Here is a 58,240-nt window from a genome sequence, read left to right as displayed (position 1 = left end):
AGTAAATAAGAGTTTCTCACTTTTGTAAAATGGCTTTAGTGAGATACAATTCACATATTCCCCCATATCAGGCAAATAACTCAATGAATTTCTGTATATTCACACTTCCTTCTTTGATGCAATAAAGTTATTATTTCAGATTTCATCCTGCCAGCCCTGCTGTGTTTGGTCCAAACAGTCTCCACAGGACTCAGAACCTGATGAGGACGCCGGTGGCCAGAACCGCATCAGGCTGGTCAAGAAACCTGTCTTGAGGGCCCTGGTCTTCACAAGTGATGAGTTCCCATCAAGGATCCCATGAAAAAGCAGTTCTTTAACCACAGTGTGAAATAGCCCAGGAAAAAGGAGGAAACCCCTGATGCCCGATGTTTACTCACGCTGGTGTTTTGGTATACGGAGACCCCAGCAAGCAGAGCCAGAAGAGCAGCCTCCTCACCTCCATGTCCTGGTCCCCTCAGGGGCCCTGTGGTCACCAGGCAGGAGGAGGGATGGGAAGGGAGGCGAGGGCTCAGGAGGGATGGGGAAGGGTTGGAGTTGGAACTGGGGATGGGATTGGGGAGGGAGCATGACAGGAAGGGGGTTTAGGTACTTGGGAGGAGAAGAAGTGGGTCATAGAAAGGATCTGGCTCAACCAAGCCCTTGAAGGGAGGAAGGAGGGTTCAGACAGGTCAGTAGGCCAGCAGGTAAGCAGGTCAGGAGAACAAACAACAGGTCAATCAGACTCTCAGGAACAGCGGGAGGGGATGAAACTCTGCCTTTCTCTGAGCCTTCTATGGTTTGGACGATGCCATAGCAACGCAGAAGCTTTATACCCTCTCTAGACCAATCACCTACCTTCGCCCCTGGTTCCTCACAGTGGACATTCGGAATGACCTCACTTTTGGAACACGCCCCACTACCTGATGCTCCAGCACACATCATCCAACCCTGGGTCCTCTCTGGAAACTTTTCCAACCTTATGCTTTCTGGTCCTTCTCCACCCAGGTCCCCTGCCCCCTACTTCTGGGCGCTCCCTCCTTTTCCAAATTCTCAGAGTTTCTCATGGGCAGTGGCTGGAAAACATATAAGGCAAAGAATGACAGAAGTGCAAGGGAAATCAACTACACAAGTGGAGTGGGAGGTCTTCACTCCCCCTTACTCAGCACTTCATACAAAAGGCAGACAGAACAGCCACGAGATGGAAAATATCTTAACGACAAACCGTCTTAATCACATCGCCACACCCATATGGCTATCCTTCTCTGTAATACATCAGCAGATGACATTAATTTTAGGTACATATGCTACACGCATAAAAATCAACCCTATTATTTTGGCCCAAATTGTCACACCTCTGTACAGTTCACTTGGTGATGCATGTGTACACCCAGGCCTAAAGAGGCAGAAACTACCCGGGTGGGGCAGAAGCAAAGTTATGCTTTGTGTAGTATTGACTGCGAGGGGGCCTGGGAAGTCCTTCTGGGGCGGTGGGAAGATTTGGCATATAGATATGGGGGTGGTTGTGTTCATTCAATCAATAAATACTGAGCACATGGGGCCTGCCCATCACAAGGGTCAGAGAGACCCTCATATCTGTCCCTGTGAAGTGACCAACTGCTGATGGTTAGGAATGGATGAGGTGCCAGGAGTGGCCGCGGGAGTCCAGTGAGAGGGCCCTGCACTAATCCAGGCTTTGTGTCCTCACCCTGCCCTATCAGCTGCCCCAGAAGCCCCAATTCCAGGCAAACTCTGAGGGGGACTGAGAGCAGCAGTTCCCTCCTAAGTCTCAGGCGCTCCCACAATCTCCCCATAGTGTTCTTAGGGAGAAATGGGCAGGGCAGGGGTCAGTGGTTTGGGACTCCCTGCTGCCAAAGAGGAGTTGGCTGGAAATATCTGGCTTCTTAGAGGTCCCTCAATCCAAACCCCAGTAGCCCCTCGAGCCCTCAGGGCTGTGCCTCCTTCTGGGGGGGGAGGTGGCCAGCCCTGCAGCAGCTCTGGGGTCCAGGCTGGGCCACCAACAGGTCGAGGTGTGACTGTGCTGCCCAGGAAGAGGCGCGAACAGCTGTGCAGCAGTAAACACCACCGTGAGCAGCCTCTGTAACCGGACTCCAGCCACTGTGAGCATGGCCTTGGCCAAAACTTGGCAGTGAGGGTGGGAGGGCTGGGAGAGGTGGGGCCCTGTGGCCCTGGACAGGGCCTGAGGGGAGAGACAGACAGACCGGCAGGGACAGAGGTAGTGTGTGAGTGATTGAGAGAGGTGGGGGTCAAGTCCTAGAAAGTGACAGGAGGTGACAGGGGAACTGAGTAGGGAGAACCAGAGACAAGAGGAGGCTAGAAGGAAAGAGAGAGCCAGCCCGGGGTCCGTGGTGGGGGACAATGGGCCAGGGTGGTGCGACTCTGGGAAGGGACCCAGAGTGGAGGGGCCAGAAAAGGCAGGAATCCAGGCCTCACAGTGCCTCCTGCTCTAAGGCTCTGACCTCCCTGGAGCTGAGCTCCCCAGGGTTCATCATACTTGGAAAGATTAGTACCTCCCATTTCCCTTGGGATTGCTGGTTCCAGCCTCTATGTCTGTCCCTGTTGGGGTTGACTTTCAGGATTGGCTGCCCTTTGGGAGGAAACTCCAGAGACTGCCCTGTGGGGAGTTGACCCTGACTCCTCACAGACCCCGTGGTGCTGCACTTCCAACCACACTGCTGGGCCTTCCTGGATCCACAGCTGGGCTTCAGGCGCTGTGCAGGTCCCAGGATCCCCAGCCTGGGGGAACTGAGTCCCATCCAGAGTGAGCAGGCTTCAGGGATACTGGATCTCCTCCCACTGTCAACAAAAATTCCTTCCAACCCTCAGGAGTCCGGACCCCCTATAAATTACCAATTAACATCAGGTCAAATGTATTGAAGTATCACACTGGGCAATATAATGTACCAAGTGACCAAATTCAAAGTGCAGTGTTGCGATTACACAACACTCTCAATAACCCATTTTGTGGATGAGAAGACAAGGGATGTGAATCACCATAGGGTCTCAGGGGTGGTGAGTGCTTTAACTTTACCTTGAACCAAAGTCTAACTTGGAAAGAGATTCCACCTGGAGCCCATTCTGTCACATGCTCCCTGAGGTTCTGAGGAAGACCATTGCCTTTGTCTTGGGAAACTCCTCTTGCAATTACATTAAGTCATACACCAGTCAGGACAAACAGGGTGAGGATGTGTCCATGTGTGGTCCTGACTCCTAAAAGTCAGCTTGGTCTCAGGAAATGGATCTTCTTATATCATTGTTAGGCACCAAGGTAAATAAGAGTAAAAACATAAAATCCATCATATATGTAAGTATTTTTTATTCAAAATATAAATTACTTTATGAATTATAAATGGATGCATTGCTTTGGTCCATGACAAACAGGACATTACATACACTCATTACAATGAATTATTGTCACAGGTGGGAATGTGGTGACAAGAGCAGGGTCATTTTTATCAGGGAAGGAGGTCCTACAGCTCTCAGTACAGGGTCGGTAAGTTTACAATGCTTCTCCCCACCACCAAACTCTCAACACACACACATAGAGGCAAATACACATAGATCCTACCTTCTGATCAGAAAAATGATAAAAATATGCGCACACACCACCTAACAACAAACTGACCACACACACAGTTCCCATAATAACTTCTTAATATTTCAGTTCTGAGCCTCTGAAGTTTCCATCCCTTGTACTCACCATCATCTAATAGGAAGAAATCATTAACAATACTGCAAGTCTGATTCATTACAGTTCCTCTAGGAATTTATTTTATATTATTGCAAGCCTCAGAAGAATATAAAATTTACAGATTCAGGTGGAGTTTTTGGCTCAGTAGCTTTCATATCTAAAAGCTTTCACTGACTACACAAATTTATTGGTTCTACTTTTCTCACTCTGTGATTTCTACACCAATTAAAATTTCACTTCTAATCAGTTTGGATTTCAATCAGCTTCCTGATATTGCATTTTTGTAGATAAAATGATTTTTCCTGTAGGTGACTATCTATTGATGATCATTTTTTTCTTTTAGTATTAAATTGTACAACTGACTTCCAGTCTATTGCTTTTCATGTAACTGGAGAAAGAATAATAAAGCTCATAGTGACATCATTTACCAATACACGACTAGACTTACAAGTAGTATTTATCACAGTCTGACTTCCTCTGCTGAATGTGTATACAGAAAAATCATGTTAATAACAATGTGGATTTGATTCTATAGGGCCAGCAAACCACCCTTCTCCATTTATTTATTCTTAGTAGTCACTTCTTTTCTATTATTTGACCTAGAAATTGCCCTCCTCTTACTCCTACCCTGAGCATCTCATAAGAATAACAAAAACTAAATGTTTCATGGCACAAATTCTAATCTTATTACTAGTAGCCATAAGGTTTTCCTATGAATGGATTAAAAAGGATTAGAATGAATGTATGTGATAACTAGTTTAAACAAAAACATTATTTTGACTCATAAAATTATAATTAACTTCATAATTATCAAATGGTATTAGTCAATATTATGACCATTTTAGCATTTACAGTATCCTATATGGATAATAATATATAAATCACATGTAATACCCTCATTACTGTGCTTAGATGGCATAATAGCAGCATTACTCATTATAGCAACTGCCATCATTATAAACACCCATTTTTCATTAGCTACCACAATACCTATTCTTAGTACTCATTGCCTGTGATGCTGCACTAGGATTATCATTAATAGCCATGATATCCAATGCTTATGGTACTGATTATGTACAAAATCTTAACCTTTTTCAATGCTAAAACTCATTATTCCAAACATTATATTAATACCATTAACGTGATTATCAAAAATTTACCCTCTGAATTAATACTACATCTTATGGCCTATTAACCAGACTTATCAGCTCATTCTTCCTCAATCAACTGAATGATAATAGCCTTCACTTTTCACTAACCTTCCTATCTATTAGTTCCTCCACTTGCATCAACAACTTGTCTTCGTCTACCAATACACAGGGCCAGCCAATTTCATCTATCCAAAGGATCATTAACCCCCCCACTATATTATCACATTGCTAATCTTATTACAAATATCCTTAACTTTTCACTACTTCACAATTGATTATATTCTATAGTTTACTCAAAACAACAGTAGTCAAAACCCTAATCACTTACTACCCACTGAGAAAATCAGACAAAATGATTCAATTCAGGACTTTATTTCTTATTGCATATACTACTTGGATCACTTGCTCTTGTCATTTCACTAATTTTGATCCTGAATCTTACAGGTTCATTACATTCTCTAATAATTCAATACTTAACTCAAACAGTATCAACTTTTTAAACTTTTTTTTTATTGAGTTATAGTCATTTTGCAATTTTGTCTCAAATTCCAGTGTAGAGCACATTTTTTCAGTTATACATGAGCATACATACATTCATTTTCCCATTCTCTTTTGCTGTGAGCCACCACAAGATTCTGTATATATTTCCCTGTGTTACAAAGTACAATCTTGTTTATCTATTCTACGTGTTGAAATCCCAGTCTGTCCCTTCCCACCCCCCACCCCCCTGACAACCACAAGTTTGCATTCTGTCTATGAGGTTTTTTTTTGTTGTTTGTTTGTTTTGTTTTGTATTTATTTATTTATTTTTTAGATTGCATATATGAGCAATCTCATATGGTATTTTTCTTTCTCTTTCTGGCTTACTTCACTTAGAATGACATTCTCCAGGAACATCCATGTTGCTGTAAATCGTGTTAAGTTGTCAGTTTTTATGACTGAATAGTATTCCATTGTATAAATATACCACCTCTTCTTTATCCAGTCATCTCTTGATGGACATTTAGGTTGTTTCCATGTCTTGGCTATTGTAAATAATGCTGCTATGAACATTGGGTTGCAGGTGTCATTTTGAAGTAGGGCTCCTTCTGGATATATGACCAGGAGAGGGATTCCTGGGTCATATGGTAAGTCTATTCCTAGTCTTCTGAGGAATCTCCATACTGTTTTCCACAGTGGCTGCACCAAACTGCATTGCCACCAGCAGTGTAGGAGGGTTCCCTTTTCTCCACAGCCTTCCTGCATTTGTCATTTGTGGACTTTTGAATGATGGCCATTCTGACTGGTGTGAGGTGATAACTTATTGTAATTTAGATTTGCATTTCTCTGATAATTAGTGATATTGAACGTTTATAAATATGCCTGATGATCATTAGCATCCATTTCTTAATGTAGAATTTCCCTATGACTGACATGTATAAGAGCATTTATTGTAAATGCACCCGTTTAGGACCTACACCTTTGATTACCAAAAGCATAATTCAAGTTTTTGTTCCGGGATCCCGAGTATCCACGGTTATATTACTCACACCAGGCAGCTGGGGTATTATAATATTATAATATTAAATTCCTTAGAAAATTCAATGGCATATCCTGTCTTTATATTATCTCTATAAGGAATAAGTTTAAAGGGCTCAATCTGTCTGTGCCAACAGACTTAATATCGTTCACCGCATGGTCCTCCACCAGCCACGCAGAGCTCGGAACTGCAGGCACTCTCACCCAGACAGCACGAGGCTGTAGCGGTGCTCGAGCCCTAACAGTCCCCCACGCCTATGCTATGGTCTGAACCATGGATCAGGCGCCCTAGGCATGGGGTTCAGCACTGGGATGATGTGCCCACTTGGCAGGATTGAAAACCAGTGGTTTTACTGTAGCACTGTAAGAAACTGAGTCTCTGTTCTTGAAGAGTCTGTGCAGAGGCTTGCTGGTTCCCCATCACAGCAGGGAAACAGCAGGCTGAACACTGCCTGGGGCTCTGGCAGCTTCCATGGATGCCTCAAGTGGGGCCCCTAGACTATACAGGCATCTGCTCCAGCCTTCCATGTTCTGGTGCTGCTCCCCACTCAGGTGGTAGCTTCCATTGCCAACAAGATTGCACACAGTGTGAGAAAATGGTGCTGGCCTGGATGTGGCCCTACCTCTGAAAAGACTGTAGGCAGTCACTGCTAGCTAGTGTCCCTTCACACACTCTGGCAGGAGCAATACAAGCACCAGGGCAGAGGCTGCCATCATGAGAACTCACTTTCTCATGCACAACTGAGAGGGGTGGAGGCCAGCTCAGTGGTGTGGCCCCAATCTCTCTGGCCCTGACCCACCATCTAGCCAAGGTGTGCACACTGGGGAAAAGGTAAAACCAGTACAGAATGGCCACTGCAAGCCCTCAGGCCTCAGCCACATTCCAAACCAAAGCAGAGACTGCCCTCACACCCAGGAGAACCCAACTCCCACAGAGATCCTGCTCCAGCCCAACAGGACCCTGTGCCACCCCTGATAGGGCTGTTAACAGTCATGGAGCAGAGGAGAAGCCCCTGCTTGAACCTGGAACTGGCTCCAATCCCTCTAACTCCAGCCCTACCGCCCCCATTACTCTGGCTGCCAGCACATCCTGGGGGAAGATGGCAGCCCACGATCAGTTAAGATGCAATTCTTCCCACAGATCTGCTGGGCACAGAAGACTGGATAGGAGTGCTCTCACACAAGGACACACGTTTAATTCTGGGACAGGTAACTGTTTCACCTAACTTCACAGAGATATATAAAGTTAAAGTGAGAGGACAGGAATATGTTTTAAGTGAAATAATAAGAAAATAACCTTAATGAAAAGAGATAAATATTTTATTTGACAAAGAGGTCAAAGCAACACTAATAAGAGTGATAACTGCACTGGGAAAAAGAACAGATGAACACAGGGAGAATTTTTAAAAAGAACTAGAAAATATACAAAAAGAACCAGTCAGAGCAGAAGTGTAGGTAATACGGAAAATTAGGCAATACAGATGATACATTAGCAATCTGGATGACAGAATAATGAAAAGCATCCAATCAGAAGAGCAAGAAGAAAAAATACATTAAATGAGTTTAAGGGACTTCTGAGACAGCATCAAACATATTAACATTCATATTATAGGGGTCCCTGAAGGAGAATAAAAAGGGTGAGAAAACATTTGATAAAATTATAGCTGAAAGCTTCCCTAATCTGAAAAAGGAAACAGATCCAGGCACAGGAAACTCAGAGTCACAAATGGGATCAGCTCAAACAGACCCACATCAAGACAAATCATTATTCAAAAAGCAAAATTTAAAGATAATGGCAGAATTCTAAAAATCAGCAAAAAAGAATCACTTCTTTGTTCTTTTTCCTAACAGATAAAGTGTTATAGATTTTGCAAAGAATGAAAAAAGTTTTGGTTTTTTTAGAATGAATGAATGAATAACAGAATTCTAAAGGTACGAAGAGAAAAGGAAAGCATCACATTAAAGGAAATTCCTCATAAACTATCAGCTGTTTTTCAGCAGTCATTGCAGGCCAGAAGGGAAAGCCATGATTACATGCTAATGTAAACATTTAGCAAAATTAGTAAGTACTCAAAGAGAACAATCTACAACCTAGGCTACTCTAGTCAGAAAAGTTATTAATCACAATTGAAAGAGAGTTAAAGAGCTTCTCAAATGAGCAAAAACTGAGAATTCGTCAATGCTAAATTAACCTTACAAGGAGTAATAAAAAGTCTCTTTATGTGAAAAGGAAAAATCTGTAACAAAAATAAGAACTTGTTGGGGGGAACGTAGAGCTCAGCTGTAGACAGTGTGCTTAGAATACATGAGGTAATGGGTTCAATCCCATTAAAATAAGTAAATAAAACTACCCACCTCCCAAGAAAATTAAAAAGGAAAAAAGAACTTCTGGGAAGTAGGAAATCCCAGTTTAAAGGCAAAAATGGAGCAATGGCTGTGAATCAACAACTTAAATAAGCTACTACAAAGATTAAAGAACAAAAATTATAAAAACAACTATAATTACAATAAACACATAAGAGGTATAGGAAGATGTAAAAAAAAAATCAAAAACAAAACAAAAAAGGGGGAGAGGGACTAAAACATTAAGTGACCTTAAATGACAATCACTTGAAAACAATCAGATATTGTAACAGAGCAACGTATATGAAACTTATGAAAACCATAAATTAAAAACATACATTAGATATGCAAAAACAGGTGAGAGAAACACAAATATAACAATAACGGAAATCATCTAACCATAAGGGAATATTCTGAAAGAAGAAGAAAAAGACAGAAATGAACCAAAATTAAAAACATTTGGCAAGGTAGCAGGATACAGATTAAGATACACAAATCGGCTGCATTTATTTACATTAGCAATAAAACAGTAGGAAAAGAAAGTAAAGAAACAGTCTCTTTTAAAATAATATCCAAAACAACAAAATACTTAGGAATAAATCTCACCAAGCAGGTGAAACACTTATACATGGAGAACAACAAAACGTTGATTAAAGATGACTTAAAATGGAAAGATAGCCCATACTCTTGGATTGGAAGAATTAATATTGTTAAAATGATCATACTACCGAAAGCAATCTACAGATTTAACGTGATCCCTGTGAAATTGCCCAGGACATTTTTCACAAAATTAGAACAAATAATCCTAAAATCTATAGGGAATTGCAAAAGACCCAGAATTACCAAAGAATTGCTGAAGAAAAAGAACAAACCTGGAGGAATAACCTTCCCAGACTTCAGACAGTACTACAGAGCTACAGTAATCAAAACAGCAGGGTACTGGTACAAAAACAGACATATGGATCAATGGAACAGTATATCGAGCCCAGAAATAAACCCACAAGCTTTTGGTCAATTAATCTTTAAAAAGTAGGTAAGAACATACTATGGAATAAAGATGGTCTCTTCAGCAAATGGTGTAGGGAAAATTGGACAGCTGTATGTAAATCAATGAAGTTAGAATGCTCCCTCACACTTTACATAAAAATAAATTCAAATGGCTTAAATAGTTAAACACATGATAAGACACTATAGACCACTTAGAAGAAAATGTAGTCAATACATTATCTAACATATACCTCAGCAATGTTCTCCTAGGGCAGTCTACTAAAGGAATAGAAATAAAAGCAAAAATAAACAAATGGGACCTAATTAAATTTATAAGATTTTGCACAGCAAAGGAAACTATAAGCAAATCAAAGACAATTTGTGGAATGGGAGAAAATGTTCGCAAAAGATGAGACTGAAAAGAGCTTAATTTGCAGAATATATAAACATCTCACACAACTGAATTTAAAAAAACAAAACAAAAACAAACAAAAACTAGCCAATCCAAAAATGGCAGAAGAACTAAACAAGCAATTCTTTAATGAAGACATACAAATGGACAATAAACACATTTAAAAAATGCTCAATATCGCTAATTATCAGAGAAATGCTAATCAAAACTACAATGAGGTATCATCTCACACCAGTCAGAATGGCCATCATTCAAAAGTCCAGAAATGATAAATGCTGGAGAGTCTGTGGAGAAAAGGAACCCTCGTACACCGCTGGTGGGAACGCAGTTTGCTGCAGCCATTGTGGAAAACAGTATGGAGATTCCTCAAAAGACTAAAACTAGACTTGTCAAAGGCTTTAGGTCTCAGGGCAGGCTGACAAGCTCCCAAAGACCTGGGCCTCGCCCATTATTCCTCCCCAGGTCGCCTGAGTTCTGGAGGGTCTGGGGCGCCACCACACGCCAGGCAGGGCCACCTGCACAGGGCGGCTCTGGCCTGAGGCCCAGTCGGAGGTGCTCCGGGCCCGGCCAGCGCCCTCCCACCTCCCGGGGCTGCACCCGCTTTCCCAAACCCGCGTACGAGCGGCGGTGAAGATGCGGGGTTCAGTGACTAATAATGTGGGGGGTTACTACGCACCACGCACCAGGGTGGCGGCCCCGGCCTCACCACCGCACCCCGACCTGCGCGCCCCCACCAGCGCCCCCTTACCTGCCAGGCAGCGGCAGCAGCGGAGGCGACAGCAGGCAGCGGCCCAGACCCCAGGCCATCCCCCTCCTCTGGGGCCTGGCCCTGGAGCACCCGGTTCCAGCCCAGCCCCCAGGCGCTCTGGGCGGGCTCCGGCGTCCGCGTGTCTCTGCGCACCCCTCCTCCACCCGCCCGCAGCTTGGACGCTCGGGCTGCAGCTCCTGCAGTACAGGATGTGGTGTGTGAGGCCAGGCAGGGCCCCATTCCCAATGCTGCCTCTCCCACCACTGACAGGGTCCCGGCATCCATCCAGAACAACCACCGGCCCAGGGCCAGGCCACACCCCCAGCCCCACTTCTCCTGCTCACCGCCCCTCATCATTGACAACTACTCCCAGCCAAGCTAGGTCACCAACCAGACCCCCAATGTGAAGCTTCTCCTCACACTGAGATCCCCACCCCCACTTTCTGCCCCACCAGATCCTAATCTATGGATCCTGAACCCCAAACTGACCCTTCATACCTCATCCCGGTTCCCCCATTCCAAGATGGCTCCTTCACCCCAAAATTGAAGCCTCAACCCTCAGCTGGGTCATTTCCACTCTGAGCGGCCCCTCACCACTCAGCCTGTCCCCACACTGTATGATTCCCCTCACTCTGAGTGCACCCCTAACCCGAGATGACCCCCTCATTCTTCACCCAATGGGGTGGGGCATTCCAGGCTCCAGTCATCATGGCGACAGACAGCAGTCAGAGCTCTGGCATAGTGTGTGGGCAAACAGCCCTGTGTCTGAGGCTTTGGGGTTTAGTGGGTGAGAATGGAGGTGGTTCCAATTCCCACCCAGGCACCCTGCCCCCATGCCCTGTGCCTTCTCTAAGCCAGAGGCTCAGGGAGGTCCTAGGCTGCATGCCAGGGTGGTCCTGGGCTGTGCACCACCCACCAGCAGTCCTTGGGTGGGTGATGGCGCAGATGGTGATCCAGATCCCTAAGGCAGAGGCGCTGGGCACATGAACATGCTAGGGGGAGGATGCAGCCAAGCCTGGGAATGGACAGCAGGTGGTTGTCTTCACGAGCTGGGCTCAGCCCAGGTGGGTTCAGAGCTGTGTTCATTCGTGCGGCAGAAAAGGGAAGAGGAACCAGAGCTTTGAAAGTGTACTTTTTCGGAGCCCAAGGCTCAAGAGCAAAGTGCAAAGCGGTTTTGGCGAGGCCATCTTGGAACGCTCTGCAACGCTGGTCGCTTGTATCTGGGGAGTCTGATCATTGATGGGCAAGTGAGAAGTTCCCCGCACCCTACACAGTATAGTTAACAGGCAATTTAAGATATTTTGACAAGTAATTTTAATCATGAATAATTGTTACTTTCTCTGCTGGAGAGCAGTTCCATCCACAGTCATGGTGAATCTGGCAGGGTTCTTGCTGAATCCCTGCCAGGGGCAGAGGAGGACCTGCCCAGAAACATCCTCTTATCTCTCACCAAAGGCACTGTAATAGAAAAGAACAAAACTGACTCCATGCTAGATCTGTTCCTTTGGCTTTAACCCTGTGCCCTGTTTTCTAGGCTTAGTCTTGCTAGCTCAGAACCTTTTGTAAAAGAATGTTGCCTTTAGCCTGAAATATACAAGACAGCCTATTCCCAAGACTCTGACCTTTAAGGATATTAACACTTTTGAACTCATATAAAGATAAGTTGCAGAATAGAAAATCATGTTTGTTTTGTTGCAGGATTTACAGGGGCACAATGACATGAATCATGTGGAGAGCTGCAAGAACAAAGGATTCCAAGAACAAATAATTCCTACACCAAGAAGTTTGTAACAACCAATCACACCCCTTCCTCTTTCAAGTATAAAAGGAGCCTGAATTCTGATTGGGGAAGAAGTTCTCCAGGACATTAGTCTGTCATCTTCTCAGTCTGCCGGCTTCCCAAATAAAGTAGCTATTCCTTGCTCCAACACCTCATCTACTGATTTATTGGTCTGTCGTGTGGTGAGCAGAACGAGGTTGGATTCTGTAACAGCACCTCACACCTTCCCAGTATAAGATGACTTTTGTGTCCTGTTTCAGAGTAAAGCCAAACAAAAAAACAGTAAAATATACTCAACTCTATTATACTCAGAGAAATGCAAATGAAGTGAAATGCTATTTTCGCACCTATCAAACTGGTAAACATTTGCAAAGATGTTCCCAGTGTTGGGAACACTGCTGGGAAGACTTCAAAAGCTGCTGGTGGTGGTGGTGTGTAAAGGGTACACCTTGGAAAGCATCCATTGTTAGTATCTATCAAAATTTAATGTGCAAACACTCCAGCCAGCAGATTAAGGTCTTCAGAGAAACTTTTTACTCCATATATTTCAGTATTGCTTATGTTTTCACACAAAATATGTATTACCTTAGGAATTTTAAAATACATTTTATAAAAAGAATCCTGAACTTTAGGCTTCTGTAAACATTTTCTTATGCTTTGTAAATTTACTACTCTGGAAAACAAGAACAACAAAAAAATGAAATGTACTTTCTGTTTTTTTCCAGAAGTAATTAGCAGCAAAACTTGAAAATGTAGAGACTCTGAATTTGTCTTTGGGAGAGCTCTGCAAGAGCCCCAAGGACAGACTCAGTGGTTGCAGGGTTAGGGTTAGGGCCTGGGAGGGGCCAAGGAGATGGGTGGGATAAGCCTAATTTTAGATGTCACCTTGAAAACAAGACTGTGTCAAGAAGCCCGGAAGTCCCTACCTTCCATTCTCAATGAATCATGATGAAGGAGGAATAATAAAATGGTCGCACTTAGGTTAACAGACTGCTTATTCTGATGCTTGCCCTTAGAATGGTTAATGAACATGACCGACCAGTTGCTACCCACAGTTCCAGGCCCAGTGTTAAAACTACAGCCATTGATCTTACTGTTTCTATTTTATTCCAGTAATAGAAAGTCATAATCATGCTTGGTCACTGAGTCCTTCTCCAGGGAGAAAGTCAAAGGACTGTAATCTTACAAAATAGCCTGAATTACCAAGAAGGCCACACCTTGCATGCTAAAGAGATAAAGTGATCTAAACACTATCCTCTATAGAATTGGTGGCCTGGAGGCATCATGACGCCATTCTGAGTCTTCTGATGAGAACATGATTCTGTCGGTTGTTATGAATGCTTTGTTGTTTAAGCTATGGCTATATAATTACCCTGCCCCATCGCCAAGGTGGGCATACAGTTTTGAAGGGATTAGCCTGCTGTGAGTTTCCTTTGCCTGGATGAGTAATAAAGCTGCCTCCTTTCTTGTAAGCTCCAAGACCCTGTCTCTGTGTCATTTGGCTCATGAGGGATGGGAGCTGATCTTTCAGCAACAATGAGGCTCATGAGATAAACATACAGGCAATCACCAGGACCTCTGGATCCACCATGCACCAATATTAAAAACTGATGTAAAACCACAGAACACCTACTAAAGAACACTCTACCAGAGGTACGGTGGGGCGTGGGGGTTGCATGAAGGGGCGTGGCATGAAACAGTGCACGTTTCACAGGCGCACAGGGCCGCAGTGAAAGAAAATAAAAACTCTACCCAGTAGAAATTAAAGTCCTCCTTCTTTATGGGGATATTGAAGAATCTTAAAAATGTATATATGCACACCTTTTCAAAGCAGGTCAAATAAGCTTGAGCTGTGGAGACTTCAGGAATGGAAACCCTGAGTGTCCACGTGGCAATGGCTGGGGCAGGTACTGCTAACACAGGATGAGCCTGTACCCCAGGGACCAGAGGTACTGTCAAAATAAACCCACTGCAAGCACAAACATTGTTGAGTCAAAAACCATGAAGTTGAGGTTACAAAATAAAGCCAGGATCCAAACACAGCCCCCTCAATGTCACTACAAACAAAACGTGGGAAACCAACTCAGAACACTTCAACAAATAATATGGATCCCTTGATTCTCCCAAACACAGCACAGGGGGCCTGTGCCCAGACCACTGGCTTCCTTTAGGTCTGCATATCCACATTCCTGTGCTTTGAACATCTCCTATAAGTTAAACTGTAACTCCTTGTATATCCAGGCCATCTTATCTGGATAAAAGCTAAATTCCAGAATATTTAAACAACACTTTGCATTATTTCTAGAACACAGCAGGGAAGGCCACCCACCCAAAGCACAGTGCCTGAGGCAATGGGTGGGGGCAGATGACTGTCCCAGAGCTTCAGGCATTCGGGTCTTCCCAGCAATTTTCAGGAGTTCTAGGAATGTGATCTTAGTCATTCACTCATTTATGAGTTTTATACAATTAACTCATGCTGTTGTTGAAGTCCATAAGAGGTGCACCTTTCACAACACAGTGTCACAGAATTACAACCCTTACACCTAAGAGCCCATCTCTGCATCTAGAAGCACATGGTTAAAGAAACTTCCGTGTACTGAGCCCTCTTTGGAGGAAGCTAGTAACATTAGCCTGAATGGCCTTTATTGGCTGAGAGTCCTGACAATTTGCTGGTGTAAGTCCTTTGTTAACAAAGATCAAGTGAGCTGTCCCTTTCTGAAGGCTCAAATTAGTGAGTTTTACTCTGGACAAGTTAAATTTAAAGGGCACCACATGGAACTTTCTAGCAATCAGAGCTGTCTGAGCTGCCTCAGGAGACAGTTCCTCTTCATGGGGGACTGGCACAGAGGCTGATCTGAACAGGGAGGGCATCTGGGCTTGATATCATGTTATTCTGGAGACATGGGCCATGACACCAGGAGTATCTGTGTGCTGCTGGTTACACCCGCTACAGCAAAGACTCACGCAGAACTGACACATTCCTGCAATCTGTCTTTATTGAAATCGAAGGAAGTACTTTGGTAACATGTGGAGAACAGAGGCAATCTGTAAACTTTAAGATCAATGTGACCTTCAAAATCTGTTTTATAACCTGATATAACAGAATTTGGAGCACATTAACCTGGATTACAATTTTAGTTCTGTTTAAAAAAAAAAAAAAAACAAAAGGATTTGTACCATACATCAATTCTGGTTACCTGCAGGGTATAAGCCTGAGGAACAGGGTGAGAAAACTCCACTTTGATTTATGCAGTTATATATATGAATGTTGACACAGATAGATGTCCTATTATGTTTAAGTCATACATATCTTATATCTAGTGTGTATGTAGGTGTTCAAAAAGTATTTGTTCTTTTGAAATTTTAAGAAATTTGCTACTCTATAAAATATAAACAATTTACACATTGCAACAGAGAAGGAATTTGCAACAATTTCACAATGTGATTTAATTTACATTTAAATCAAATGATTGATTTCTTCTAATTTATTTACCTCATTTTTCATGTTAAAACACTACAATGACCTCAGTGACTATATCAAAATGTAAAGATAATGATGGCAAATATACAAAAGCTCATTTTCCGCCAGTGTTTGTCACTCTATCCATCTCTTCATTAGAATCACCCAAGTTGTGATCTTCTTGGTAACTCAGGCTATTTTATAAGGTTAAGTCCTGTGACCTTCTCCCTGGAGACCAAGTGTTATTATAGCTTTTGATTACCGAAATAAAGTAGAAAGTGTAAAATCAATAGCTTCAGTTTTAACAATAGGCCTGGAACCGTGAGTAGCAACCAGTTAATCAGGTCAGTTTACCGTTTTAAGGGTGTGTATGAGAAGAAGCAATCTGTTAGCCTAAGTGTGGCCATTTTATTAATTGTACTTCAAAATCCCCACTGTAGGTTTCTCATTCCATTCCTATGGAAATAGGGAGATGGACGTCGTGTTCATCTGGCTGCTTCCTGCTGAATGGGGGTGTTTTTTGGGGGGGTCCTTGAAATGGAACAAGCCAGCCTGATCTTGCCATATGGCTGGGGATTCAGAAAGAGCCTTAGCTGTTTGTTTCCTGCACATTAGACATCAGAAAACTGTTAGTCTAAATATATATGTACTATATATATGTGTATATATAAACTTTCATTAACAGAAGTGAAAACAGAAACTGTAAAATTCCCTAAAGAATGCATTTGAGACCTTGAAGTCCATGAAAAGAGGCCAGAAAATCAGGTGTTAACTTGAGATGTAACTTCTCCCACATATGCATCTGAATCCCCTACATTATGTATTTGTTGCTTCACGTCCTCTAGGGCAGTTGTGATGCTCCTGGACTCATCTGGTGTGAAAGCATAACAGGCAGTATGGATCTAGGAACTCAATAATTACAAGAGGAGAAGTTAAGCCCATTAGGTTGTAGCTACAAGTTGCCAGCAGACACTGCTTTGAGAATGGCGGTGGCATCCCAATTTTGACATCGCTCAGAAAACTCAAGTTCTCAGCAATACAGAAACTTGCCTGAAATCACATCTACAATGTTTACCTAGTTTTATGTTGAATGTCTGAACTATAGTTATTTCATTTTGATTTTCAAATGCATTTCTCTTCTTAGTGGACAAAGCAGATGTCACCATTAATGATTTTAGTGCTTTTCTGGATATGATGAGATGCAAGAATTTGGGCTCATAAGATCTTTTCCTGAAAAAAATCTAGCTATTTGAAGGTCTGTTCAGCCAGTTTTCCCAGAGCACAGAGTCCCTCATTCCTGACCTTAACCCTGAACTAGTTTAAGGGTGTGTTGGAGGTCAGCAGCTGCAGTGGCTCATGATTTAATCCAAGCAGAGTTAGAAGGCAAGTGCCAAAGTGACCCAATCCTTGTAGAGGCTGATGGCAAGTGCCCGCATGATCATACATTTGACCATGGCTTGGCACAACCATTTCATCCCACGGAGCTTGGACTGCTTATTCCTATGCCATGCAAGGATTATGTTGATAGGCCACTCAATGTGCTATTACATGACTAGGCCTTATTAACAGTAGCAAAAATTATCCGGACCACCTGTCTTACTAGTCTGTTATGGTCCAGGAGAATATTCCCTCTTGTTGCTTTTTCCTATATCTAGGGTCGCACCATTACAATCATTGGTCTCATGCAGAAACATATATCTGGTCTACTGTTTCAAGCTGCCTTATTGTTTTATCAGAGGCTCAGTCACACTTTTGACACATTTGGTAATGCAAGAAACAACAATATTGTAAAATAGGCAAAATACAAATAATATAGTTAGCAACATTAGTAAGGTCATAAGTAAGAATTTAAAACAAGAACTTTCATTAGGTGCAGCTCAGTGTATCTCCAGGTCAACTGACTTAATCTGTTCTGTACCAATACATATCTTTAGGGAAGATGTTATACAGGCATTGTTCATAAGACTCCTAGACAAATTTCCTAGTGTTATTAGGTTGCTTATCCATACTATAGTTCAATTTTTAAAATTTTTTCCAAACATAAGAGAACCTTTAAGCTTACATGTCCATATCCTGATATTAACCATACAAGTCTTTTCCATAATTGAGGAAAGTTATATTCTTTGGCTGAAATTTTGTTTGTTGCCTTGATTGAGCTTCAGTGATATTATAAGACAATTCATATGTATGGCCAGGCTCAGATCAGGTATTATTAAGTAGCCAGGAGAGGGCTCCAACTTTGTAATGTCAATAGTGGCCTACATAGAACTATAATTTCTTCTTTTATTTTTCCTAGATTAAATTTTCTAAGGACTATCTAGTTAGAGCCTTGGAGTAGGGAAACCAACCAAGATAACACAGAAGCACTAGATATAGGTAATTGACCATAAACCTAACAATTGGATTAGTTCATAATCAAAGGTAAGAGCAATTATCAAAATAATTGGTATATAGGCCTGGTCCAGTGTCTTGGGTCAGCTGTCTACCTCAGATGACATCTTCTTCTCTTTCTGGTCTGCTAGCTTCTCCATTTGAGCATTGACTTAAGGTTAGCACTACTCTATAGGCCATTGCAGTGCAAGGGCTCTTTTGGACTGGAAATTAATCCAAAAGTCAATTTCCTTTAGCTTTTGCTGTGTTAGTTAAGAGTACCTGATAAAGGGTCCTTCCATTCAGGCTGAAGATAGTTCTTTAAATCATGTCTGTTCCAGTGTGTATAATCCCCTGTTTGCAGGTCATGAGGCATTGGATCTTCATCCAAGGATAAATTACTGAGCCTCACAAACAAACCTAGAGTGTTCTTTTAATAATTCAATTAAACTCTGCAGCAATGTAACATAACAGCAAGGAATGGTCTAGGAAGTGAGTATTAGTAAATATAGACCTCAATTAACAAAACTAGAGTTTAATATTCACTAAAATCTAATCATTTTCTCTCTGAAGTTACCCTCAATTTTATCATATATACCCAAATGAAGAAAAATTTGCCCACAAATTAACTCTGATTATTTAATCATATAGGCTCTTTTAAATTGGCTGTGCCAGAACTTTTAATAAGGATTCTGTGGCTGGAATTTTAATAAGGTCTCCTAAGGCCAGGAAAGTCATGTCAAGGGCTTGTCACAGATTTTGCCTTATAGATTTAAGTGAAGTATTTTCTCTTTAAGGTCCTCAAAATGCCTTGAGGTTCCTACACCTGTTAGGAGGTAATCTTCCTAATTTATCTGATAGAGCCACTGGGAATTTAAAAGTTTCAAGTCTCTGGAGGGACCAGATAGAGAGAAAAGATAACTGTTCCAAGTCTGCTTACATAGGTATAATTTATCAAATTGCTGTGTCATAATTAATTAAGGAGAAGGGTTTATTTATATCTGGAAAACACAGATTAAAAAGCCAGTAATATTTTAGACAAAACCAAAAATTATAAACATATTCATCAGTTTACTCAGCCCCATGTAACTAATCTTTTTGTTGTTGTTAACAGCTTTATGAAATCAGAGTTTCCATCAGAATTTTAAAATTTCTTACCCAGTTTAGTTCAGTATTATAGTTTGAAATTTATTAGAAACCAGTAAATCTCCTTGAAGAGAAAGCAATTTTGCAAAAGCATCAGAATAAAACCATAACTGTCTATAAGTGACAGAAGACTTAATAGCGTGGTTAAACAGCTATTTACACTGTAATTGGTAAACAGACCTGGTCACAATAAGCAGAATTATGATTAGTAACATTTCAGACATACCAGATTTTTAGGGATTCCATATAATTTTTATAATACCTATATTAATATTTTCTTTTACAATATAAACTAGGAAGAATTATTATTCATTGGTCAATACTTCCCATGTTATTTAACATACCACATGAAACTTACTAGTTTAAAATCTCTCTTTCGGATGTTTCAGGGGCCCTCTGAAGCATCCCAGATTTAGCTGGAGGTCAAAAGAAGCCTGATTAAAATTTGATATTTGGGAAGCTTGTTATAGTTTCAAAACACTTGGTCAAATAAAAATATAGGTCACTTTGAAATATTACTTATTCATTAACAATAAAATATTTCAAAGATAAATACAGAACAGATCACTTAAGGGATAAAAGAAACTTTAAAATCTGTTACTAAAAGCAAATTAACATTTTAAGATAACTTTGTTCTCTCAACAGAGAGAAAGTGAACTAAATCTAGACTTGTACCCGCTTACTTTTAGAATTAATTTTCTGGACTAAATTCATTTTAAACTTAGCCAATCCATACCATGTATAAAACCATTTTCTCAGGTTTCCTCTTTCACAAACCTTCCACAAATTCCTCTATCCATATTATTTTGTTCCATATTTTCTTTTCCATTCAGACGCAACTAGCTTTAGGACAAAGTCACTTTTTTTTTATTAACAAAACATAATTCCATTTCTTATATCTTCTTTAATGAAAATATTCATCTTACTTTCCTAGCATACTGAGATATTTCCCTTAGCAGTAGAGAATATTTCAGGGTGGCACCACATATTTATTAATATTTATTGCTAAATATCTATGGTTTCTCTGTAAGAGGAAGTCAATATTCAGCAATAAATCTTTCAATGTCTTATTTTATCTGAAAATGAACTGGCTATTTAATAAACTTCCATCATTTAACTTAATTTAGCACCATTATAAAATTTCAAGTTACCAAATATATGGGGAGATCATTTTGTCGCCGATAGGTGCAACTGGTGTTCCAGGTTCTTGTCCCGTCCCGGAAAGAATTCAGAGACAAGACTTAGAGGTTAAAAAGGTAAAGTGAGGATTTATTAAAGGATGGATAGTACACCCTCAGGGGAGAGCGGGCAGGCTCAGGTGAGCAGCTGCCCTGAGTTTCTTTGGCAAGTTAGTTACATAGGGTGTAAAAGTGAATGGGCGGAATATTTATTGGGGAGGGAAGGGTTTGGGGTCGTACTCCCTGATTATCATCCCAACTCCACCTTCCCAAAGGGAGGAGGGATTTTTGGCCTTATTTAGTCTGGATCGGAAGCGTCATGGCGTCGGTGCATGGTGGGTACTTCTGATCTGCAAGGTTAATTTTATTGAAATGAGGGCATAATGAGTAAAAGGTTACATTCGGGCACTGGAAATTCCTGCCTTTTCTGACCTTTCTTTGTTGGTCTCCAAGCCAAAATTTGTGGTCCCTTATCAGCACAAAGATTTCAGCTTTTCTTTCTCTGCCCAAGGATCCCTGCTGCTCATATGACGTGTGGTTTCCTGCATTTGGCCTGTGCCCCTCCTTTCTGCCTAATTCCTGCCATTTGGTCTGTGTCCCCCTTTCTTTGATCATATTTAGCTATCTGCCTGCTCTAACAATTTGAGTAGACATTCCTGAAATATTCATTCCTAAAGAGTTTACCGAAAAGCTCTTTCTCATTTGTATTTAAGTTACTTACAAATATATTATACAGAGTTGTTTTTCTTGCTGACAAATTTTAATAGATATGACAAGTTCTTATGTATTTCTATTGAACCTAACTACAATAGAAGTTTTATGCTTAACATTAATGAATCTTGAGACATGTCTATATTTATCAAACCTATAAGCTTTAACTAGCTTCAATGACCAGGTATTAATTCAGTATGGAATATTTTTTAGATCACATAAACCCAATTTTCATTCTGGCCAGTTTCTTTTATATTCCTGAGTATTTATATAAGCATTTAATTTCCTTTAAGCCAATTGGATAGAGCTCTTTAATGAATTAATTTTGGCAATGCCACATATATACAGCACACATATAGGTACATACAATCACACAAACACAGAGACCTCATAATTCCCATTTTAAACCTTTAGCCATGAATTAGGTACAACGATGTAAGACTCATCAGTTAGAAGAGGTTGGATACAAATTGAGTTTTTGGCAGGTGGAACAAATCAAAGCTGCCTGACTGGATAGCTAAACATTTTTACTGACTTCTATAGAAGACATTTAAGATTTCTATTTGTTTCCAAGTTACTTACTCCCCTTCTCAAAATTTGCATTCCACAGGTCGTAACAGCAGTTGAGTCGTTGGTACTGGGACAGAAGTTTCTGCCAGTATCTGCTAGAAAGCCCACTAGTTGAGACCCCACTGTCAGCTGTACCCAAGGCTCTTGGGTGGCAATTGTTACAGGGGGTCTTTAACATGGCTGAGAGCCCCGGGCCCTGTCAGTCATTATCTTCCTCGTCTATGATAACTTGGGTGACCATGACATTGGAAGGTGCTTGTTCTTGCTGTTTTCTTTCTTCCCTCACTTGTCTGGTAACCTTTCTCTGTACATTTTTAAATTCTTTCTCTACTTGTCTTTGAACCAGCAATCTAGTACCTGGCTTCCTTCCTTCCTCATTATGGACTTTCATAAAGGCTTGCATATATGGTACTTCTTCCCATTTACCTTTTCTCTGGCAAAACAGTTCTAACTGGAGAATGATGTAGTAATTTAATAACCCATTTTCAGGCCAGTGTTCCCTCAAGCCTAAGGCGTACATTACTCAAGCAGTATTACAGTAAAATACCATCGTTTTCTTAGTCATAGGTAGCTAACTATAATTAGACCATCCATTCAAAACCTTGCCCAATGGGCTATTGGGTGGAACAGACGGCGCGCGCCCATAGCAGCTTACAGTCACTACAGAAGCTGCAGCGGTAGTGACGGCGGCAGAGGTGATGAACGCTATGGGCCATCCAATAAAGCATTTAAGTCTCCATTTAGAGATAGTTTGTGCTAGTTTAGTAAAGCCGCTAGCCCCTTCCCAGGGACGTGTGAGACTGACTGGAAACAGACCTGTGGCTGTCCCTTCAGGACAATCACATGTGAGAGACCTAAATGTGTAATATTCGTTGTTCTAATGAAGGAGGTATACCAGACAGGGGTATGAACTTGAAGTAAGTAAAATCTCTTTTGAAGAGTAATATTGATTTTTTTGTAAGACATAGTAAAAATATAAGGATGTGGAGTACAAGAAAGAATGTGATCAGAAACATGAGAAGTAAGGTTAACTTTATATAGGCCATTTTTGAGTGTGTACTTCCCATGAGATATGTTGAGGCACAAAGTGTAGAGCCACATGGCGTAGATTACTGTGCTGGGGCTGTGTCTGTGAGCACTGGGAATGCTTAGAATAGGGCCGGAAAAGCCTCATAAGTCCAGGAGATGCTAGAATTACTGGTTTCATTAAAAGACAGTGGACAAATGTTCAGATGATAAATAACTTTGTGGACCCCAAACAAAAAGGGAGAAATTAGCAAAGAGTTTTCATGGTAGCTTAATGAGAGGGACATGGTTTCCAGAAACAGTTTTGACTTTCTGGGGTCCAGGCTTCTGTCATATGACAGCATTCCAACGGTGGAGGGCAATTCTGATCAGGGAGACTTCCAGTATCAATGGCTGCAGTAAATATGAAAGTCAAATTAATCTTATGAAATCCATCTTTAGGAGTGTAATGTAAGTAAGCATGAGGCTTGATAGTAAGACAATCGAGTGTGGCTATGTTAACAAAACAGGCTGGTGGAAAGGGGAGACAAAGGAGATGGATTCATTTAAGTTGAGCCAGTCTCATTGATCTAGTAGAGGTCCTTGAGGTGGGAGCCAGGTTCTTCCAGTCCACGGGGTGTCACTACTGCTGAAAGGAGGATTGGCGCCCCACCAGGAGATAGGTCTGAAAAGAGAGGGATCTACAATATGAGCCCAGTATAGGGGCGCTTGTGTGACAGAGAGGAAGAGAAGCAAAAGCAGGAGAGGTATTACCTTCACTGAGTTTTGAGAAACCACAACCAGACATGCTAAAGCCCAGTTTTCTGGACTGGGGGGGGACTCCAACACATTGCATAACTTCATTGGTCTGTTGATCGAGTTTCTTAAATTGCCCCAAGGTCACACCTGGCGCCTTAAGGGTGTTTGGGCAGGTCTCTGGTCGGGGGTCTAGTAGGGAAAGGCTGGCCATCTGAGGGACAGGATTGTCCTCCTGGAAGTTGGGGTCATAGGGTATGTTCTTCCAGTCTGCGGTGAAGTTTGACATGACGAGCATGTAGCCAAACTAGCCCTGTGGGTAAAAGAATACAAGCAGATCCTCACCCCAGGGTGACTAATTTAAAAGTCCCTTCCCATGAATGATTTTCCTCTGTAATAATTTTTACCAGAACGTCTGCTCTTACAGAGCTGTTTTAGCAAAATGGTGAACTGCTGCTGTGAGGCCTTGAACATCACAGTTTAAAAAATTTAGTTTATACTGCTCGGTGTAACCTATCTGTGAAGATCCTACTGGGAGTATCCCCACTCCCCTTTTGGTTTTTAATCATAGACTTTAATGTGGAATGAGTACCTTTTATAATGGCTTGTCCAGTGGGATTAAGAGGAATTTCTGTAACTTGTTGTACTTCCCAGTTTTGACAAGAGTTTAAATTTAGCAGAGGTATAGCTGGGTCCATTGTCAGTTTTTATTTGTTGTGGCTTGCCCAGGTGTGCAAAGGCATGAAGAAGGTGACAACGTGTTTTGTTTTTTCACCAATGTATGTGGAAGCAGAGATATATTTAGAAAAGGCATCGATGGAAACGTGGACATAATTTTAGCGACCAAAAGGATAGTGAGTCATATCTGTTTGCCACATTTGATTGGGTTCTAATCCCCGAGGATTGGCACCCCAAGATTTCTGTCCTCCAGCCAATAATTGGCAATCAGGACAAGCTGAAATAATCTGTTTTGCTTGAGGGATTATTGGGTGAAACTGTTTAACCAGAGACTTATAGTTTTGATGAAAGAATTTATGCGATTGTTGTGCTGTTTTGAAAGCCAAGCTGAAACCAACAAAGTGATCTGCCATAACATTGCTGGCTGTCAAGGGACCAGGTAGATTGGTATGGGACCCTACGTGTATGACAAAAAGGGGATGTTTACATTTATCTATTAGAGATTGCAAAGTAAGAAACAGGGAAAGGAGAGAGGAGTCTCTTCACTTCTTAATTGATGATTGTTTTATATTTTGTATGACATAAACCATGTATTGTGAATCAGCAAGTTAACAGGCTGTTGCAATGCCATAATGGGAGCTTTAAGTTCTGCTCTTTGTGTTGAGGTTGCCCTGCAGAAAACAATCTATGCCCTTCCTTGTCCAGGAAATGCAGACTTAGTTGTTTTTCCGGAGCCATCAATAAAGATAGTGACAGATTTGTGAATAGGAGTGGTCACAATCTTGTGAGGCAAAATGACATTGATAAGGGCTAGCTGTTGTAACAACTTATCAGAGGGTAGAGAATAAACAAATTTCCCGTAAAGTGAGCTATGGCAGATTAGAAATCAAGAGGCTAATTGTTGGAAACCTTAAGGATATTTTTTGATAAATCATGTCTGGATCATAGCCAGTCAATTGCTGACAGTGATATCGGCCCTTATATAACAAATTGATAACCTGCTGAGCATACGAGAGAAGATTTTTTGTTTGTTTGTTTTAAAGAAATGAGAAATTAATATCTATTTTATACATTGAATTTCGCTAATAAGCTGTCCCAATAATCCTGTCCGGGTCCAAAAGGTGGGGGGTAAGAACAAATCAATTGGGTGGTCCAATTGTCTCCTATCTAATTGTCTGTCTTGGATGCCCTTTTAATGAGTGCTATTTCCTGTTTAGCTTCTGGAGTTCATTTTCAGGGGGGCTCTAAGGGTGAATCTCCCCTAAGGATGTTGAATAAATTAGAAAGTTGTCCCATAGTAATGCCTAAAATGAGTCGAACATAATTTATATCTCCCCCAAATTTCTGAAAATCATTTAAAGTAGGAAGGCGAGTAGTATCTAAGATTCCTGATTGAGATCGAATAGTTCAATTAAAAAAGATGTAACCTTGATAATTCCTAGGTCTTTGAAGCTGAAGTTTTTCATGTGCTATTTGGAGTGCGTGTTTGGAAAGGGGATCCGTCATAAATCGATAGTTAGTTAGAAGCTGGGATTGTGTAGGGGCTGCAAGTAAAACATCATCCACATAATGATAAACCAGGCAGGAGGGAAAAGCAGAGTGCACAGGCAGCAGGGCCTGGTGAACACATAGCTCGCAAGTAGCGGGGCTGTTAGTCATTCCCTGAGGCAGAACTCGCCACTGACAGTGAGACAAAGGGGCCCGATTGTCAGGTGAAGGGAAAGAGAAAGCAAAACGCTCTCGCTCTGATTTTGCCAGTGGACTAGTGAAAGAACAATCTTAAAGATCGACAGCCACGACATGCCAATCTGCAGGAGTAACAGCAGGGCTGGGGGGCCTGGCTGCCGGGCTCCCAGGGGTGGGATTATAGCACTTACAGCCCTGAGGTCATGCAACGCGCTTGCCTGGCCTTTGTGGGGTAGTAAGGACAGAAGTGTTCCAGGGACGAGGAGGTGGCTCACTGTGTCCAGCCTCTTGCTGGACTAAATGCTTAGCTTGAATAAGTTTCCCCCCTTTAAGGGACCACTGTTTGACCCAAATAGGAGTGGAAGATTTCCAGACTAATGGAAGGGGAGGTATGTTAACAGTGGCCTGGTCCCAAAGATTGAATTGTGACTTTCCACTGTTGTAACAGGTCTCCTCCCCACAGAGAGACTGGAATAGGGAGAATAAATGGCTGAATACGCCCAGCTTGTCCTTCTGGGCCAATACATTTTAGAGTTTGTTTTTGTTTTTGTTTTTTTTTACTTTGCATCAGCTTGTGAGTGCCTCCTCCTCCTGTCACAGCCATATGACTAGTCACTTTTACCCATTTTTCAGGCCACTCATGTAGGGCTATTACGGAAACTTCTGCTCCTGTCTCTACAAGGCCATGGAATAATTTTTTGTTTTATGGAAACAGTCAATAAGGGTTTTTGTGAATTTAAAATTTGTGTCCAGTAAAGGGCAGCCTTGTGCCATCTTAAAGAAGTTTTGTCAGCATCAGCCTTAGAATAACTTTCTGAGTTAGTGCTATTTGGGTTCCAGATGGAATCATGTATAGTCCTGAGGCCTTTAGCAAGACATAAATTTATCCATTATCATCAAAATTGAGAATTTGTGGGAATACAATTCCCTTCCTCATGGAATTAAATTTTCCTATGCTGACTGAAATAAATGTGCAGCCTAAACATTGAGTTATGTTTTATTTGGTGGGAGGACTGGAGCCCAGATGACAGCCTCTCAGAACACTCTGTGGGGTTGTTCTGAAGAGGTAGGGGAGGAGCTAGGATACATAGGAGGTTTACAACAAAGATCAGGTATTTGGAACAATAAAAGATTACTTGTTACCTAAAGAGAATCAGGCATCTCAAGTTAAAGAATTTAGTGCTTTTCTATGTACGGGAGGAAGCAAATATTTGGGTTCATTGAATTCATTCCTTTGACAAGCATCTAGCTATCTAGGGCCAGTATCCTGTTCCTTATTATTCTGAGTCCCCTCAGAGTGCACCATTGTGAGTGGCTGCAGAGGCTGGGCTGCAGGCTTTTCTTCACTGGAGGGTGGCGGCAGCCACTGATGACTTCATGGCTTCAGCATTCTTTGTTTACTGATATGGTTTGCAGTGTTTTTCATTTACAGTGCTCACCATGGGTCCTAAATTTAACCAATATTTTGGGAGACATTTCATGACCAATTTTGTCCCATGGTGCTAGGAAGACTCATTCCTAGATCAGGCGGAAGATAGTGTTGACATGTCACTCAAGTGTTAATTTTTGGATCTGGCCCTGTTGATACTCAAAAATTCTCTGGATCATCTGTCTTACTAGTCTATTATGATCCAGGAAATTGTTACCCCTCATTGTAAGAGCAATTATCAAAGTAATTGATAAACATACCTAGAATCACACTATTACAATTATTCTATGCAGAGTTATAAATTTTATCTATTTATTCAAGATGTTTAGCCATCATCTGTCTTGTTGGAGGCCTAGTTACACATTTGGTAATGCAGAAACAATTTTGTAAAACAGACAAAATACAAATAGCAGTGTTACTAAAGTCATAAGAATTTAATTGAAAAACTTCCATTAGATGAAGCTCAGTGTATCCTCAGGTCATCTGACTTAGTCTGTTCTGTACCAATCCTTATCTTTAAAGAAGATGTTATACAGGCATTGTTCATAAGTCTCCCAGCCAAATTCCATAGTGTTATTAGGTTGGTTATCTTTAGTACAGTTTAATTTTTCCAACATAAGAGAGCCTTTAAACTTAAATGTCCATATCCTGGTGTTAACTATATAAATCCTTTTCATATTTAAAGGAGGTTATATTCTTTGGTGGAAATCTTGCTTGTTGTCTTGATTGAGCTTCAGTGATCTTATAAGAAAATTCATACTTATGGTCAGGCTCAGAGCAGGTATTATTAATTGGCCAGGTGAGGTCTCCCAAATTGTAATGTCAATAGTGGCCTAAATAGAATTATAATTTCTCTTTTAAAATACATTTCTGAGGGCTATCTAGTTAGAACCTTGGAGTAGGGAAACCTGTCAAGATAACACAAAAGTACAAGATATAGGTAATTGACCATAAACCTAACAATTGGATTAGTTCATAATCAAAGGTAAGAGCAATTATCAGAGTAATTGATAAACAGGCCTGGTCTGGGGTCTCAGGTCAGCTGTCTACCTCAGATGTCATCTTCTTCTCATCCTGGCCTGGTAGCTTCTTCTCCATTTGAGCATTGATTTGAGATGAGCACTACTCTATAGGTCAGTTCAATGCAAGGGCTCTTTCTGATTGAAAATTTATCCAAAAGTCAATTTCCTTTAGCTTTCACTGTGCATGGTCTAGTTAAGAGTACCTGATAAAGTGTCCTTCCATTCAGGTTTGAGAGAGTTCTATAAATTATGTCTATTCCTGTATGTGTAATCCCCTGGTTGCAGGTCATGGGACATCGGATATTCAGTGAAGAATAGATTACTGAGCTTAAGAAACAAACCTAGAGTGTCCTTTTAATATTTCAATTAAACATTGCAGCAATGTAACATAACAGCAAGGAATGACCTGGGAATTGAGCCTTAGTAAAATATAGACCTCGATCAACAAAACTAGAGTTTAATACCCACTAAAATATAATCTTTTTCCCTCTAAAGTTCCCTCATTTTATAAAATATAGCCAAATCAAGATTAATTTGTTTATAAGTTGTCTGATTATTTGATCATGTAGGCTCTTTTAAATTGGCTGTGTTGGAAATTTTAATAAGGACTTTCAGAGCTAGAATTTTAATAAGGTTTTCTAAGGCCAGGAAAGCCACATCAAGGGCTTGTCATATATTTTTGCCTTACAGATTTAGGTGAATTCTCTTCTCTTTAAGGTCCTCAAAATGCCTTGAGATTCCTATACCTATTAGGAGGTGATTTTCCTGATTTATCTGATAGAGCCACTGGGGACCTAAGAGTTTCTAGTCTCTGGAGGGATCAGATAGAGGAAAGATAACTGTTCCAAGTCTGCTTACATAAGTATAATTTACCGAATTGCTGAGTCATAATTAGCTTAAGGACAAAGGTTTGTTTATATCTGGGGAACACAGATTAAAAGCCAGTAATATTTTAGACAAAACCAAAAATTATAACCATACTCAACAGTTTACTTAGTCCCATGTAACTAATCCTTTTTTTTGTTGTTAACATTTTTATGAAATCAGAGTTTTCATCAGATCTTTAAAATTTCTTACCCAGTTTAGATCAGTGCTATAATTTGAAATTAATTTATTATAAACCAGTAAATCTCCTTGAAGAGAAAGCATTTTGCAAAAACATCAGAATAAAACCATAACTATCTATAAATAACAAAATACTTAATAGCATGGTTAAACACCTAGTTACTCTGCAATCAATAAAGAGATCGGGTCACAATGACCAGAACTATGACTAGTAACATTTCAGACATACCAGATTTTTAGGGATTCCATATAACTTCTAGATTATCTATATTAATCATGTTTGCTCATACAGTATAACCTAGGAAGATTTATTATTAATTGGGCAATATTTCCCATGTTATTTAACATACCATATGAAACTTACTAGTTTAAAATCTCTCTTTGGGATGTTTCAGGGGCCCTCTGAATCATTCCAGATTTAGTTGGAAATCAAAAGAGTTCTGATTAAAATTTGATATTTGGGAAGCTTGTTAAGTTTCAAAACATTTGGTCAGATAAAATTACAGGTCACTATGAAAATCTCTCTTTGGGATGTTTTGGGGCCCTACAAAGCATCCCAGATTTAGCTGGAGGTCAAAAGAATTCTGCACCAACAATTTATTAATATATCTAAACACATTATTTTCTCTGTAAGAGGAAGTGAGTGTTAAGTAATTAATGTTTCAATCTTATTTTATCTCAAAATGGCTTAGCATTTAATAAACTCCCATTATTTAACTTAATTTAGCACAACACTAGAATTTTAAGATACCAAATATTTATAGAGATTATCTTAAGCATATATGTCTAAAAATATATTTAAAAGTATTTACCCGAAAGCGCTTATCTCATTTGCATTTAATTTACTTAGAATTTTATCACACCAAATTACTTTTATTTTTTTTTATTTTTCTGACAAATCTGCAACAGATATAACAAGATCGTATTTGAGTTTCATTAAACCTAGGTACAGTAAAGGTATTATACTTAATATTGATGACTCTAAAGACATCTATACTAAGTAGAACAAACTTAAACTGAACTTAATACCAGGTTTTAACTTAATATTGAATATTTTCCAGTTCATGTAAACCTGAAAGTCAGTTTGTTCAGTTTTTATTTTAGAAACATTTAATTTGTAAGCACATTATGTTACACTGCTGGAATTAAACAGAGCTCTTTTATAAATTTAATTTTGGAAATTTTTTAGCAGTAGAGATATCTCAAATCTATAGTGTGTACACAGACTTATGAACAGACAAATCTAGATATCTCATAGCTTCACTTTAAAACTTAGTTATGAGTTGGGTATTTATAAATTTATTGCTTATAAATAACAGTTGGAATAAGTTGAATTTGCTCAAATAAGTAAGGCTTACTATTTATGAAAAAGACTTTAAAGATTCCTATTTGTCCTTGACAGTCTGAAGGACCCATCAGAGTTCTGAGTTGTAAAATGCCAAAAATTTCTTTCACCTTAAATTTTGCCTCATTGACCTAATTAGGCTCAGTCTGAGGTCATTGTCTGCTGTATTTACGTTTCTGATCTGCAAGACAAAGACAGTTGCTTCCAGTTCCCCAAAGAACTGGTCTGTCACCTAGGTCCAATTGTATCTCCTTCATTTGCTTTCCTGCATCAGTGAGAAGACCTCCAAACAAATTGTTCCATGTTAAAGCAAATGCCTAAGGCATTTAGTAATATCTCTTTTCCTTGAGTTATAAGTTAACCCCGGGGTTAATCTATCTATCTATCTATCTATCTATCTATCTATCTATCTATCTATCTATCTATTTATTTATTTATTTATTTTATCCCCTGAATATCAGTTTTTAGTTTTACTTTATATTGGATGGCTCAGGTTAACTATTGGTATCCTTTAGTTTGTTTAATTAATATTTTCTGAGGGACAGATATGTGCCAAGCCTTATAATACCAAGAGGCGAAGCATTTTTCCATTGAAACATATCTATCCCACAACATAATTAAGCAAAAGAGGTTTATATAAAGCCCATTTAAATATACCAATTTTACAAATTTTATCTTAATTGTATTAACTCTTATACCTTGAATTTTAATATTCATTAGGTTTAATCAATAATTTTAATTTTAGAAGGAGTGCCAGAAGCCTTTTTCTTTAATTTCTTCTCCACTTTATCTAATTTTATATAAAAGTCTCTGGGAACCCCAAGTTTGAGCCAAAGGACTTAGGCCCTTATCAATTTTTAATTTGATTGATTGGTCTGTTGCCCCAATCATTAATCTAATATCTCAGTCTATATATATTTTTTCCACCCCTATAAGTATATATATTTTACACTGGGGTAAATAAAGCGGACTTGTTTGCATTTTAATGTTGGGGACCAGTAGGTCATCCCCTTGGCCTTTTACTAACTTTACATAGCGTAATATCAAAACCTTGTATCTAAATCCAAAAATGTCCATTTTATTTATCCCATTCAAAATAAACATTTAAAAACATTTATTCATTTGGGATAAGTCCCTTATTTTTTTTTTTTTTTTTGTTAAGAAAAAAAATTTTTGACATTTTTACATTCCTTTTTTCAGTTACTCAACCTAATTAACATGAATTATTCTAATGTTTTTATTAGCATCCCTAAAACCCATTGAAGGGAAAGGGAAAACACAAATGTAGCTTTATAAACTGGTTTTTTTTTAACTAAGTTCTTAGGTTAACCATTAGATATATTTTCCCACCTTTAAACTTGATTGATTTTAATAGGTACCAATAAAACAGATGTTTATAATGAGAACTCTCTTAACTTTCACCAAGTTAGAAGTTTTTCTAAATTAAAGGATCCGTCATATGGCCATCAATTAATATATATATATAGTGATTTTAAACCAATAAGATGAAGAGGCTTTTCGACATAAGAGGGGGTGTTGTCTAAATAAAATTCAAAATTTTACTCCCCAAAAAGTAAAGGCCTTTGTGGTCCAGGCTGATGCAACAAAGGTTAAGTTGGCAAAATGCCTGAGAATTGGTACAATCAAAGGATTGTTGAGAATCCCAATTTATTTGCTTGGCCGCCATGTTTACATAATACTTGTACCTTTGCATGGCAGAGTCCAAGTTTTCCTTAAAAAAAAAAAAAAGGAAACACATATATATACATACATACACAATAAACACCCAGAGAAAGATGAAACATTTACATTTCAAGGACACAGTAAGAGAAATCCAAGTTCCCTCTAAAGGGGCTTTTATTTTTATAAGGTCAGAATTAAAAAAAAATGTTTTTATCAGGCCTGACTAGTTATTTTCAGAGTGAGATTTTTTTTTAATTCTCAATTAAAGTTGAAAGTTTTGTACGTACATAAACCTGGCTGGGGTATTAATTGGAGGCTGACAATCTGTCATTTCTTTTTCTTTTGTTTTGAAAGTTTTATTTCCCATTCTAAGGTCTGATTGTGAGAATAAAATCGCTAGTAGGTTTTCCCGCAGGGACAACTGCACGGCATAAGGTCTTTGCCTCTACCACTCCTGCAAGTTTCTCAGTCACCTGAGAAAGCTGTTGCCAGCAAGGAGGAGGGTCCCATTTTTGGAGTTGAAAGTTTCCTCATAAGATTTTACTTTTATCCTGACAAATTCAATGGAGGTAGCCAAATTGAGGAAAGCATTAGACCAGCCTCTTACCTAACCACTCAGTCCAGACCCCAGTATCTTTCAACCGGGCCCCACCTGGGACATCTCCACTGGGTAGGTATTTCCCCCCAGTATCTTTCAACTGGAGGGCCAGGAACCTGGATACACCACCAAATAAAACTCAGGATCATGAACCAATATGGGAGATCTGAGAACCAGGAGAGACTCACCCAAATTCATCTAGACTCCCCGAGGAGACGGGTGGGCACAAAGGGCCACTGCTTTTACCAAGGCTCCAGCTCCTTGTAGAGCTCAGGTGAAGGAGAAGTCTGCTCTGGGTCCCTTTGTGGTCGCCAAAACTGTCGACTGAAATAAATGCACAGCCTAAAAGTTAAGAGTTATGTTTTATTTGGCGGGAGGACTCGAGCCGGGATGACAGCCTGTCAGATCGCTCTGAGGGACTGCTCTGAAGAGGTTGGGGAGGAGCTAGGATATATAGGAGCTTTACAAGAAAGACCAGGTAGTAGGAACAATAAAAGATTACCTGTTATCTAAAGAAAGCCAGGCATCTCAAGTTAAAGAATTTAGTGCTTTTCTATGTATGGGAGGAAGCAAACATTTGGTCTCACTGAATTCATTCCTTTGACAAGCACCGAGCTATCCAGGGCCAGTGTCCCATCCTTTGTTATTCTGAGTCCACTCAGAAGGTACCATTGTGAGTGACTGCAGAGGCTGGGCTGCAGGCCCGTCCCCATTGGGGGTTGGCGGCAGCCACTGATAACCTGGTTTCAGCATTCTTTGTTTACTGATATGGTTGCAGTATTTTCACTAACATTGCAGTATTTTCGTTCACACCCTATTACCCCAGTGATGCCCTTAGTACAGGGCACTGTAGCCCGTTCCCTTCGATGCTGTGCTGCAGTTCTTTGAAAACTTGAAAAAGAAGAGCATCTTGTCTGGGGGGTGGCCCTTGCACAGGGGTGACAGGGACAGCATGTGGTTCTCCAAGGGCTAAGCCTTCTCTAAGACACTGCTGTATGACAGAGGGCTTTTCTGGGCCCACACACTTCTGAGAGTTCTCAGGCGGTGGGGGAAAGGCAGGCTCACCATCTGTAAAAGGCAGGCCGAGGGGGCAGACGCGGCAGGGGGGCATCTTCTTGTTCCCTCAAGGCACAATGCGACTCGGACTGAGCTCCAGGTGACAAGAACAAATGCGGGCACACTTTCTCCTTGTTCATATTTTCTTTTTAAGTTTTTCCCTACTTGCTCCCATAATTTTAAATCGATTGTTCCCTGGGCAGGAAACAAGGACAGAAATCCCATACGACTTGCAGTAGTTTAACTAGTTGTTCCTCAGGAATGGAACACTGGGCTGCTTTTAAGAGTTGCTGTAATATCCTGAGGTAAAGAAGTTGTTTTTTAGTCACTTGCTGGTCCATCTTAAAAGAGGAAGTGAGAAAAGAGAAAGATAGCTCACACTGAATGCTGGCCACTGTGGCATCTGCTCCAGGCAGGGGCTGCTGTCCCTTACCGGGAGGCAGTTTTCAGCCCAAAATGCTTTCTCCTCCCTCAGCGTGTTGGTTCTGCTGCTCAAGACTGTCACGTCGGGGTCACCGCTTGTGGGCTTTTTCCGGGAAAGACCCACCGCAGAAGAATGAATTACTCAACACTTCAGCAAGTCAAGAGAGTAAGAGGGAGCCAGAGATCAACTCCAACTCCCAGGGCCCCTCTGCAGCTTTCGTATTTATTGAGAATAGTCAAACAAAGGATTAAGACAAAGCACGGCACAGGGATGTGCAAGGGGCAGGGCGTGTGCAGGAATGCAGGTCAGCAGTTTTGTGAAAAATAGAAACACTCGTCTTAATCTACATTTTCAGGGAGAAGTTTACAAGGTTCAGGGAGTGTACAACTGATAACGGAAACCAGGCAGGCACAAAGACCCCATAAAGTTCAAGATCTAACTAGAGAAGAGAAGAATGCCCTGCTGTTTTCAGCAAGGGAATGATGCAATGGTTTCCCAAGAAGCAGAAGCAGCCCTATAGATAACAAGCTACACCGAAAATAAGCAAGGCTTGTCTCACTGTTTTCAGCAAGACACAGAGCAGCAGTTTTTGCATCGCAGCCTTACAACCTATTAATCCCTGAGTGTGCCCCCACATATTAATATAATACTCTGCCACGAGGAGCTTAAAGCCTTTTTGCTAAAATCTGGAACACGACAAGGATGCCCACTCTCATCACTTCTATTCAATATAGTATTAGCATTCCTAGCCATAGCAATCAGACAACAAAAAGAAATAAAAGGGATCCAAATTAGAAGAGAAGAGGTAAAATTGTCATTATATGTAGATGACATGATACTACATATAGAGAATCCTAAAGGCGCCACACAGAAACTACTAGAGCTAATAAAAGAATTCAGCAAGGTAGCAGGGTACATCAACATACAGAAATCAGTGGCATTTCTTTACATGAAACTAATAATACCTTTTAAAATTGCATCCAATAAATAAAATAATTAGGAATAAATCTGACCAAGAAAGCAAAAGACTTATATGTAGAGAACTACAAAACACTGACTAAGGAAATTAGAGAGGACTTAAAGAAATGGAAAGATATCCCAAGTTCTTGGACTGGAAGAATTAATATTGTTAAAATGGCCATACTACCCAAAGCAATCAACAGATTTAATGCGAAACCTCTCAAATCACCCAGGATTTTTTTTTTTCACAAAACTACAACAAATAATCCTAAAATTTATATGGAATCAAAAAAGACCCAGAATTACCAAAGGATTACTGGAGAAAAAGAATGAAGCTGGAGGAATAACCCTCCCAGATTTCACACAATACTACAGAGCTACAGTCATCCAAGGTATTGGTACAAAAACAGGCATATGGATCAATGGAACAGAATAGGGAGCTCAGAAATAAACTCACAAATTTTTGGTCAGTTAATCTTTGACAAAGGAGGCAAGAACATACAATGGAGAAAAGACAGTCTCTTCAGCAAATGATGTAGCAAAAACTGGACAGCTGCATGTAAATCAATGAAGTTAGAATTCTTCCTCACATCATACACAAAAATAAATTCAAAATGACTTAAAGACTTAAATATAAGACAAAACACTATAAACCTCTTAGAAGAAAGCATAGACAAAATGTTATTTGACATATACCTCATTAATATTCTCCTAGGGCAGTCTACCCAAGCAATAGAAATAAAAGCAAAAAAAACCAAATGGGACCCAAATGAACTTATAAGCTTTTGCACAGCAAAGGAAACCATAAGCAAAACAAAAAGACAACGTATGAAATGAGAAAAAATATTTGCAAAAGATGAAACTGAAAAGGGCTTAATTTCCAGAATATATAAACAGCTCATACAACTGAATAACAAAAAATCAATCCAATCCAAAAATGGGTAGAACTAAACAAGCAATTCTCTAATGAAGTCATGCAAATGCCCAATAGGCATATGAAAAAATGCTCAATATCATTAATTATCAAAGAAATGCAAATCAAAACTACAATGAGGTCTCACCTCACACCAGTCAGAATGGCCATCATGCAAAAGTCCACAAATGACAAATGCTGGAGTGGCTGTGGAGAAAAGGAACCCTCCTACACTGCCGGTGGGAAAGTGGTTTGGTGCAGCCATTGTGGAAAACAGTATGGAGATTCCTCAAAAGACTAAAAGTAGACTTGTCAAAGGCTTTTGATCTCAGGCAGGCTGACAAGCTCCCAAAGACCTGGGCCTCGCCCATTATTCCGCCCCAGGTCGCCTGCACATTGAAGGGTCGGGGGCAGCCACCACTCATCAGGCAGGCCCACCTGCGCCAGGGGACCCTGGCCTGAGGGTCAGTCGGAGGTGCTCCGGGCACGGCCGGCGCCCTCCCACCTCCTGGGGCTGCGACCGCTTTCCCAAACCCGCTTATGAGTGGCGGTGAAGGTGCGGGGTTCAGTGGCTACTAATTTGGGGGGGCACAACGAACCATGGCGGTGGCCCCAGACCGGCCTCGGGGTCCTAACGAGCCACGCGGCCCAGGCCTCACCCCTGCACTTCCACCTGTGCGCCTCCCCCGCCGGCTCCCCAACCTGCGTGCCCCCACCAGCATCCCTTCACCTACCCAGAGGCGCCAGCGAAGGGGACGGCAGGCGGCTGCCCAGATCCAAGGCCGTGTTCCTCCTCGGGGGGTGGCTGGTCCAGGAAAGCCCGGCTCCCGCACAACTTCCGCGAGCTCTGGGCGGGCAGTGGCGTCCGCGCGGCCTGCGCGCGCCCCCTCCGCCCGCAGCGCCGGGCGAGGCCCATTCCCAACGCCCCACCCCGCCACAGACCAGGTCCTGGCGCCCAAGCGAAACCACCAACACCAGCCCTGGGCCAGGCCACACCCCCAACCCCACTCCTGCTTGTCAAAACCCCTGTCATTGACCCCCCACCCCAGGCCAGGCCAGGTCCCTGACAGGACCCCCAAGATGAAACACCTTCTTATACTGAGGTCCCCGCCGCCACATTCTGCCCCACTATGTCCTAATCTAAGGACCCTGCACCACAAGCTGTCCCCTCATACCTCACCCCAGGTCCCCTATTCCAAGATTATCCCCTCACCCCGGGATTGCAGCCTTAACCCTCAGCCAGGTCACTTCCACTCTGAGGGGCCCAATCCTCAGTATGTTTCCCCCACTGCACGATACCCCGTCACTCTGAGTGCACCCCTGATGCAGGAAAACAAATGTGGGGCGTGAGGAGGGCAATGTCTCAGGTCTCAATTGAGCCTCTGGGACGTGCCCCAAGTGTGGGTCCGTGGCTTCATGCAGGGAAGCATTCAAGAGAGAGCCACAGTTGAGTGAAGGTAGTTTATTCAGAGAGATACATTTAAAGGCAAGAGAAAGGCCAGAGATAGTTCACGAGTTGTGGGGTTTGCGTGCTCAGATTACAAGTAGGGACACATTGCATAGACAGGATGTGGGCTGTCTCCAAAGAGAGAGAGAGGGGCGGCCGTGAGATGCCCTGTTGCTGGTTTTAATGGGCTTGGTGGCTTCATATGCTAATAAGTGGAAGGACAGGTCTAAGTAGCCAGGGGAAGGGGCTGGGATTCCCAGGAATTTGACCATTTCCCACTCTTTGACCTTTTGTGGTCAGCCTTTGGACTTCCATGGTGCCTGTGGGTGTGTTATTTACCATGTTAGTTTATTACACTTAGAGTATAATGAAGCTCAAGGTCTACTTGAAGTTTAATCTCTCATTATCCTGAGCCTCAAGGCCCACTGGGGGTTGACTCTTTCACCATCTTAATGTTAATTGCTGTAGCATTCCTTGAATGGCTGAGCCTGCCCCTTTCCATCCTGTCTCTCCCCTACCCCAAGCTGACCCCCTCACCCTTCACCCCATCTGTGCTGGGGCGGTCCACTCTCCAGTCACCATGGTGACAGCCACCAGTCAGAGATCTGGTGCAGTGTGCGGACAAACAGCCCTGTGTCCAGGCTCTGGGGCTCAGAAGGCAAGACTGGAGGCAGGTCAAATTCCCGCCCAGGGGCCCTTCCCCCTGTGCCCTGTACCTCCTCTGAGCCAGAAGCTCAGGGTGTACCAGGCTGTGCACCAGGGTGGTCCCAGGCTGATGGTGTGGATGGTGAACCAGACCCCAAGGGCAGAGGTGATGGGTACATGGACCTGACAAGGGGAGGATGCGGCCAAGCCTGGGGATGGACAGCAGGCGGTTGGCTGTGTGCGTGGCCTGGGCTCAGCCCAGGTGGGTTCAGGGACTGTGTTCATTCATCTGGGGGCAGAGGGAAGGGGGACGGGAGCTTTGAACATGTCCTTCTTAGGAGCCCAAGGCTCAAGAGCAAATTTCCTGCATCCTTCACACAGTTGTCGGTGATTTTTTCTTTCATGCTACACAATAAATGTGAGAGCATTTGAGAGGCTCAATTGAGTTGGTCCCTGATTCCTTCTCACTCTCTTGACTTTCCACAGAGTCCTGAGTAATACATTCCATCTCATTGGGACTACTGCTGGATAAAGCCCACACTTTCTAGTGTAAAAGGAGCCTGAATTCTGACTGGGGAATATGGTTTTCCAGGATATTAGTCTGCCATCTTGTCAATTGGCCGGCTTTCCAAATAAAGTCGCTATTCCTTGCTCCAACACCTCGTCTCCCCATTTATTGGTCTGTCATGTGGTGAGCAGAACGTGTTTAGACTCAGTAACAGCACCTCACACCTTCCCAGTACTTTTATTTCCTGTCTCAGAAAAGAGCCAAACAATTACATAGTAAAAGATACTCAACTCTATTATAATCAGAGAAATACAATCAAACGTGAAATGCTATTTTCCCACCTATCAAACTGATAAACACTTGCAAAGACGTTCCCAGTGTTGGGAAACCTGCTGGGAAGCCTTCAAAGGCTGCCGGTGGTGGTGGGCTGTAAATGGTATGACACCTTTGGAAAGCATCCATTTGTTAGTATCTATCAAATTTTTAATGTGCAAACCCTCCAACCAGCAGACTAAGATCTACGGAGAAACTTTTACTCCATATATTTCAGTATTGCTTGTTTTCACACAAAATATGTATTACCTGAGGAATTTAAAAATACGTTTTATAAAAAGAATTCTGAAATTTAGGCTTCTGTAAACACATTCTTGAGCTTTATAACCTTACTACTCTGGAAAAAAATTAAATGTACTTTTTTTTCCCAGAAGTGATTAGCAGCAAATCTCGAAAATGTAGTGACTCTGAGTTTGTCTTTGGGAGAGGCCTGCAAGAGCCCCAAGGACACACTCAGTGGCTGCAGGGTTAGGGTTAGGGCCTGGGAGGAGCCAAGGAGCTGAATGGGATAAGATAAATTTTAAATGTCGGGTGGAAAGCAAGAGTGTGGCAAGAAGCCCAGAAGTCCCCACCTTCCATTCTCAATGAGTCATGATGAAGGAGGAATAATCAAATGGTCGCACTTAGGTTAACAGAATGCTTATTCTGATGCTTGCCCTTAGAATGGTTAATGAACATGACCGACCAGTTGCTACCCACAGTTCCAGGCCCAGTGTTAAAACTACAGCCATTGATCTTACTGTTTCTATTTTATTCCAGTAATCGAAAGTCATAATCATGCTTGGTCTCTGAGTCCTTCTCCAGGGAGAAAGTCACGGAACTGTAACCTTACAAAATAGCCCAAATTACCAAGAACACATCTTAAGTGCTTACAAGATAAAGAGATGTAACCACTAGCCTCTATAGAATTGGTCACCTGGAGGCATTATGATGCCATTCTAAGTCTTCTGATGAAAAAATGATCCTGTTGGTTGTTATCAATGATTCATTGTTTAACCTATGGCTAATCACCCTGCTCCATCCCCAAGAAGTCTTCATAGTTTTGAAGGCACTAGCCTCCTGTGGGTCCGCTTTGCCTGGCAAAGTAATAAAACTTCCTCTTTTCTTCTAAACTCTAACACCTTGTCTCTGTGTTATTTGGCTTGTCAGGGACAGGGGCCATTCTTTCTGCAACAATAAGGCTCATGAGATAAACACAGACAATCATCAGGACCTCTGGATCCACCAGACATCAATATTAAAAACTGATATAAAACCACAGAGCACCAACTAAGGAGCACTCTACCGGTGGTACAGTGGGAGTGGGATTGCATGAAGCAGCGTGGCGGGACACACTCACGTTGTGCAGGCACGCAGGGCCACTGCAAAAGAAAAAGAAATGAACAAAAAGGAACACTCTATCCAGTAGAAATTAAAGTCCTCCTTCATGGGGATACTGAAGAATGTTAAAAATGTATATATGCACACCTTTTCAAAACAGGTCAAATAAGCTTGAGCTGTGGAGACTTCAGGAATGGAAACCCTGAGTGTCCACGTGGCAATGGCTGGGGCAGGTACTGCCAACACAGGATGAGCCTGTACCCCAGGGACCAGAGGTACTGTCAAAATAAATCCACTGCAAGCACAAACATTGATGAGTCAAAAACCATAAAGTTGAGGTTACAAAACAAAGCCAGGATCCAAACGCAGTCCCCTCAATGTCACTACAAACAAAACATGGGAAACCAACTCAGAACACTTCAACAAATAATGTGGATCCCTTGATTCTCCCAAACACAGCACAGGGGGCCTGTGCCCAGATCACTGGCATCTTTTAGGTCTGCATGTCTGCATTCCTGTGCTTTGAACATCTCCTTTGTAAATTAAACTGTAACCTCTTGCATATCCAGGCCATCTTATCTGGAACAAGGCCAGGCTGTCTAAATCAAAAAGCTAAATTCCAGAATACTTAAACAACATTTTGCATTATTTCCAGAACACAGCAGGGAAGGCCACCCACCCAAAGCACAGTTCCTGATGCAAGGGGTGGGGGCAGGTGACTGCCCCAGAGCTTCAGGCATTCTGAAATTCTGAGCAGTTTTCAGGAGTTCTAGGAATGTGACCTTAGTCATTCACTCATTTATGAGTTTTATTAATTAAATTAACTCATACTTTTATTAAAGTTCATAAGAAGTGCACCTTTTACAACACAATGTCACAGAATTACAACCCTTACACCTAAGAGCCCATCTCTGCATCTAGAAGCACATGGTTAAAGAAACTTCCGTGTACTGAGCCCTCTGTGGAGGAAGCTAGTAACATTAGCCTGAATGGCCTTTATTGGATGAGAATCCTGAAAATTTGCTGGCGTCAGGTCTGTGTAAACAAAGATCAAGTGTGCCATCTCTGTCTGAAGGCTCAAATTAGTGAGATTTTACTCGGGCCAAATTAAATTTAAAGGCCACCACATGGAACTTTCTAGCAATCAGAGCTATCTGAGCCACCTCAGGAGACAGTTCCTCATCCCCAGTGGGCTGGTATAGAGGTTGATCTGAACAGGAGGGCAGCCAGACTTGAAATCATATATTTCTGGAAAGGTGGGCCACAAAGCCAGGTGTATCTGTGTGCTGCTGGTTACACACACTGCAGCAAAGACCCACACAGAAATTGCCACACTCCTACAACCTGTCTTTATCAAGATCAAGGGAGGGGCAATGGTAATATTTGGAGAATGAAGGCAATCTGTAAACTTTAAGATCAATGTGGCCTTTAGGATCTACTTTATAACCTGATATATTACAATGGCCTCTATGCTATGCTTAACTGTAGGCATATATTAAAATGAAAATGACATTGCATAGCCTTTGTCACTGAAACCCTCTCAGATACCTTCTGTACTTACTGTGGTGCTGAGAACAACGTGTGCACCAAGTATTCACTGACTAAGCAGCTAATTCCATTTAACAACATTGATAGAAATGAAACAGGATGACAGCTAATGCTGAGTCTTGCTACATACCAGGCATTCCTTCTATTTTATGTGCATTATCTCATTTCATAGAAAGAACACGGAATTTGGAGCACATTGACCAGGACTATAATTTCAGCTCTACTTAAAAACAACAACAACAACAACAAAACAAACCGAATAGGATTTGCACCAAACTTCAACACTGGTTACATGTAGGAAGTAAGCCCAAGGAACAGTGTGAGAAATCTCCACTTAGGTCTATGCAGTTATATACATGAATATTGACACAAAGACATTCTATTATGTATAAATCATACATAGCATATACCTAGTGTGTATGCAGGTGTTCAAAAAGTATTTGCTGTTTTGAATTTTTAAGAAATTTGCTACTCTATAAAATATAAACAATTTACACATTGCAACAGAGAGGGAATTTGCAACAATTTCACAATGTGATGTAATTTACATTTAAATTAAATGATTGATTTCTTCTAATTTTTTTATCTTATTTTTCATGTTAAAACCCTACAATGACCTCAGTGAGCATATCATAATATACGCATAATGATGGCGAATATATACAAGCTCACGTTCCGGCAGTTAAACATAAGGAACAACACAAATATTACTAATAGTGACATGCCTAATTATGGGAAACTTGTTTTCCGTTTTTGTAGTTTTCTGTATTGTTCAAATTAACAAGGTCCTTGGCAAACATAAAGAGTTCTGCTCTTTGACCTGCTGACCGTGGGGAGTCCTTTGTGTGTGTTGTGCTAGGACTTTCGGGGCAGCAGTAGTGGGAACCCCTCACAGGGGAGATGAGGATGGGAGACTTGTCTTCAGTATAAAGAAGCAATACACATTCACTGTGAAGCCTTGGAAGAGTTACTTGCCCTCTCTGAGCCTTGAATTTCCAGGCCTCTAAACTTAGTTTGATTTCTTATCCACTTACAAAGCCCCCACCAGTGCAGACTCTAACTCACAGCCTCAGGACATCTCTGGATACATGCAGTGTGTGAAGCACCTGCTTCCAGGGTCTGAGTCTGAGAGCACTTCCCCCTGGGCAAACAAATCCTCCACTAGGCACATGACCCTTCCCTGACAAAACCTTGGCTCCTCCAGACTCGACCTCCATCATCTGACCTTCAGCATCATCCTGCTGGGCCCATGTCACCCAGGAAAGTCCCCTGCTGAGTCAGCTTAGCCTGGACTGGGATATGACCACCCAAAGAAATCTGACCATCTGGCCTACCTGCAGCAGGAACCCCTTAAGGGCCAGCCAGAGCCCAGACCATGGATGTTTCCTCTCAGTGAGTCTTCATCCATGACCCTACCCTGTTCCTGGGCTGTAAACCCCACTGGCCTAGGCCGAAGTTGGACTTGGGCCTGGTTCCCCCAGCCATGTCACCCCTTGGAGAGTTCCTCCTGAATACAGTGTTCCATCTTTAGGACCTGTCGAGTAACTTTCCCTAGGGGCACTGTGGCTGCCCATGGATCAGGGCACTGTCTTCATTGCCCCCACGTTCTGAAATGATGGACACAGAAAAATGGAAACCTTCCCATTTGCCACCCAGGCTCCCCTTCCAGGAGGGCCCCCCTCAGACATCTCCACCCAAGGTTCTCACTTTCCTAGGGCTGGAGGTCACCTCAGTCTCCAGTCACCAGCCAACCTCTGTGTCACCAGACCAAAGACCTGTGGCTTTTCACTAATCCCATTTCCTCCAATGAAAGAATCATGTAAATACAATAAAATACTAAGAGGAGCAATGAATACACCCCCCACCTCTCCACTGCCACAGCACCTTTGTTTTAAAGCACTTTAGCTTCTGCTGTCCCATTTGAAACATTCCTAATATCTTAATTAACAAGGTAATATGTATTCTTTTTATTCTATTTTTATTGAAGTATAGCTGATTTACAATAATGTGTTAGTTTCAGGTGTACAGCATAATGACTTGGTGTTTTTGCAGATTATACTCCGTTATACATTATTACAAGATATTGGGTTTAACTCCCCAGGATGCACATCTATTTTTTATACAATAGTTTGTACATCCCCTTTTAAAATTACAATCATGTTGAGTTTATACTGTATTTAATAATTATTTTAGATGTAAAAATGAGGAAACTGAAACTCACAAACACATGTACATGTAAATACTAGACGCTGTGATCACAGAGGAAATAGAAGAGTTAAAACCCTGATGTTGGGAACACAGGCTCCACCAGCTACCAACTCTGTGACTCTGGGTAATTAGGGTTACCTCTCCCAGTGGTCTTCCAACTGCAGGGCTGGAGTAAGGAGCCGTCTCCTTCCTGGGGTGCGGCCTGGTGCTGGGCGGGTGCTCCGTGAGCTGGAGCCCACGGGGTTGGGACTAGAGGCTGGCCGGGATGCCCAGGAAAGGGGGGGTGATGCACTGAGGGGCAGGACTGATGGGGCAGAGCAGATGAAGCTGCAGGGGGCGGCCCTATGGCCTCCTTTCCCTCCAGCCCAACCCAGGCAGACCCCCTTTACCCCGGTCCACATGAACTGGGCTGGAATCTTTGGCTCAGCCTCTCTGAGGATCCTCATGACTGTCCCACAGGCCTTCACTTGGGGGTGGCCCCTTCTTCCCAGGAGCCTGGAAATGATGGGAGCTCCCTCATAGGGAGGTGTCCTGGGTACCAAAGCTGGGATCCAAACATCAGGTGCCACCCCGGGTCTGTCTGTGTCCAATCCTCAAGTGACACTGGCCAAGGGCCACCTGACCCATTGGGGTCCAAGGCTCTGCGCCAGGGGTCTCCACATGTGGGGGCATGTGTTTGGCCTGTGCTCCTCCACAGGAAGCAGGGACTTGGCCCTTCACCCTGCAGACTCAGGCTGCTGGGTGCTACACAAACACACACATGGCACACAACATATACATACCCTACATAAACACACACACCACATACACCCCACACACAAACATACACTTGCAGACACACATCACACACACATAGGGCACATGCCCGAGTCTCCCCCTTCCCTTGGGCCATGCGGGGAGCCCAGCAGACTGATCAGTGGCAGCCACAAGGCTTCAGTGACTCACAGTAAATTCCATCTCATCATTAAATTTGTCATTTATTTTAAGGTGTCAAGTGGGAAAAACTTTTAAGAAGAAACTAAGAAGGATAATGACTGCACGGCCTCACAGAAGTAGCGCCTGAGGCGGAGACCCGGACCCGGGAGATGTGGGTGAGCCAGCAGCGGGGCTTCTGCTTAGGTCAGGAAGCAGCCCTCGTCCCGCCCTCCTTCCCCTCCTCCTTTCCTTCTTCCTTTCTAATAACTGTATTTGGAAAGGCTTCTTCTGCTACAGTTTGCCTTTTCCTTTTGGTTACATTTAATAGCAACAGATTTCTTATACTGGTGTGAACACCTTCAGTATCTTTTGAAGTGCACCGCGCTTTTCCCTCTTAGGAGGGCCGGGCACATTCACACAAAGAAACCAGAGATTATCCAATCTGCAGCAACTTTGTAATCAAACCCAGACACTCGGCCCTCACCGAAGGCAGGGGAACATCAGCCCTCCTCAGGGCTCTGCGGGGAAGACAGTTTTGTGGCTCTGGGCTGCCCCTCCAGTGACACAATCACCACCGGATGGGGCAGCCGAGGCCTGAGCTGACAAAACCTGCCTCGGTCTTCAGGAACTTTCTCACTTACCAAACATCAGCCTCTTCCCCTCCTTTCTTGTCCTTCCATGGACCAGAGTGGACCAGTGGCAGGGCTGGGCCATCAAAATACTACGAGGGGCGCCCATCCTTTCTCCCAGAAGTGACCTCCTGGAACCTGCCCAGCTCTTATCCAGCTGCTCCCTAGTGTTTCTGGTCCACCTGACCCCAGTAAAGTCCATGCGGACGCCCTCCAGGCCTTGAGAAACCCCCAACCCCCGCCTGTGTCCACCGCTGACCAAAGGGTGCACCTGAGACCGCAGACTGTTTTTGGGGGATTACATGTATATATATATATAACCCAGAGATTTCAATCTTTAAAGACTAGAGAGCTTTTCAAAATACAAAAGAAACCAAAAATAAACTCGCCTTTTGTTCTTGAAGAGTTGCCAGAACTCAAAATGTAAACTCCAGTTTTGCAGTATATTCTGGTTATATGATCCAGACCTTAGAAGGCTGTTGGGACAGCTCGCAGAGCCGCCGTCCAGTGGGCATCCCGTGCCCCGAGCTATCCGCCTCCCCCCGCCCACCAGCCCGAGGCCTCCCGAGCCCCGCCTGCGGCCCCAGCAGCAGGCGGGGAACACCTACATCCACAACCTGCTAGTGGACGGGACCTGTCAGGATGCGGCCATGGTGGGCTCTAAGGACTCGCCCCACATCTGCGCCGCCACCCCAGGAAAACCTTTGCTAGCATCACACCAGCTGAGGTTGGTGTCCTGATTGACAGACTGGTCAAGATTTTTCATGAGTGGGCTAAGGCTTGGGGGCCAGAAATGTTCTGTGATCCGGGACTCACTGCTGCAGGATGGGGAATTTCCCATGGATCTTTGTACCAAGATCACAGGTGGCGCACTCTCCTTCAACATCATGGTCACCGTGACTGCCAAGACGCTAGTCCTGCTGATGGGCAAAGAAGGTGCCCACGGTGGTATGATCAACGAGAAATGTTATAAAATGGCTCCCTCCTGTGGTGTTCACAGTACTGACCTCATCTGTCCCTTCCCCCTACTGCTCCCCACTGATTTTGCACCCTCTCCTTCCCCCCCACATACACCATTTTTATTTTTGGGACCATTACCCCACATCCCTTTTTGCTGCCCAAACCACATGGTCAGAGGCCAGGGCTGGATGGACACCTCCCTCTTCTCATACCCTTCCTGTGTGTGGTTGGATAACTTTTTTGTTTTTTTGTGTATTTTTCCTGAATAAAAAAAGATTCTACCAAAAAAAAAAAAAAAAAGACTGCTGATCTGAGACAAAAATATATAATTCTCTTTTAATGTCAGATTCTACCTTTTCAGTAGCCTTCCCCCAAGTTGCTTTCCATTCAATTGCCTGCTGACCCTGCCAGCCCTGCCTCCCCACTCTTGTGATTTACTTACCTGTGGCTCTGCTGCACAGGACTGGGAGTTCTCAGACCATCCAAATTTCTCCTCCAGGATGACAGACATCTCTGGCCATTCAACTTCCATATTCCTTGATGTTTGGGTTCAAAGTATATTTGTGATGGTGGCATTTCCAAGCTCTATATAGGGTCTACCTCCACGCTTAAAGTCATAGCTGGGTCTGCCATGAAAGTCCCCCTAATAAGCCTAAGGTTTCTTCTTAGATTTACACAAAATGTACATTTTTGTTAATATATGACTTTACTTCTTTATTTCTTGCAGTCTCCATGTTACATATTTTTAGATAAAAGACTCAATTTCAATTAAAATTAACTCAAATGTATCTCTTTTATAATAGTATCAAGAAATCGGAAACAACCTTGAAATATGGCGGTCATAATCTCATGGGTTTTATTCTCTTTTTTTAAGCAAAATAAATCATTATCTCCTCTCTTCCCAGTGGGGACACGGGGAGGGGAGCATTAATCCTGAATGTTTACTTATGTTTAAAAAATAGCTTTTCAGAGTGGGTGAACAGCCTAAATGCGTTTATTTTTTATAAGAGGTAGGAAATTAAACTCCTGAAGACAGTTTCTTTACCTTGTTAATTTAATTTATGAAAAAAAATGTGGTGAAAATTTCAAATCTTCTTCAGACTTCTCAAAGATATTGGGACAGGTACCTTATCACATAGGTCATCACCAATGGTCTTTCTAATTCTGATTAGTCTAGAAGACTAATTGCTTACTATTTCACCCTATTGTGAAATAGTAAGCAATTAGTCAATATTATTAATTTATTCTGAACCTTTGAGAATTAAGACATAAAATGAGAACCATTTCCCTTTGGTGCGATATTTATCCATAATGAGAAGCAACTCATCCATCCATTTACTAGACCCTGGGATGGCGGAGAAATGTGGGTTGACTCTGAGCAGCTGCTGAGCTGATGGAAATGATGCTACAGTTCCCACGTGTCTCACTGTGCTCCCCCTAGACATTTGGTTTTCATGGCTCTCTCTGAAGTTAGAGAAAGTGATAATGGATCATCACCGCATTTAGATTGTGATTGTGATTCCTCCCACCTAGAAATAATGTGGCTTCCCAGGCTCAGGCCAAAGGACTCTCTCTCTCCCCAATACATAGTGGTAGGTTAGTGGGGGAGTGGGACACCATTACTCCATGCATAGAACAATCATTTTAGAAATGTTTTAACTTATAACTTAAACCATGAGATAATAAAGTGTAACTGAAACATTAAAGCCAATGGTTTCAACAACTAGCTATGTAACACTGACTAGTGCAAAACATGGGTCTTACACAGAAAACTGAAAACACAACACCCACCCTGAAAGAATTTATGATCTAGTAGGAGAAAGAGAAAGAGCAGGTATTCAACAAGTAAGTAAGCATGTAAGTAAATACATAAATACTGAAAAAATGAATTCTCTACTAGAAATAGAAGCAAAGAAGAGCTGGCATTTCCAACTTACAGCATAAGAAGGCACTGAAGGCTTGGGGATATGAGCATGAAATAAAGTTGAATTGGATGTTCTTTTGTCCCTTTTGTAGTTTTCCCAAATGTAAATGGATTCCTTCCATAAGGCAGTGGTGTTACAGAACTAACGCTACTCTTAATGTCCCTAATTATCGAATGTGGAACAATGCAGATGGCAGGCTATTCAGGATTTTTCTTCCTTTGTCTTTCACCATGAGAACCAGCTCACTGCTCATTAAAACATCCTGCAGAGGGCAAACAAGGGAGGGGAGGGAGCTGAAATTCCTTTTGGAAGTTTTTGGGAAGCATTGGTGAAAGTTTTGGTGGAATTGTAGAAACAGTCTCTTTATACTGTTTCTTCTTTCAAAGAAATCTTGTTTCCCATCAGTGAGATTTATGTGGAGACTAGAAAATGCCATGTGTTCTTTGACTTTCTGGATAAAGGAGTCTTCAAAGAAGGACTTCAAGAAAATAAAGTTTTCTCCCATTTCATATCAAATATTAATTTATATTTTTCCTCTTCAAATTGATTTTATAACCTAAAACAAACCAAGATAAAATATTTCTCAACTAACAGAACACATCAGTATTCACAGAAGTAGCAGAATCTGTTTTTATGTTAAAATTGATGGACCTTAAATTTACTAAAGAAATAAACAAGTGAGAGCAACAAAAAAATCTAAAAGTAAAATTAAAACAACAACAACAACAACAACAACAACAACAACAACAACAAAGAATGACTTTAGAATAGTGACTCTTATCAAGAAAGGAGCATGAATTAAAGTGAAATCTGTGGTGAAAATTTCTGAAGCCCCAGATGCTAATCAGCATCCTCATCCACTGCACACCCACGGTCATTGCCTGTAACACGGAGAACAACTTCAGACAGAAGCAGGCTGACATGTAAGCAGTATGGGTGCTGCCAGAACTTTATTTAAACCCAATAAGATAGAACTGATTCAATAAAAGAGGACAAGCAAGGGGAGGGACACCTGTACGGACATTAGTGAAGACTAAGTTTTGGCTGTTTAAACAAATAGTCCACAAAAATGAATTCTTCTTTGAGATAAAGACTTCTGTTTTTATTACTTTTAAGGTTTTTTGATGGTTGTGATGTCCCTGGGCTTCCAAGATACATACGAAAAGTGTCTTTTTATACACTAGATTGGAAAATAGAACAACTAATAATGATGATAATAATAGGTATTAAATCTGGGTACTAGGCGCAGCATACGAGGACGTGTTTCACAACAACACGAGAGCTAACGGGCATTGAGCATTGTGATGTACAGTCACCGATGAGCAGTTTTAAATGTTTTAATTCATTTATTCCTCATGACAATATGGTGTGGATTCTTTTGTTACACTTGTTGGATCAATGAGGAATCTTGGGTGGATGGTGTCACATTTTAATCTAAATTTCTTGTGTAAGTCAAATACAATTTCCCCCTACCAGGATTTTGATTGTCTGATGTCAATTTATATGCACAGTATTTTTTATCTCCCATTTAAAAAAATAGTGGTAAAATACTCATAACATAAAATTCACTATCTTAACTATTTTAGGTGTACAGATTAGCAATGTTAAGAACAAGCACATTGTTGTAGAATCTTCAGAACTCTTTTCAAATCTTGCAAAACTGAAATCCCATACCCAGTAAATAATGCACAGACCCACCATTTTCCTTTCTGTCTCTATGAATGTCTACTCCAGATACCTCATACAAGTAAATTCACACAGCAGTTGTCTTCTTGTGACTTCCTTATTTAATGTGTCACAGAATTTTTGAAAACATATGAAACTAAGATAATGCAAACATATTATTTTCATTTTATAAGAAACATATCTTCATTTTATAAGAAGGTTTTTAAAATTATTACTATTTCCCAAAAAGTGTCATGACAAGTGATGACTTCTGTGCTTTTTTTAAACTCAAATAATGATTTTAACTCACTGTTATTTTTTAATTTCTAATCATTTACTTAGAGCAAGAAAGGTTTTAAATCAACACATGCTACCTATAACAAAATATATATCAATACTAGACACTTCTATTAAAATTTATTATCAATAAGATATTTGATACACTTTGCATTGTCAGTTTCTCAAATGAAAACTTTGAAACACACTTTATTATGCTTTATGAAGTGGATATTATTTTCACAAAGAAGTGTATTCCTAAATATTTCTAAGTATTAATTGTATTTATTTCCTTTCTTTTTTAATATGTGGGATAATTTCCATCAATTACAGACCCACAAACCCAGCTGAAATAAATATTATATATTCCCAAGACAGTCACCATTTTGCATTTACAATTTTATTCTTAAACTAAAATTTGAAAGAACCAAAGTCAAATAAGAACCTCATGTTTTTGTAATCTATCAGTTAAGTTTATTATTAAAAATTATTTTTCTTCCTTTACATATAAAATTAAGTAGACTGTGGCTCTTCCTTTGTAAAAAAACAAAACAAAACAAAAAAACAAAAACAAAAAAAAAACTAAGAATGTTACAGTTCAGATTTCAAACTTCAGTTTTTCAACAAAGCTCAAATTTTCTTTTCACCATTTATCTTTCATGACCTCTGATGTTGGAAATGTAAATTGACATTACAAATATCAACAGAAATAATGCCACAAATTCCATTTACCTTGTTACTGAAGATCATTTCCCTTCTTTTCATATTTATTTACCTTGAGAATGTAACGGTATTAATTATTCAACAATATAGAGTGTTGGACAATTTCATACTAATTCAAAGCATAAGAATTCCCTCTTATTCACAGTGTATAAATCTCAAAGTGTATGTGTGCACATTACATACAGTAAAATGAACATTTTATTGATATAACAACCTACTCCTGCAACTACTAGCTTTCAAATGGAAATTGAATAAAGTTTGGCTAAGTTGAAACAATTATTTTAATTTACAAAACCATCATTTTTCCTAAATCCTGTACATATGAATAAGGAAGCAAAATTGTATATTAAGATCTGAATTATTTGAATTCATTACTTCAACTTAGTTAATAAGACTACTGTCTTGACATGAATTCCTCCCAAAAAGGCCTCCTCACAGGGAATTTATCTGGGAATGTGACCCATAGAGTAGGAATAATGAACAAGGTGGTGAAAACAGGGAAAAAGGAAATGCTGAAGTATGGATATGTTATCACAATGACCATGGCCGACCTGTGCTGGAGTCCACAGTCTTTCTGGGAGGCCTCATCAAAGCCAGGAAATGAAGAGAAGGCTTTTCCCACAGGCTTCCACCTGCCATGGATTTAGTGGCCCTTGGACTTTGACTATCACATAAGCACTTGTAGGCTGCACATTCCGCATCCTGCATTTCTTGTCAGAAACTTCCAGGAAAGGAAAGGAGAGGCTCACACCTTAGCCAGAGTAAGGGACTCCCCAGTTGCACCTGCAGGAAGCTGGTCAAAGCCTCCAAGAACTGGCAGTAGGACAGGTGCCTGCAGTAGGACACGGGGCCAGGAGGGTGCTAAGTGATGCTCAGAGTGGGTGCTGGTGCACTAGAGCCTTAGGACTCCTCAGACCCACCTTTTCTCTCCCTTAACTCTAATCTGCCCCTGAGTCTCCTTCCAGGTGCTGGCCAGCTGCAATCTCTATAAGAGGGTTTGTGGAATATCCTGGTGGCTACAGCTGCTCCCAAAGCCTTGCTGAGAGTCAGCATCTCTCCTCCCCACCACTAATTCTAAATTTCTCTCATCTTTGACCAGTGTCTCAGCTGATCTAAGGTTGCCTGCCTGGTAGAGTGAGCCAGACCTTCATCTAGGTTTGATTTGCTTTACCTCCATGAGGACATAGTTGCTGTAAATGCCAAGATACCATTATCACTTGTCACAAAACACCAGGTGATGCATCAATGAAGTTTGTGACTATTCCTTCCTGCCTCCACTATACAGCAGTGGCCCAGGTTCTTCACGTTAATAAGGGCAAGTTAATCTTGAAAATATATTAACATATTAATTCTATTTTGCTTGATGATCCAGGAATGAGAAGGCCAATCACTGGAATTAGGAGCCCAAAGTGGCTAGATGATAGTCAGATCCTGTGGAATGCTTATGTTGTCCTCTGGTGGAAGTGTTTTCCTTCTTGGGAACCAAGATCTCCAATCCAGTAGAGCCTAAAACTTCAGACACAGGAAGCATAAACTTTGAAATTGAGTCACTAGGAGTAATGGTAAATGGGGCCATTTGTACTCTCACCTCTTGGTTCCTGACAGGACAGCACCATATGTCAGCCATCAATACAACACACATAGCACACACTTTCCCCAACCTGAAACTTGAGCTGAGCCATCAACAGCTCATCCAACCACTATATCAGATCAACTCCTTCTAGGTGATGGGACAGATGGTAATCCTAGTGGAATCTGTGCTCATGCACCCCTAGTTTCACTTTTGTCATAAATTAATCCCTAAAACACAGTGTTGTAGAGGATGTTGTGCCAATAAATAAGGCATTTTGTAAGCCCCAAATTCATGGTGCTGGTGGAGGCTTTGCTGGCAGAGAATTAAAATGCATTACCATTGTAGGTTTACATTCTAGCAAGGATGAACTGTTGCCATCTCTAGAGTGGAAGGGATCCAATAAAGTTAATCTGACAGCCAATGGCTGGCTGGTCTCCTTGAGGGATAATATATCACAGACTCAGGACCAGGCTCTACTGTTGACAAGCTGGGTACTCAGAAAGGAGCAGGGTCTAGATCTGCATTAGGGAGAGGGAACCCAGTCTGCTGTGCCCACGGCTCTTCCCAGCCATGGTGTCATATCTGTTCATGCACCAATCGTCCAAACAGGGGACCGCTAAAGGTTAAGGATGGAGTATAGTTCACACTCACAGAGCAAACTAAGCTGTCCAGTTGATTGCTGAGAGTCCTCTATTCAGAGAGTGCTCTTTGGTGGGCACTAACAAGAGACAATGGTCTGCATGCTATCTATCTGCCCCCAGAGATCCATCCACTTGCCTCTTTCCCCAGATTTCCTTGTCTCTGTTCTTTTTTTTTTCTTGCTTTACCAAAGCCCCTGACAAAAAGTCATTTGCTACTTCCCAGTAGTCTATGCATATCCATAGCTCAGGCCACTTCTGCCTCCATATAATGTAATGTATGAATTGTTCTGTTTGGAGCTCTTCCAACTGGGAGGATGTCCCTTTAGGGATGCGTTCCTTTAGGGCAAGCTCTGAGTGCAGCTGTAGTGTGACAACTGTTCACTTATGGCTGCCATCAGTATGCCACCCTAACCCACATGTGAACCAGGCCAACATTTTTTTCTCTTTAATCAGCACAGCTATTTCTAGCTATCATCAGATCTGCTGGTTCACATGGCCTGAGATTCCAGGAAACTTGCACAACTGCCTGGGCCTCCTGAAGACCTTTTTATTTATCTGGGCATCATTTAAGTCCAATAAGTGTTTGGTACAGTTTTCTCATAAGGCCCTTTGTAGAAGGGTAGGTAGAATGTTTATAATTATTCTTGTCATTAAAGAGTCCTTTCTCACGGGCACTCACCCTCCATTTTAGCCAATGGTATCTGGGTCTGTTCAAATTAAACAAATCCAGAAATTGGGTGCAGGCCCTGGGTTTTGCATTGTGACAGCTGATGTTAGGAATCTGCTCTCCATGTATTTACTGGGGAAAAATCTGTGTATATATAGACCTTCACAGTTCAACCCCTGTTGTTCAAGGGTTCAGAGTATTGACAAAAGACCACTGGGAGGATGAGAGAAAGGAAGTTGGATAAGCAAGGAAGTGAAAACAAGCTTTGAATTCTGGTTCAGCCACCATGACTTTGAGCAAGTTACTTAATTTCTGTGCTTCACTTTATCTGTCTGTATTATGGGGGGATAACAGAGACATTGTGCAGCTTTTCACATGGGTTTTTCTCACTGAAAGTGGCCGGTTTCTCTTCATCAACCTTTGCTGCCTCATCCTTTAGGTGCTTTAGGTCAAATTTAGCCTCTATTTCCTCTAGGAAGCTTTCTCCATCTTCCCAGGGGTTGAGGTGGCCTCCAATGTCTTTAAGCCACATGTACCTCTCCTATGGCAGCTGTTGCCATACAGAATTGCAATTGTCAGATCACTTATCTATCTGCTCCACTAAGACCAAACACTCTACTGGGGCAGGGATTATGACTGTCCTAGCCCATTTAGCACATATTGGAAAAAGTATATAAATTTCATTGATCTCTCTTGTAGATTGTAAGGGTTAAGTGAAGTAATGCGTGTACAGCTCCTCTCAACTTAAGTGCTCAGTAAATAGTAGCTTTAAAAAAGCTCCATTATTATTCACATCTTTATCATAGGGCACAGTTCCTGGCATGTACACATTTGTATCTCAATAAACACTTGCTGAATGAAAAGTTCAGGACAGACATGATAAGGTCCTTAACTACGTCTGACAACACTGATTTCAACTGCTGTCAATTTTCCTTTCAGTATCCTAAATGCTGTCCTCTGAAACTCCAGTGTGTATTAAGTTCTTATTTTTTTAAAGGAAGCAATGGCAAAAATAAAATAAAAACCCAAGAAAATAATTGTAAGATGCCACTGTAGAATGGAGGAAAAGGAGAGGTAGCGGGAAACCACAGAGGTGCTGTGAGGTAGTAGGGCTTGGGGTGTCTCTCTGTATTTTCTTTCTTCCTTTCTTCCTTCCTCCCTTCCTTCCTCTATTTGTTTCTTTCTTTTTTTTTTTAACTTTCACTTAATTTTATTTTGTTTCGGAGTTCTACTGAGTTGTCTTCAGACACCTTCCTTTCATATCTTAAAAATTGTATCATAAGGATGTTAGGAGAGAATTCAACAGCCTAGGGGGTCTCAATAAAATAAAGCACATAGTTCATATGATACGGAGTACTTTCTGAATTTAGAAGTTATCCCTCCGGGTGAATGGAAGAAAACTTACACTTGAGGGTCCCTTTGAATAAATGGAGTTCAAAACTTCTCAGTCCCTCCGTCTTTGTTCCTCTTTTCCTGGGTTCGGAGGCCACCTCTACTGCAGGGCGCACCTGCCACTCTCACCGCCGGCCAATCAGCGGCTCCAGCCTGCAGGCGGCTCCGCGGAAGGAAGAAGGGAGGGGCTCGCAGCAGCCAGCGGGCGGGGCGGGGGTGCTGGGGGCGGGGCCAACGGGCGCGGGCGGCTGTGCGCGCTGCCGCCGCTACCGCGGCACCGGAGTGCGGCACGTGTCCGTGTTTACATCCTAGTGGAGCCTAAGCAGCCGACTGGCGACATTGTGACAATACTGAGGCACAAAGTTTAGGAGACGCGACCCTCCGTCAAGCTAGCTCCTGGCTGCCGGGAAGAGGAGGAGGAGGAGCGGGGAGATCGGCCTTGGTACTAGCGGTGGAGACACACACACGGTTCCCGACCACCTGCCTGGCCCCACGGAACCGCGCCTCACCTCCGGAGCCCCGCAGGTGCAGCACCGCGGCCTCGCCCCAGTGGGTGGCTAGGGCTGGCGCCAGGCGCTGCGGCAGCTCGGGGCTTGTAAACAGATACCCCCTCACGTGACCGAGTGAACTACATGCTCCTGGGGGCGTGTTCTCTTTCCCGCAAGCTGCGCCACAAAGGAGCGGGGCGGTCGGAGGGCAGAGAGGCGGGCGAGCAAGCAGGGAGAGCACCCCCAGCGTTTTAGGATGGCTGAAGGTGCCTGGCAAGGGTGAGCGGTGGGGGCGGGGGTGCTGTTGGGCACGGCACGGCCAGTGGCTGAGTCCGTTGGCGGGCAGGGCTGGTGACCCTTTCCCCGGGGCCTGGCCCTGGAGCCACCATGTTTTTGGCGCTCAAGGAGAGACTCCAGTTGGACTGGGTTGCCTGGCGGCTGCATGTGTTCTACAAGCGGAAGAAGCACAAGTTCATCTTCATCATCTCCTGGAATGAGATTGAGGGCAAGTTTGTCATAACCTGCTACAACCGGATGGCCCAGAGGCAGAGGAGCGGCACCAGCGGTCAGGTGGGTGCGGGATGGGGCGCCAAGCCTGGCACACCCATGTCCAACAGGACCTGCAGGCTGTGCAGCACAGCAGGCAGGGGTTGGCCTGAGGCCGCTGCCTCAGTGACTCAGGGCAGAAGCACTGGGCCCCAGAAGCTCCCGTCCTGGACGGAGGGTGGCTCTCCATGGAGCATGTGCAGCCTTCGAGGGGACCTGCTGCCCTGAAGTTTGTCTGGAAAAGAGGTGGGAAGCCCTCTCTGGATCCCAGTGTGGGCCAAGTCCAGCCCGATCCTGAGCACATCTGCAGGTAGAGATGTGCCTCTGTGGCAGCCCCCTTGGAGCCTATGGAGGCCCAGGTGTCCTCAGTGCGGATAGTGAGCGCCTGCAGAATGGTCACCTAGATTGAGGTGCTAGAAATTGTGAGGGAGGATGAGGCGGATCCGGCATACCTGGGACTCTCGGTCATGGAGCATCGGACGCCCGCTGTGGAGCTGGAGTCCCCGCCAAGGCGTGAAGCTGGGCCGGGCGCTTCTTCCAGGATCTGCGCTCAGTGCACCAGCAGCCAAGCCCCGTGAACTCGCAGCTGGAGCCGTGCTTGCTGATATTCCCCGAGGAGATCTTGGGCATGTGGACAGTGCTGTTTGGGGGCGTCCCGGAGGTGACTGAGCAGGCGATCGCCACTGTTACTGTTACTGGGAAAAGGGAAATAAGAATTACCTCGTTTCTTAGTCATCCCTCAAAGAAAGAATTTTTAACGAGAGAAAGAAAGTGTGATATAAGTCAGATTTTTATTAGTAAAATAAAAAGGTAGTAAAAAATAGTACTTTCCCAAGAATTGGGAGCTGGCCAATCCAAGAGAGGAAAAATGGCGCTGCTCCTTTGTTTTTCTGTCTTATATTCTGGCTTAGGGGCGCGCGCGCGCGCCCGCGTGTGTGTGTGTGTGTGATGGCTCAGGTTCTTTGAGTGAACAAGCTGATTGACAACTCAAGTTCCTTTTGCTCTGGTTGATTGACAGCTCAGGTTCCTTGTGCTCTGGCATGCCCATCCCCTTTTGGGCAGGTTTTTACCCATGAAGCACATAGAGAAACCAATGGGAGGGGGCTCAGACTGTAATGTTAATTACATTACAATGAGCATTGATTCAAG

At 42.2% G+C, this 58,240-nt stretch overlaps 3 long non-coding RNA genes across 4 annotated transcripts in view; 1 reads left to right on the top strand and 2 right to left on the bottom strand.

Annotated features, from left to right (window-relative positions):
- Positions 1-12,144: 12,144 nt before the first annotated feature.
- Positions 12,145-37,963, bottom strand: LOC116151870 (uncharacterized). Its single transcript, XR_004135451.2, has 3 exons — positions 37,417-37,963; positions 33,518-33,653; positions 12,145-12,305 (listed from the first exon to the last, which is right to left on the bottom strand). It is a non-coding gene; the product is annotated as an uncharacterized LOC116151870 (long non-coding RNA).
- Positions 37,964-51,512: 13,549 nt separating this feature from the next.
- Positions 51,513-56,279, bottom strand: LOC135319338 (uncharacterized). The gene is made up of 2 exons (XR_010377864.1): positions 56,071-56,279; positions 51,513-53,296 (listed from the first exon to the last, which is right to left on the bottom strand). It is a non-coding gene; the product is annotated as an uncharacterized LOC135319338 (long non-coding RNA).
- A 330-nt stretch (positions 56,280-56,609) lies between these two features.
- Positions 56,610-58,240, top strand: part of LOC135318487 (uncharacterized) — a 3,717-nt gene continuing 2,086 nt past the window's right edge. For both annotated transcript variants that reach the window (XR_010377860.1, XR_010377861.1), the window contains exon 1: positions 56,610-57,115. This is a non-coding gene — a long non-coding RNA (uncharacterized LOC135318487). The remainder of the gene's footprint in view (positions 57,116-58,240) is intronic.

This window comes from Camelus dromedarius, chromosome 25, assembly GCF_036321535.1.
Source record: "Camelus dromedarius isolate mCamDro1 chromosome 25, mCamDro1.pat, whole genome shotgun sequence".
Lineage (NCBI taxonomy): Eukaryota > Metazoa > Chordata > Mammalia > Artiodactyla > Camelidae > Camelus > Camelus dromedarius.
Note: the sequence above shows the minus strand (reverse complement) of the source record. Positions and strands in the feature narration are given on the sequence as shown.